The sequence below is a fragment of the Coffea eugenioides genome, chromosome 5 (assembly GCF_003713205.1).
Source record: "Coffea eugenioides isolate CCC68of chromosome 5, Ceug_1.0, whole genome shotgun sequence".
NCBI classification, from domain to species: domain Eukaryota; kingdom Viridiplantae; phylum Streptophyta; class Magnoliopsida; order Gentianales; family Rubiaceae; genus Coffea; species Coffea eugenioides.
The window spans coordinates 3016713-3088801 of record NC_040039.1 but is presented as its reverse complement, the minus strand read 5'-3'; the positions used below and the strand labels follow the sequence as shown (position 1 = coordinate 3088801).

Sequence of the window (72089 nt, the reverse complement as noted above, 5' to 3'; positions counted from 1 at the left end):
CGCCGGGATAAAGCTCATCTCCTCCTTCTCCTTCTTGCCCTTCGACAACCTTCTCGCCGACGTCACCCCCAGCTTCCTCTCCTCCGTCCTCCTCGAACACCTCGTCGAGCTCAGCTAGCCATTTGTTGAACTCGTCCTGGACTTCGGCCAAGTTCCTTCCAGCTTGGATCCCGTCGGCCATTCGATCGCACAATTCCTTGGAGTCTTCATTATAGTTGGCGTTGTTTCTTAAAGACTCCAAGGCTTCGGAGGAGAGGTGAACTGCGGCCTCGTCGATAGCCGACGTGAAGCCGAGCATGAAACTCGGCCTCGTCAGCTGGCTGAGATTCCCGATGAAGGTCTCGGACCTCCGGAAATGCTCAACTGTCGAGGTCCTTGCGCTTTCGAGGGCCTGTTCGTGGGTCTTCTTCACCTCCTCCGCCTGCTTCTGCTCTTCCTCCAAAGCCGACTTGAAGCTGTTAATGGTAGCCTCGGCCTCCAACTCTTTCATCTCGGCTTCTTGAAGGCGTCGCTGAAGCTCAGACTTCTCGGACTCGGACACCACCAGTTTTTTCTTCAACTTGGCAATCTGATCTTGTAGTTTGCCGGTGTCCTGCTCCTCGATTATAGTACAGTACCGATGCGTCATCTCGGCCACAAACGCCGTCTGGGAGGCCGTGGTCACCATTATACTTTGGATCACCTCGACCGGGGACGACTTCCTTGTAAAATCTACGTCCCTCGGCAAGATTGATTGCATCACCAAGTCTTGGGCAACCCGAGGATTGGCGCACCTGTCGTTGACCTTAAGTGTCCACTCCGGACACCAATGCTCGCCGGGGTGGGACTTCTCTTTTCCGGGAAACACCGGGGGGCTATGGAAACGGTTCCATAGTGAAGACCCCGTCACCGCGTTGACCGGGGCCTTCAATTGTTTACCTCGGCCCTGAGGAGGTGGAAGTGCCGTGGTCACCCCTAGTGGCACCCCTTCTGGCACAGTAGAGGTGGACCCTATAGCTGCGGCGGCCGAGCTGCTTTGGGCCGCCGTGGTGGGGGTGCTCTTCTCCACCGAAGTCTTGGAAGATTGCCCTTGCGACTTCTTTTTGGGCGGAGGCGCCGATGTCTCGCCCGAGTTATTCCTTTTTGACCTCTTGGCCACCTCGGCCGAGCCCGATGTGATGATGTCGGACAATTTGGTCACTGCACAAGGAACAAATATTATTATTTGCCATAGCCGAGGTAAAGGGAAAGCCATGAAAGAAAAATTACAAGGTCTCTCAAGTTTAGTGGAAAAGAAGGAAGGCTTGTCAGGAGGCAGTAAGGCTCGGCTAATTCCCCCGTCGACCAGCACGGCTTCGAGGTAGTCCCAACTGAATATCCGAAGTCCAGACCCCATCAACTTCTGGAAGGACTCCTCCTCGTGGTCCCCCGCGGAAGGGTCGGCCTTCGATTTAATGGGCTTCCACCAAAATCCCCGAGGGAAGTCCCCGGCTGAGACGAAGATGAAGTCCCGTTTCCAGTTCTTTATCGAGGTGGGAGCCCCAATCACCAGCTTCGGGATGGTGTTGTTCCGGTTACAGATGTAGAACCACCCCTTATCCGTCCCGTGCACCTTGAGGGTATAACATCGGCGGAAGAGGTCCATGGTGGGACTTACCTCTTGATGTCGGCATAGCATCTCAAAACCTACGAGGATGCGGACCGCGTTCGGGACGAGCTGAGTAATCCTTACACCGAAGTGACGGAGTGCGTCCCTGAAGAATCTCGACGTCGGCATCCTCAGCCTGGCCTCCAACTGTTGAAGATAGATGGCCACAGTGCCCATGGGGGGATTCTCGGTCGAATCGTTCGGCCCGGGCGATGTGATGAGATACCCCGACCTGAAGGGATATTTTCTTATCACCTTCCCGGCCCTGTCTCTTCCCACGCGGCTCCTAAACATCGGCATCTTGCCGAAGTCAAGGTTGGCAGCGTTCCTTGGGGCAACCGGCTCCAGCACTCCCTCGTCATGGGGCATTGCAGTTCCGAGGTCGGTATCGTATTCGACATCGGAACCGCCCTTGCTTATCTCTGATGACTCTGACCCCGATGCTGTCCCGACCACTTCCTCCTCGGCTGATTCCCCCACATCCGTAGGTGCCGACCCCGCAGAGCTGGACGTAGTCGCTTCTTCCAAGGGGTCCGACCCCTCCTCGGCCTGATAGCTCGGTTTCACGGTTTCCTTGTGGGTTTTAGCTGTTTTGGCCATGTGTGAATGATGAGATGAAAAAAAAGATACTTACTGTTGACTACAGAATCTGACAAAGTGGATGACTTCGGTTGATATCTCGGCTGGCAGGACTGACCTCGGCAACGCTCACGAATTTTACAAGTCTGAAGCTGAGAAAGAAAGTGATGGGCCATGCGGTGAAAAGGACCCCCTATTTATAGGGATTTGGGGGGAACCCGAAGAGGCGGCAAGAATGCAAAAAGGCAACCACGCTCTAATTCAAAAGGACGTGCCTCTCTCTCTCCTCATTAATGACTCGTCCTTTCAACTGACACTCCCCCTGCACGAAACGTCCCACTACCTCACGACGTGACGGTTACCCGTAACCACTCCGCTCACCACGTCTTGTCAACTGACCTGCCCACGTGTCGCACCCCCGAAATTTCCGGAGCAGTTTCGGGTCTCCGACCCTGAACGACCTCGGCACAAGGAAGCCTCGGTACCTCCCGGGCCCGGAGCTTCCGAGGCTTGGGGGGCTTATTGAGGATGCTCACCTCGGCCATGCCGTGGTGCCGAGGTGACCTCGGTTCGTCTCTCACACGAGCGCAGTCATGTCCCGAGCATGACCCCTGAGCTCGGCCAGATGCCTGACCTCCTGCTTAGATGACCTCTGCACCTCCGACTTCCATCTCGGCTACGCGCTGATGATGTCAAACTGCCTGACATCATCAGGGGCCAGTACTTTATCTGAAAAGCACCCGACGCTCTTAATGGCTACTATGCAGAGTTCCCCGTCACCCTGCCCAGACGGCTACAGTGTCAGAGTCAGGCCTCCTGACAGGGAACAGAGCCGTCATGGCAGGACATGGGTCTTGCTAACATGAGCCCTCCGTCCTGCCATCCACTCCTGCTCTATAAATACCCTTTATGTACTCCCAACAAGTAAGCATACTGTTTATTCACATATACAATTGCTTTTCTCTCGTTCTCATACTAACTTGATCGTCGAGTGATCCCAGGGGAGAAGCCCCGCCACCCACTTCGGACGAGTAAAGTCACCTCACCTCACTTGAGAGAGGACTGATTCAGGTCGATCTAGTTACCCACCAAAAATCACCTCTTCCATGCAAGCTAATTAGGGAATGAAAATTATGAATTCTACTTTTATGTAATCTTTGATTCTTATGAATTTTAGTACACAGTTATCCTTAATCTTTTTCATGGTTCTATTTTTCTTATTAAAAATTAATACTTAATACTACTACACATCAAATAATACCTATCAACTACCTTAAATCACAGGCACCAAACTCCCGCACATTGCGCGAGCTCCCCTCTCCTAGTAATGAACAGACAAAACAAAAAAATATTTGTTCATAAAAAACTAAAGAGTGATGCAGCTATTTAAGAACCGTGTAGTCTATAGACGAGCCGTGGTCCAAGTTCACCCAAGTTTTTGCTCAAAAGAAATGCTTTGCTAAAGTTTAATATATTTCTAAAAATAATTTTTAATCTTTTCAACTTATATGAAAATATCTCATCCCCTCTTACTTCCTCTCAAGATCTTCTCTCCAAAGCTTTAGTACCCTAGATCGGATTGTCTCTCTTTTCTTGAGTGCTATAGTGGCATGCCTCCCAAACTACACACCTCTCTTGTATATAATCTCATCAAATCATGCATAGGAAATAATACAAATAACCCACATACAAAAGAAAAAAGATACTGTTGATGAGAATTGCAAGTCACCATTGGCATGACCTCCTCAATCAGAGTTCACAAATCCATATCGCCAGTTTATACAAAATTCATGGATCTATTAAAAAGATACAAAATTTTGATAGTGACTCAAGTCTACTAAAAGTTGAACTACTTCACCATTCATCACCAAATGAATATGAATTTCTTTCACCATTTTCGTGTGTGCTTCAAATTCTTGTCAAATGCGTATAGAAAGAATAGGGCACTAACACCTTTTGTTTTGATTATTAAAAAATAAAAATTAATTAACAATTAAAAATATAATAAATACAAATAGAAGATGGACTAAACTAGATTCATGGCCTTTCTAAAATTAAGTGAAATAGAAAACGAGATTGTAAATATTTGAATAACTTAGTAAGAAATAATGTTACAAAGTTTCTTAGAGGTATTCTAAATTCTATTCATCAGTTGCCTACATTCTAATGTAAACTTACTGTTATTTTTTGATTGAAAATGATATTAAAGATATGAAATTATGAATGATGATCATGCAATTATTAATGATGATCATACTATTTTAAATTAGATGGACAAGATTTCTATTTTCTTCAACTTTAGTTGTGTGTATATTCTACTTTTAAATTAACTTTACTAAAATAAACTACTCGATCTATAATTAATAACTCAAATATATATTATCTACTATTTTATCTTAAATTTGTTTTATATGTTTGATGAAATTGAATACAATGCATGGAATTAGTCTTTATATTGGATCATATTTTTTAGGGTAAAAAATCTCATAAAAAATCTCAGCAGCCACTGAACTATTGGTTAGATCATATTTTGGCCATCAAACTATTTTCGTCAATAATTGGCCACTAAACAACTTAATCAGTAAACTCGTGACTATTTAGTCGATAATTGCTCTTAATTTGTAAAATTAGAAGTTAATCTATGAAATAGGGTCACATAGTTGTTGGACAAATTTATCCCGCACTTTGCCACATGTACTGCTAATTTCACAGATTAAGAGCAATTATCGACTAAATGGTCATGAATTTTCTGATTAAGTTGTTTAATGGCCAATTACTGACGAAAAATAGTTTGATGGCTAAAATATGAGATAGTTTAGTGGCCGCTGAGATTTTTGCCATATTTATTATTATTTAATTATCATATTTGGTTAGCTTATTAAAATTGAGTATTTATCCAATAAAATTATAAATATTAGTAAAATAACTAACGTTTTAGTCATTTCACTAATTCTTTGTAAGTAGAACTAAAATTTTAAATGTATAAATGTATGATGGCATTTGACTTCATATGGATTGGATTTTGAGACACTTATCTTTTCTAATATTATACGTTTAATTTAGTTTGTAGTTTAGTGTACGGTTGATCATGTTGCCTAGGAAAGAATAATCTTTATTAGCAATTCCTATATTATTCAATCTAATTTATAGCTTAGTATATGATCCATGTTATTTAGAAAAGAATAATTTTTATTAGAAATTTCTATAATTTTTCTTCACTATGTTTTGAGTTTCTAATCCTTTACTTGTGCCAACCTTTTGAAAAAGCACTATGTCACAAGTACAAAGACATGCATATTCACACTCATAAACACAAATATAGAGAAAGACATAAATCCAAGTATCATGTCAAGACTGAGGTTTGCTCATTCTCAGGCCAAAAAGTTGGCAGTTTTGATTGATTTTAAGTATTGATTAGTTATCTGTGGAGAAAGTCAAGGCTAAATAACAATAAATTAATCTGTATAGGGATGTATCTGTGTATGTCGATGATACCAAATTGAGATATCATTCTCTTGTGAAAGAGTATCAAGATAGGCAAAATCTAAAGGTTTTAAATCAAGTGGGGTGAGTGATGTTTGATATTAGTGAGGACTACTATTAAAAGGCTTCAAGGTCATTTTAGTGAAATCACTCGAAGAAATTTAAGGCATTTACATGGAAACGGTCTTGAGATCAAATTTATAGAGGATGTTTATTGAAAGAAACCAGATTTTAAGTATTTTAAGGTAAATGTTGATGTGGGAGAGCGAGACTTGTATACCTATTTGGGAATAGTAATAATAGACCACATTAAAAATTCGATGAATGTTGAAACACGAGATATTGAAATACAAATTGATATAGTTGAAGCTGAATCTATCTTAGTGATAAGTGACTAATTTACGTAATAATTGTATGATATTTTATATTATTTTTAGTCACTTTGGGTATATTATTGGAAGAAAATGATTTATTTTGGCTATAATTGGTATAAAATGCTTTTGTTCAATTAAATGAGGTTTTTATCACTTTTTACTTGGATTTTGTGTATTTTGACAGTTTTGACACATTTTCGTATTTCGGCTATAACTTGAGCTACAATGATCGGATTGAGATGATTCTTGAACCTATTTGAAGATAAGAGATATATCTACAACTTTGGTGAAGACATCTAAATCCAGTTTAAAGGTTTTCTAGGTCAAAATGCCGAATTACAATAGCAAATTTCTACTGGTCGAAACTGGAACAGGGCAATGAGCAGGTAAGGGTATTCCGGTCATTTCTCAGCCTACACAGATCCAAATGAGGTGATTCTTGATGCATAGGAAAGCTAACTCAAAGGGCTACAAGTTTCATGTTTTGGTAAAGAGCTAAATCAGCTTTTATCATCAAGAAAAGTTCAGTGGAAGTTGATGCAAAATCGGAGCAGAGCTGGAAATTGAACCAGAAGTGACCAAATGGTCACTGTAGCAATCCGGCCGGAATTTGGCCGGATTTGTGGCCGGATTCCTGGCCGGATTGTGGTCAGAAAAGGCTGCTTTGTACGCGTAAAACTCAATTTCACCTCCACCAACTCACATGCGTTGCTAGACATGTGAGAAACATCTCCAGCTGTAAAAGGAAGGTGGAGGCCTCATTTCTTGACCATCTTTCATCATAAAATAGCCAAGATTGCAAGATTGAAGAGAGATTGGAGTTCATAGCAGGAAAATAGAGAGTGAGCTACGGGAGAAAGCTTGAAGTTGCAGAAATGTAGCTCTTTCATCTCTCTAGCGTTAGTTTAGCTTAGTATAGTGTAGTATAGTCTGTCCATTCTTGTTTATTATCTAGATTAGGATGAAGATGGAGGATGAAGAAGGCAAGGAAGAAAGCTCATGTGACAAGGGTTGTATTCCTTCCAAACTCTTTATCTTTTGTACTTGATTCCAAGTTTAGTTAATATACAAGTTCTGGATTTTGTGTTTAATATGTGTATCTAAAGTTTAAGCCTTGGGTTTGGTTGAACTTTCTATAATTGTTAGTGTTTATTATTTGGTTATTTGACTGCTATGATTTGAGCAAGTTATTTAGCACTTTAGCTCTTGAAATCATGATTAATCTGGTACCATTAATTGTGATTATCTAAGGTGTTGTTTCTGCAATGAAAATTGAGATTTAACACTAGTTCAAGAAGTGCTAAACATAGGGAGTACACTCACGAAAGTAGAGGTGCATCTATGTGGTTTTTAGTGATTCATTTCATGTAATTTCATTGAGGAAATGAACTTGTAGCTAATTTCATAACCATGAGAATAGGTATGGATTAGTTATAAGTATAATTGATTCACTACGAAAGTAGGATTCAAATGCATAAGGAAATTACACCATAACTAGCCTAGATGTAGTAATTAATGATCCAAATATAGCACTTGCATGAGTAGTTAGGGATACCACAACCCAAGGAGCTTTCATTTGCTATTTTTTTGTATAATTTCATTAGGTTTTAATTTGTTATAATTCATTGATAGTCTAAATAATAGAGAAGCTTTAGTAGTACCGGTAATTGCAATCTTCCTTGTGGGATCGACCCTTAATACCCTATACTCGCTCACGATTCGTATACTTGCGATAAATCGCGTGTGGGGTATTTAGGAGTTTATAAATGTAAAACTTGATTAGGATGAGCTTAATTGTATATGTATACTCCGCGCACGTCAAGTTTTTGGCGCCGTTGCCGGGGAAGATTTGGCAATATCGGTGTGAAGAGCAACTTTATTAGTTTAGACATTTTATTAGTTATAGTGTGAATGTTATTTTCTGTTATTTTAGTGTTTTTATGTGTATGTGTTTTATAACTTATTCTTCTTACTAATCTTGCTCTTAAGTTGTTTAAAAGCAATTTTAGGTGATGAGAAGGGTAGGTCAATTTGGAGGACAATGCTTGAGAAGTGGAAGATTGGCAATGGATGGTTACCAAGTGCAAAGCTCCTTCAACAGAGGTAACCAAGAATTTACTGAATGTATGTCTTTTGAAGATGGTTTAAGGTGCTTAAAGGCAAAATTTGATGTAATTAAGTTACAAGTTCAAATGGACACCATGATGCATGAAATTGAGCAGAGGAGGAATGTTAATGTTTTTAATTCTTATCATGTGATTTGTGACTTGTGTGGAGGTTATCATGCTACTAATACATGTATGCAAGCACAAAATGTGGATTATTATGATGAATTAGAGCATTACAATCCTTGTTTTGATCAATATAGTGCTAATTGGAGCAATTCTCCTGCTTATGGTTGGAATAATCAATGTGCATATAGTGATTTTGAAAATTTTTATGATTACCAACTTGAAAGTGTCCAATATGAATCAAAACCATCTTGGGAGTTGGCAATAGAGAAGTTAGCTAATGCACCTCTGCCTTGGGAGTTAGAAAGTGAACCATTAGCTAATGATTCTAATGCATTTTGGGAGCTAGCTGCAAAAAATTATTCTAATCAATTTGATTCAGCAATAGAAAAGCTAGCAAATGCAACTTCTGACCGTTTTGATAGGATTGAAGAAAGGTTAGATGAATTAGCTTCTCACTTTGGTGATATACATGAGCAATTGAATGTATTGTGTGAAGTTATTTCTTCTAATAATTTGCAAAATGATCCTAGCATGAATGGTGGAAATGTTGTATGTGAAAATGGATTGCATTTGGATGAAAATGATGAATCTCAATTGTGTTTCAATGAGCAAATGTCCATTTCACATGATAATATCTTTGGAACTAACTTTGAGCCTCAAGAGGTGAGTTTTAAGGACTCATTTTTCACCCCTCTTGAGGAGTGCATTGAAAGTATAGGTTCTAAAGGTATTCCTGCCCAAGATACTCTCATAACATTTCCTTTGGTAAGTTCTCAAGTGGTGCATGTTCAAGGTAATATCTATGAAACACTTGGAATATGTAAATCACTTCCATTTCTCACATCATTAGATCATGTGGCTTTTGCTATAAAGTCACCTTTTAATGATCCACCACGACCTAAAATGGTGGATTATTCGTTAACTAAACCTCCTTGAAAAATGAGGTGATATAGTCAAGCTAATGACTATAAACAAGCGCTAGTTGGGAGGCAACCCAACGAATTTTTTTTAGTAAGTTTAAGTGTTTAATTAGTGTTTTTGTGTGTTTTAAAGGTGGCAATGGCAATGGTTTATGCAATGTGTTTCAAGTGCAGAAGAACTTATAAGGAAGCAAAAAGGGAGTTTTCTTGTTCATTTGATCCAATTCATGCATTTGAAGTGCTTAATTCTAAAGTTATATTGATGCATGATTTCATGTTTCAAGGAGCAATTGGTTGAGAAAGCACAAATTTTATGTTTAAGGTGAGTAATAAAAAAAAAACTTTTGAAAATGGAAAGTGGAAGGAAAAACTGCAGAAATAAAAAATTTCTGCAGCAAATCCGGCCTCAAATCCGGCCATAAACTGGCCGGATTCATGGCCGGATTATCAGGGGAAGAAAAAATCAAATTTTCGGAGCTACTGCCTCATATCCGGCCGTTAATCCGGCAGGAAATCCGGCATAATTTTTTCCCCCTGGGTCCCCCCCCCGGGATAGGCTTAGAATTTAAAAAAAAAAAAAAAAAAAAAAAAAAAAAAAAAAAAAAAAAAAAAAACATCGCGGACAAAAATCCGGCCGAATTTTAGGCCGGATTGAGAGGAAAAATCGAAAGAAAAAAAAAAAAAAAATTTGTGGCTACTGGCCAGTATCCGGCCGATAATCCGGCCGAATATCCGTCCGGAAACTGGCCGGATTGTGGCCGGTTTTGCGCACTAAAGGGAATCCGCGCGCGGATTCCCTCATTTCTTTTCTTCCTCCTTTCTTCAACCTCCACACACACTCACACCTTGAACACACACTACTCCTAAAAACCCTCTTTTCACCATCCAATCTCCAAACTAAATACACCAAAACATTTCTCTTTTCCTTGTGAGTTGATTCCATAGCTTAAATTCCTTCAAAAACAAGTTCTAATTCGGATTTGAGCTTGAGAAGAACAAGGGTTTCAAATTTTTGAACTCTTCATTTGGGTTCAAATTGGAGTGAAATTTTTGGGGGTTTCTTCACCATTTGCACCATTAATCATCTACCAACAAGTTTGAGGTAACAAATCTTCACCAAATGTTATCATTTGAATTTTGTCAATTTTCACTTTTTCCTATTTTTGGGCAATTTCGAATTTTTTTTCATTTTGTGAAGTTTGATGCTTTTTATGATGTTATTGAGCTTATTGATGATTATTGGTGATGTTTAACTCATGGGTTTGAGATTATTTGGTGAATTTAGCAATTTTAAGCTAATCTTGAGGATTACTTTGATTTGATCATTATTAGCTAATTTTTTTTTTTTTTTGGGGCAATTGGATTGAAGAAAATTGTATGAGAGTAATGGATTGGTCTAGGATATTTACATGCTAAATTTAGGCTTAATTAGCTTATCCTTTGATTTTTGGCATGTTTATTCTAGAAAATTTGATTAAAGTTGAATTAATGACCTTTTTAAGTCTAAACTCATGGTTAAGGTGCTCTTTAGCATTTCATTATGCTTATTTAGGTCATTAAGTTGGGAATAAGTGGTGTGATTGTTTAATTGCTTTCTCTACCTATTTGGACATTTTATGCTTAAGTGTTTTATTTGGAAAAAAATGAAAGAAGCATTTGTTGTTGATAATCAATTGTAAAGTCTTGCTTGTGAAGTTAATTGCTAATTATTATGTGAGTAAGTTGATAAGATTGGCTAATTAAAGATAAAGAGGTAAAAGTGAATGAGTTTTCATTATCTTTACTTAGCAATGTACCTATTAAATGAAGTTAACATTTAATAATTTTAATTAGGTACAATGGCTCGCACTAAGAAAGGTGCAGTGAAATCTCCTCCTCCTAACAAGAGAGGAGAAGCTTCGACGTCTAGACAACCGCGCTTGAAAAGAAAAGCAAGTAGACGTCTACAGCTTGAGGACGAGCCATCATCTGGAGAGGATACTCAACAACAAGAGGAACAAGATGCACAAGGGGACCAAGAGGAGGAAGTCCCTTATGATAAGTCGCGCTTCACCTCCGCCGAAAATGAAGCTTGGTACAATGCTAGGAGGGGAGCTAAGGTATTGGTGGAAAAGGATGTCACCTCGGATGCCGAGGAGGTCTACCATCTCAAGGCCTCCTTTGCCAAATTGGGATGGGAAAATTTCTTTAACATCCCAAACTTCTATTATGAGGAGCTTGTCCGAGAATTCTATGCAAATGTGGAGGACAAGAAGGTTTTTCACTACGACACGGAGGTGATTACTAGTACAGTGCGAGGGAGAAAAGTTCGAGTCCATAGAGCTGATTTGGAGCGCTATCTTCATGTTTCGGATGTGGGGCGCAAGGTAGATTTGAAGAAAGCCTTCAAACCCAATGATTTGGACTCTTGGAACATGCTAGAGGCACTTGTACGTTTGGGGGTTGAGTACAAGGCTACTCGAACGACGGGGCGATATTCGGTATTGACTTCATCATTTCCGGAGTCGCAACGTCTCCTTATTTACCTATTTGCCGCCAATATCATTCCGAGGGCAAGTGGAACCAATGAGGCGCGCACAAGTGACATCTATTTCTTGGATAAAATGAAGCATGGCTTAGGAAACATCCAAGGCATTCCATTGGGAAGCATTATCACCAACCACATGTGGGCTGTGGTTCGCAGTAACGACATCAAACATGCTTTCTCGTATCCTCGGTTCTTGACCTTCGAGTTTCAAAGGGTTGGAGTGGATTTTTCTAACGCTTTCCCTACAGGTCTCAAGAAGAAGGACGTCTTTACATTGGATTTTTGCAGGTTCATTTTGAAGAGTAAAGACGGCGGTGGTCCTTCAACTCAAGGAGGTGCTCAAGGGGACATTAGGCAAGAGGAGGAAGTTGAAATTGAACGAATTGAAGGGGCTCAAGGGGTTGAGACAACTACCCCGCCGGTCTCAAATGAACCGTCTTCCTCACGGCCTCCAACCTCACCTCAAGACACTCGGTCGTTTTTCAAGAAGATAATGGACAAGCTGCTTTGTGTCGAGGCTGAGGTAAAGAAAAGCCGCCAAGAGAATAAGCAGAATTCCGAGCGTCTTCGTCGCATCGAGACCAAGCTGGGTATTGAAGCTCCTCCGACTCCACCATCTTCACCTGACCAAGCGACTACTTGAGGGAGTGCTCGTCACCTAGTGACATTGCCACTAGTTTTTCTTTTCTATTCCGTAGTGCTTGTGATGTTTAATTTTTAGTGATTTTTCTTATTTCTTTTGTGTGAACTAATTCAAGTGATCTTCATCTCTGTTGTGGTTTTAAGGATTTCGGACTACTTAAGATTGGAAATTCATCACTTGGACATGGATTCGGATTGCGCAAGTTCAATTGAGCAGTATTTTCTTTTACTCTTTATTTATTTTCCTTTTCTCACATTGAGGACAATGTGAAGTTTAAGTGTGGGGGAGGAAATATTTGAACTTGCAAATACTTTCTATGTGATGATATTTTGTGGATTTAAATGCTTAGAAATGTTAGAATTGTGTTTGAATTATTTGCCATGTGGATAATTTGATTGAAATTGGGTTTGTTGGCAGGGAGTTTTCTTCCATTTATATGGGGAAACTCCGTCAAAATTTTTCTAACATCTTGTCCAATATTTCACTATGGCCCAAAAGTTCTTCAATTTTTTCATTTTTATTTCAAAAAGGGCCAAAGTATTCCAACCTTAAGTGTTTAATTCTTCCAATTGTTGAAACTTTATATGTATTTTGGAAAGTTTAGTCCTCATTTAACTTGAAAATGGTTATTATGCAATTAGGATTTTTGCATTTTAGAAAGTATATTTGGTAAAGTGAGGAAAATTATGCCTATAATTTTATATGTTTAATGAAATTTCTTCTCTTTACTTAATTTTATAAGTAAGTGATTGATATAGTTGATAAAAGGTTATACTCCTCCTTTGATTGTTCTTATATATTTTCTAAGAGGGAATATCTATTTATTGTCCTTTATTTTTGAAGAAAAAAAGTAGAAAAGAAAAAAAGAAAAGTAAAAAAAAAAAAGAGAAAAGAAAAGAAAGTAAATAAAAATTGTTCTACTCCAATGATTCTCGTACCAAGTAACCGGGGGTTGGTATCTACAAATGTCGACATTCGCGTAAAAAGGTACTTGAATTAAGAGTATGCATAGCAACTTGAATAAGTGAAATGTTGAGTAACCGGGGATCTTCACCTAAAAGTGTCGATTTTCGCGTAAAAAGACATTCTCACTATTTAAGTAAAACCAGTATGAATAAATCCCTCTTAGTTGTAAAATTTTGAGAAAAAGATGATTATAGGAGGAGGAAGGCTATAAATCGACTATGTGATTTGCTTATTTGTGAAATTAGGTTAGGGTAAGAGATTACGTTTAACTTGTTGAATTAAGGTATACTTATCTTTCCTTTACTTGATATTATGAGTATTTAATGTAATTTGAATAATTGTATAATGATTATTTTTTCAGGTCATGAGGAATTAAATTTGACAAAAGTGCATATATTGTTTCACCTCTTAAATCATTGTAGTTGATTATGTGTGGATTGCTTGAGGACAAGCAATGATTTAAGTGTGGGGGAGTTTGATAAGTGACTAATTTACGTAATAATTGTATGATATTTTATATTATTTTTAGTCACTTTGGGTATATTATTGGAAGAAAATGATTTATTTTGGCTATAATTGGTATAAAATGCTTTTGTTCAATTAAATGAGGTTTTTATCACTTTTTACTTGGATTTTGTGTATTTTGACAGTTTTGACACATTTTCGTATTTCGGCTATAACTTGAGCTACAATGATCGGATTGAGATGATTCTTGAACCTATTTGAAGATAAGAGATATATCTACAACTTTGGTGAAGACATCTAAATCCAGTTTAAAGGTTTTCTAGGTCAAAATGCCGAATTACAATAGCAAATTTCTACTGGTCGAAACTGGAACAGGGCAATGAGCAGGTAAGGGTATTCCGGTCATTTCTCAGCCTACACAGATCCAAATGAGGTGATTCTTGATGCATAGGAAAGCTAACTCAAAGGGCTACAAGTTTCATGTTTTGGTAAAGAGCTAAATCAGCTTTTATCATCAAGAAAAGTTCAGTGGAAGTTGATGCAAAATCGGAGCAGAGCTGGAAATTGAACCAGAAGTGACCAAATGGTCACTGTAGCAATCCGGCCGGAATTTGGCCGGATTTGTGGCCGGATTCCTGGCCGGATTGTGGTCAGAAAAGGCTGCTTTGTACGCGTAAAACTCAATTTCACCTCCACCAACTCACATGCGTTGCTAGACATGTGAGAAACATCTCCAGCTGTAAAAGGAAGGTGGAGGCCTCATTTCTTGACCATCTTTCATCATAAAATAGCCAAGATTGCAAGATTGAAGAGAGATTGGAGTTCATAGCAGGAAAATAGAGAGTGAGCTACGGGAGAAAGCTTGAAGCTGCAGAAATGTAGCTCTTTCATCTCCCTAGTGTTAGTTTAGCTTAGTATAGAGTAGTGTAGCTTTTCCATTCTTGTTTATTATCTAGATTAGGATGAAGATGGAGGATGAAGAAGGCAAGGAAGAAAGCTCATGTGACAAGGGTTGTATTCCTTCCAAACTCTTTATCTTTTGTATTTGATTCCAAGTTTAGTTAATATACAAGTTCTGGATTTTGTGTTCATTATGTGTTTCTAAAGTTTATACCTTGGGTTTGGTTGAACTTTCTATAATTGTTAGTGTTTATTATTTGGTTATTTGATTGCTATGATTTGAGCAAGTTATTTAGCACTTTGGCTCTTTAAATCATGATTAATCTGGTACCATTGATTGTGATTATTTAAGGTGTTGTTTCTGCAATGAAATTGAGATTTAACACTAGTTCAAGAAGTGCTAAACATAGGGAGTACACTCACGAAAGTAGAGGTGCACTTATGTGGTTTTTAGTGATTCATTTCATGTAATTTCACTTGAAGAAATGAACTTGTAGCTAATTTCATAACCATGAAAATAGGTATGGATTAGTTATGAGTATAATTGATTCACTACGAAAGTAGGATTCAAATGCATAAGGAAATTACACCATAACTAGCCTAGATGTAGTAAATTAATGATCCAAATATAGCACTTGCATGAGTAGTTGGGGATACCACAACCTAAGGAGCTTTTATTTGTCATTTTGTATAATTTCAGTAGGTTAAATTTGTTATAATTCATTGATAGTCTAAATAATAGAGAAGCTTTAGTAATACCGGTAATTGTTCACTCTTCCTTGTGGGATCGACCCGATATATACCCTAAACTACTAGTTGATCTGTATACTTGCAGTGAACGGGTGTAATTCGGTATTTTTTAGCTTGCACGTATGTAAAATACCCGTCAGTGAACATCCGACAAGTAGCTGCAATTTTTCTCTTCTATTTAATGTCCAATTGCTAGAAAATCTGGTGAATCTCACGAGCAAATCTAGCTCAAGAAATTAACAAGCATGATAAGTGCCTACAATTCCCACGTTCTGTTGAAGCTGCTTTACTTTGCCATCTTTATGGCCATAAAAACTGTGTTTTAAAACTCAGACCGGTCGAACCGGGAACCGACCAAGTGTCCGGTCCGAATTATGCTAAAAAACTGGGTAAGTAAAGACCCGGTCAAAAACCGGGTTTGACCGGGAAAAAACCGGATTTTCCGGTTCAATCAGCATTTTTAAAAAAAACTCAAACTTTTTCAATATTATGTTTTGACCCCTAGATTGTTAAAAATTATTAATATACCTCAAATATTTCATACTTTATCAATATTTTCTTAAAGTTTGGTGTTATTTTCAATTAAATCCATAGTTTTAATTCTAAACTTGTTAATGCTCATTAAACAATATAAATTGCTACTTGATTGTTCTAATTTCTTTGTATTTTCTTGTTAAATATATGAAACATCAAATATATATGAATATACCTTTATTAATATTAACATGTTATTAGGTTTTTACATATATTTTAATTTTTAAATAATTTTTATTTATGACGTCATCCGGTTCAACCCCTATCGAATCCGATTGAACCCATTGACCCCTGACCCCTGAGCTTGACCAAGTCGATACCCGGTCCGGTTCTGAAAACATGGCATAAAAACCTAAGACAAGCCTTTAGAGCAGTGGTCAAAAAGTATGGCCAACAACTTTACTGTGGCCTATAATATTTTACCAAAAAGCAATGTATGGCCAACAACTACAATATTTTACCAAAAAGCAACTATTCTAACAGATTGGTTACCATCCAAGACATACTAAGACACTTTAATCAACTATAGTAAACAAAGAAATATGTAAATGTTGAAGAAAGGATGCAGATCAAACTTTATCAAGAAACTGGAAGGATTTACCTCAGTGTCAAATTGTTCGTTAGGTGCAATCTGCCTCAATGGGAGTTTGATCATCGTCCCATCCGCTCTTCCGGATAGCTTATTCACCAAAGAGGCTTATTCTGGCAAATCCTGTGATCCTTTACAGAAGCCAAGAATTGCGGTGGCAACAGCCACCAGATTGATCAGGAGACTTCCGATCAGAAGTAGGTGCAACAAATTTCTTCTCGTCCAACACCTCCCTTTCTTGCTCCATTTGCTTCCTCAATTGTTTCAGATCATCCTCCTCCTTCAAAAGCAATTATTTTTGAACTGGAAGGTCTTTATTTTCATTATCAATCTGCAGTTGCTTTTGTCTAATTTCATCTATCATCCTTTCAAGTTCATCTTTAAGAGCTAACAAATTTTCCTGGTCAGAACTAATTTCTTGCTTTTCCAAATCCAACCTTTTTTCTTAGTTGTTGATATATTCTTCTTTCTCCTTGGCAAGTTCAAACTTCGCCTCCACAACCTGATCTTTCTCCTCAACTGTATCGAGCAGATCAACTAATATTTCGTTCGTTTTCCTCAACCTTTCCTCCAAGTCGGTGATTTCGAACAAATCATTAGCCTTTCTCCTATTCCCAAGCAATTCTAAATTCAACTGTTAGTTTTTTTTTTTATCTTGTTCATCAAGGAGATTCTGAATTTCCTCCTGTACACAGAAACAGAAACTTTAATTCATCACTGTATTTTTAAGAAAACTATGTCCGAATAGGGGCTAAATTATAAAATTAGGGTGTCATATCTTCGGTGCTTTTGCTCATATAAAAGAATTGGTGGCTAAATAATAAAATTAGGGTGCCATATTAGAATTAGTGAAATTTGATGAAAATACTATAGAATTGCTTATATACAGTATAGCACTTCTTACTCATGCTTATCTTACTCTTTGTCTATTACTTAGTTTTTATAATAAATTAAAAGAAACATGTAATCAAATATTCTGTTAAATGTGTTACAACTCTCAATCTTATTGCACGACAGATATTTTACTGAATAATTTTAATTTCGTATATACCCATTCCATATGAAAATAATTATTACTTATGATGTATTACACGTTATACTAATCTTTCACAGTGCTAACATTAGACTACAAATTATATTCAATTACACTTTTTCAAATTATTTCAGTTATTGATTTTTGGGGGTTGTTATAAGGAATAATAAACAATTCGTGAAAACATTTTTATGCTCAGACATGTCTATTATGTCAACTTAGCAAAAATTACAAATATCTAAAAATAGTTTGTTATTATATCATTTGCATTTTGCTAATACGTAATGAATAGGGGCTAAATTATAAAATTAGGGTGTCATATCTTCGGTGCTTTTGCTAATATAAAAGAATTGGGGGCTAAAAAATAAAATTAGGGTGTCATAGTAGAATTAGTGAAAGTTGATGAAAATACTGTAGTATACAGTGATGCAAAAAGTTGTCACAAAATTGGAATCGGGTAGACTTTCAATGACAACAAGTTATGTTGTCACTGTAGAGAGAGCGTTTGTGACGACTTTACTTGAGTTGTCATAAATTCATTTCCCACGGCATCAAATGAGATGCGCGCCAACTATTTCGTGACGAGTTGAGAATGACAACTTCCAATGTTGTCACTGATTATGCTTGTGCTGTACTCATCTGTGATGACACCTAATGTCGTCACTGAATTAGGTTATCTGTGACAAGATTTTTGTTGTCACATAAATTTTTGTCACTGAAAAATATATTTCTTGTAGTGTAGTTTTGTCACTTTCCCCCAAGGCCTATTTCAGGCCACATGTTCCCAGCATTACTCCACTTGCTTAGTTCTAGACTTCAAAGGATGCCCCTCGTGGCTAGCCAAGTACTTTTGAATTCAAATGAAATTGTTAAATTAACATTACTTCAAAGGATGCTTCTATGGTCTTAATAAGGCATGGTAATGCTAATTTATTACTTTCTCCGTCTCATTGAAAGCGTCATACTTTCCATTTTGGAATGTCTCAAAATATTTGTCATGTTAGAAAAGTCAAAGCATATTTTAGTTTTTCTTTTCAACATAGTCATTTTTTTAATCATATGTATGTTACCATTCAAATTTAAAATTTGAATTTGTGTGAGTAAAATTGAAAAAAAAACACAAACATCACAATCAACCACTATTCTTAAAAAATTGAATTCCTAAAACATGACTAAATAATTGGGGCAGAAGGAATATAACCATACGGTCGAAGGGCATGATGCCTAACAGAAATTACAGGGATGATCTCCCGATTCCTTGTACGTGGAAAGCTTTTCTTAGTCAAGTAAATCTTTTGAGTCCCCAGCTTTAATAGAGAAAAAGTTGGTATTCAAGCAGCATTTTGCGGCAACACCGGCAACGTGTAGCTGCGTTACAACCTCTGTTCCAGGGATTTACAGCTCCTGGCTCCACTCCTGGGCCGCAGTTCGTCTTGTGGAACTGATCGCATGGGGTAGTGTCCGGGGTCAACTTGCCGTAATCAATCGTCCTGCCTGGAGGAGGATTGCAAACTACTGCTGAGCATAGCAAGAATGCAACGACCAACACAAGAACCATTCTTGTCAATGTTGCCATTCTGTCGAGAAAATGCGAACTTGTAGATGATCGAGAGCTGAGAATTTGTGCCTTTTGAATGTGTAGTTGCTCGAAGCCAAGCAATTGTTGGAGAGGTTTTTGCATGTATTTATATACATGCAAAAGCTAGAAGCCGTTGAGAACAGCTGGGCCTCGGGAGAACCTCAGTTTAACGAATTTTTCTGCAGGTTGAGCTGTGTATAATATTTCAAGCCTTTAATATCCTTAATTTTGACAATTCATATGCTAAAAGAATGGGTTTGTTATGATGATTCTTGTCTTCGACAGACAATCATCATGACTACCAATCTTTTGCAAGGCATGACTTCCGGTCTGTAACAATGAACTGTTTGGTTTTTCTTTTCATTTTTTTTTTCCTTTTATGTGATTAATTGTTTATGAGAATAAAACTTATTGGAAAGTAAAATGATCATAATGGCAAATCTAAATATAGTAAAATGGCACATTGGTTGTGCAAAGCATTTGAACTGCGGAGGGATATGAAGAAGTTATGGGGCTTAACATTTGGATCATCTATACTACTTTCTTATCCTACTTATCCCTCAACTAAAATTAATTATACAATAAACCACGCCTGTTATCACTAAGTCAAATATATATATATATATATATATATATATATATATATACACTCTTTTTTTTTCGGTAAACAAAATCCGTTAGAGTTTCTAATGTTTGGTTGTTAAACAGAACCAAAGTTCAGCCAATTAGAGTTTCTAATGGAAATGAGCAAATAGAGTTTGTTATGGAAACGGAGTCATGTTCTAGAAGGACTTGGTCACTTGTCTCCTAATACAAACTTACCCCCCTAAAAAAAAATGAACCGAAATATATAGAAAAGTAGTCTCCTATAATAAACATATAAACAAAAACAAGGGGTAATTACATAAACCTCCATTATGAGGTCAAAATTAATCCTGCCCAATTTACTATTCAAATTTTCCATTTTTATAGCAAAATTCCATTCTCTTAAAATGTAATAATCCTACATACCTCTATTATGTTTGACAATTTTGACAGAAATATTTTACCCTTTCCTTAAAACACAAAAGTTTTTTACCCCTTCTTAAAACATCTTAGTACTTATTTTTTTACTACACATTTTTTATTTACCTTTATACCAAAAAATTATCGCTCTATCAGAACATTTTGTGAAATTTCATTTTGTGAAATTTAGCATTTAGTTTTGGTAGGCATCATCTTAAGTCCTTAAATTTATTTTATTTTAATTTAGACCCTTAATATTTGTAATAATAATAATTTGACCCCTCAAACTTCTTTAATTATTTCAATTGGGTCCTTGTTTGTTTTAATTTGTTGAATAGGGATTGCTTACTTTCATTTGAATGCTTTGATTGATTCAATTTCATGTTTATTTCCATTTCTTGTGATTATTTGTTAATTAAAGTGTTGCCTTGATCTTTTTCTTTGTTTTGGAGGGTAAATAAGAAAATTTTCATTTCATTAGGTCACAAATTCAAGGGAGATACACTCTACTGCTTTATTTTGATTTTATTTGATCCTATGTGTTCCAATGTGATTTTATCTGTGTAATTGTATGCTTTTTCTTGAATGTTTTTATTATTTCATTTATTTATTTATTTACTTTATTTTAATTTTTGTATATTTATTTTAATTAAATTTTGGTTATTTGAAAGGCGATTAAATGTCAAATTATAATAGTTAGGTTTTTATTTCATTTCATTTCATTCTTTCCCCTTTTAGATTGTAGTTAGGGTCCCTAAATGTAATAGTTAGGGCTCTATTTGCTTTGTGTATTTTGCATGCCTGTGTGTTTACGTGTTACTCGTTTTCTCAGGGTCTTGCATCTATATATCATGCTTATGTGTTATGTGTTATATGTGATTTATATGTTTATTTGCTTTATTATATTTTGTATGATTTATTTGATTATAATACATGCATGACCTCACCACACTAGTCCAACGCTAGTTGTGGCTCTTTTTGCCGATTTCACACTAGTCCAACGTTAGTTGTGGCCCTTTTCTCCGATTTCTCATTAGTCCAATGCTAGTGAGACCTTATAGATATAGGGTTAGTCCAACGTTAGACCCTTAGGGACTATCCATACGCTAGATCATGCTTGCGTGACAATCACGACATTTCATGCATATTTTTCTATTTTTTAGGATTTTTATCATTTTTTGTATGGCATTCCCCCTATATGTATATCCCTTATCCCATATTCCCCTATATGTATATCCTTTATCCCGTATTCCCCCTATATGTATATTCCTTACCCCTATGTGTGAGACATGACATTAGAATTGCATTTTCATTTAAGAAAACTAGAACTATGTTAGATCATTTGTTTGATTAGATAGGAAAATACCCCTTAAATATGGGATATGGACGAGTGTGATTTTTTAGCCTTAGCACACTCGTATTCCCTCTATCAAAGAAAAATTTGAAGTCACGAATCATAGTTCCGCGCACCCGTTATGATGCATTCCTTTAAATCATGTATATTTGTATATTATTATTTTCTTTTCTTCGAGTCTCATATTTTTGCATATTTGTGACCTCTTCAAAAAGTAACTTTTGGGTATCACAATTAATGTGATTAACACCAATTAAGTTTTGAAGAGATATTCCGACCCCCCGATATCCTCCTAGGTTTAGGTTTTGTATCCATATAGTGACATCCAAATGTGATAAATTTTTAGGTTAAAATAAGAAACTTTTTGACTAAATCACACAACTAGCCTTGGCTAGGTTGAAAAGGTGCTTTGGATTTTATCCTTGCCTTCCCTTTCTTCAAATGTGACTCCCGAACACTTTTACCTGATTTTCACAGACTTGGAGTCGTTTAAAAAGAGTTTTCTCTACTTTTAATTTAAAATTCATTTGAGATGACTTGATACACGTTAACTCAATACCAAGTGGTAACTCCTATTTTTTCTTAAAAAACCCTTTTTAAACTATTATTTTGGGGCCAAAACTGTCGCACTTTTAAGTCCCATTTAGGCCCATTTTCTTTATTTTCTAAAAATCGAAAACTCATTTTTCACTCAAAAATTAATCAAAAATTCATTTTCCTAAACACATAATTTTATATTCTTTCAAAAAATGGGGCGCGACAAATATCAATTTGACCCCATATTATTTTAATAAGTACACAATGAACCCATTATATTTTTTTAAACTACAATTTTACCTATAACTTTTAAAATTTTTAAGTGCAGTCCTTTTGGACTAAATCCAAACTCATTAGACATGTATATAAAGTTGTAAACCACTAATTTAAAGGGAATTTTTATATGTTATTTTAATTATTTATCATTAACATATATTTATGGACATCATCCGATTCGACTCCCGGATGAACCCGATCGAACCCATTGACCCCTTACCCCTGAATTTGGCCGAGTCGATACCCGGTCCGAGTCTGAAAACATAGCTTTCCATAGAACTGGAGACCATGATGTGGTCTACCCTCCCATAAATTTCATTTTGTTTAGTTTTTATAATAAAGTCTCTCATAATTTTTCTTAGTGAGAGTTTTTTGTTTTTCCTAGGGAAATCTATTGAGAATTTTACATTCTCCTAGGGATTCCTATGGAGATTTTGTATTTTTTTCCCTATTTTGTTGTTAGATCTAAATTTATTTCATATCTCATTTTTTTTAATTTTGAATCTATTTCGACGAATCTTGTCATGATTATTGAATTTTAAAACCGTTGATTGTCAGATCTAATGATTGCAACATGTATAGATGGGAGTTGCAGTAATTTATCTATTAGAAGATAATTATAAAATTTCTTCAATTTTTTAAATTTATTGATAATTTATCAGTGTACATATTTGCAATTTTTAGTACATGTTTAACTTGCTATTAGAGGCGTGATATAAATTGAATTGTGCTAGATGATTTTCAGCAATCTATTAATAAAATTTGCTTTTCTTAAAAAAGAAAAAACTATCTTCTCATCTAAAATATGCATATCTATGCGGGGTTTGATAGAATCGCAACATCCGAGTAGAAAACAAAGAACAGATGCCAATGGTTCAGTATCATTCGAGGCCGGAATTACCTTTTTCTTTTTTACCCTCCCCTACTCATGGGGCCAAAGATATGAGTCAGAAAAGTTCTATATTGGAGAACCAAGTTTTTGCGGAAAAAAAAAAAGAAACTGTAAGTCAATTTGTGCTTTCGAATTGTGTATAAATTAGTAATCGTGAATCACTAAGTAAAATAAAAAGAAAATATAACATCAATATCCATAGACGTATACAAAAAATTCAGAAATAAAAGAAAAACCTACCCAAAAAAAATCGGGGAAACATGAACAAAGAAATAAAGCAATGAAAATAGCAAGAAGCCTGACCAGCGTAAAAGCAAAATCAGAAAGGGAAAAAGTAACAAAAGATAGATATAGAAGCACATACTAATTGAAGGATTTTTTATTTTTTTTAACGAGTACCTGGTCGGCATTACTTATTCACATTTATTCCAATCTTGATTCACACTTTTTTTTTCTTGAGTTAATTCAACTCCTATGAGAGAGAGAGAGAGAGAGAGAACATTCTTAATGAATGACCAGTAGATACTCATTAAACAAACACATAATTGAACATCTCGTCACATCAACAAATAGAAGAATTTAGTTAGTTCTTCCGGAAACTAATTCACAAATGCCTATGACGACGAGGCCAGCTGCTACTACGTACACCAATATCCAGGCTGCGCGTTTCCACGGAAGCTTTATAGCATCTTCTTCTGGCGTTATGGCTGCTGGGCTTGAGTCAGCCAACCCTTTGATTTCTATCTATTAATTGTAATGATTAGAAACTGTACAATAGAAAAAGGAAAACAATAACAACAAAAACAATAATAATAATAATAATAATAGTGTTTTTGGTTTTTTTTTTTTGGTGGGTCAAAACCAACTTATTTGGAAGAATTTTGTAATGAAGTAAGAAGCTAAGAATTGCAAGAAGAGAGAAGGCGTGAAGTAAAACTAAAGGAAAGCGTGGCCAGGCAGGAAGTCGTGTAGAGAAGACGTGAGCTGAGGAGGACAATCATCAAACAGTGCACAAGAAAGACAAAGGCGTGAAAGCAGGAAAGGAGAAGGCGCGAGGAAAGCAGAAGGTGTGAGCAGAGAAGCACGCCTTTTCTGGGTTCATGCTATTCTTGCTTATGCTTGGGACCAGTCATTCCAGAAGATTCCCTCTCACGTGACATCCGTTTCATTAGCAAGTGGGAGGTGTTAGTTAGAGTAGCTTTCTATAAATAATGAGATCATGTAATGGCTGAGTATCCAACTAAACTTCTTGTTATTGAAATCAGAAAGGAGAATATCCCTTCTGTTAGTTTTCTTTTTCCCCAAGTACTTCCTGCATTCTTTTCCCCTCCTTCCTTTTCCCGCCATTTCCTTTTCTGTATCCAAATTGAAGTTTATTCAATAAAAGTGAAGGTGATTATTGAATTCAATTCAGCTTGAGTGCAGCTTTATTCTTTTCTGTTTACCCAATTATTTCCATTCCTGCAAAATTCTCCAGTTCTGTACCACAACAGTGGTATCAGAGCTCAATCTCGAGCCATAGGGATGACAAAGAACCAAGATGAAGCGTTGAGAAGAGACGTAGTGGAGCTAGGGAGTGTGGTCAGGACTTTTTCCAACAAAAATGAGGGAATGGAACAAGCCATCAGGACATTGGAGTTCAGGCAGGATGCTACTGAAAAGTTACTAAAAGGACTGAATCAAAAGTATGAAGGATTGATGAACATGATGGCTCAATTGATGGCCAAGGTCAGTGACCGTGGGAAGGAGCTAGAAGGAAGTAGCAGCTCAAAAGGAGAAGCAAGACCAAACGAATCCAGGATGGAATTACAGAAGGAAGCAAACAGTAAGAGAGAGGCCAGAATTAGTGGCAGGCTGCCTAAAATGGATCTGCCAACCTTTGATGGTGATAACCCAAGAGAATGGATCAGGAAGGCTAACAAATACTTCAAAATACATGAGATAGAAGAGAACATGAAGGCTGAGATGGCTGAACTCTATTTCAGGGACAGAGCTGATATCTGGTTCCATGGAGTCTTCCATGGGAGGGAGTCCATTCCCTGGGCAGAATTGTCTACTGCTCTGTGTATTAGATTTGGAGAAGGGAGTCCAGAAGAGGCCATTGAAGAATTCAACAAATTGGTGCAATCTGGATCCGTGGCTGAATACCTTGAAAATTTTGAGATGCTCAAAGCCCTGGTAATGCCATCCTTACCCCACTTGTCTGATTCATATTACAAAGCATGCTTTATGAGTGGACTGAAGGAGGAGATAGTTAATATGGTTAAAATGTCCAAGCCTGAAACCTTGGCTGTTGCTATTGAAATGCAAAACTCCAAGAAAAAAACCTCAAGGCTATTCAGAAAATGCAGAAACTTGTCAGTTCTAGTTTCAGTAACCAACGAGCTCCCAGTAAAATAACACCACCCATCAGATGGAACCAAAACAACCCCAAACACACCAACAAAACCTATGACCAGAATACAACCAACCAGAACCAATTCAAAAAAATATCCCCCACAGAATTTAATCTGAGGAGAGAAAAGGGACTATGTTATAAATGTACTGAACCTTATACCTTGGGCCACGTATGCAAACAATCACATGTGCATTTCCTGCTAGCTGAGGAGACTGAGATTATGAAAGAGGCTAAGGAGCCAGAGGAAGAAGTTTATTGTGATTGCATTAATGGGGAACTGGCAGATGAACACATAGAGGTATCTATCCATGCCTTGGCTGGGGAAACAGGGCACAGGACTATAAAATTGAAGGGTCTGGTTAAGGGGAGACAGGTCACTGCATTAATAGACAGTGGCAGTACCCACTGTTTCCTGGATGAGCAACTGGCAAGAGAGTTAAAACTAGGTACTCAGGGACCAAACTTAGTAGTCAATGTGGCCAATGGAGAAAAGGTGGATTCCAAGGGACTGGATAGGCCCCTGCAGTGGGAAATGCAGGGTCACCAATTCCAACATACCTTCAATACTCTAAGGTTGGGGAGCTGTGACATGATCCTTGGGGTGGATTGGTTGGCCAAACACAGTCCTATAGAGTTCAATTTCAGAGAACTCACTATGAAAATCCACCAGGGAAAACAAGAAGTAGTGCTAATGGGGGAGAGTATCAACACCAAGTTGAAGGGACTCAAGGAAGGTAGGTTGGCAAAGTGGCTGAAGAAGCATGCCTATGGGGTGGTAGCTCAGCTGGTGGCAGTAGAGGAAGTGGGAGGTGTTTTTGGTTTTTTTTTTTTTGGTGGGTCAAAACCAACTTATTTGGAAGAATTTGAAAGTAAATACTTGAAATCAGCTTATTAGGCCATATCTATTTTGCTTTGTTCAACTTTTTCTCAGGATGTATCATCTATTTCACTTCCTGTACCGTACCATTCCCTCCCCAACCATCCATTATATGTTATATGTCTTTCATAAACATCCTATTTTAATTATTTTCTTTTCTCCTTATAGTCTAACAGCTACTGATTGGGTAGAAAACACAATACACAGACTAAAATAACAATAAATAACAAAGAAAGTTGATTAATCACTTGCTCAACTTTCAGAAGCAGCGAACTTCCAGACTACCCTTCTGGACTTTTTTGTATAAGAATTTTAATGTGGAGATAGAATTTAGGAATGTTTTTACAGATGGTAAATAGAACCAACGTCTAGCCAATTAGAGCTTCTAATGGAACGAGCAATTAGAGTTTGGTATGAAAACGAAGTCATGCTCTAGAAGGACTTGGTCACATGTCTTTAAAAAAAAAAAAAAAAAAAACCGAAAAATTTAGGGGAAATTTGCCAAATTGGTCCCTAACATTTACCAAAAACACTTTTTTAGTCCTTTACATATAAAATCAGCCAAAATGGTCCTTCACATTTAAATTGTGAGCCAATGTGGTCCTATTGCTCGTTTTTGCTCATTTCTCCGGCTAAAAATAGCACGCCTCTCTCACGTGGTCATATTTTTAGGGGCAAAACCGGAAACACATTTCATTACCTGTTAAAAGTAAAAGGTGTGGACAACCACCAAAATACACATTTCACCTTTGGCGCTCAAAGTTTCAAGAAACCTGAATTGCATCCCCGAATGGTGGCGAAAATTATTTTGTAATTCTCCTGTATAAGTGATGTGCTTGATGAATCCATAGATCTGGTTCTTGTTTACTTATATCCGAAAGTCCTAACCTTTCCATTCTAAGTGAGAGTCTAACAAGTCCAGGACATTTGTGCAACATCGATCCCACGAATCCAATTTGGGCCTTAGCTGGAACCCTAAGCCTCAGCTCCTCCGCCGCCCGCCAAAGCCGCTTACTCGTGTCCCTCCATCCTTTGCAAACCCTGGCCGCCGACAACAGTGTTGGAGGCGGGAGCCTCCTCAACACCTCCCACAGACAACTCATCAGCAGCTTCCCGGACCCGGCAAGATCCGATTCGGGGCTCCAGCTCGAGAAGCTCCTCCTCGTCCTCCTGGTGCTCTTCCTCATCCTCTCCCTCGTCTTGCGAGTCCCTCGCATCAATATCATCGTCGAAGGAGAGAGCTTGCCGGAGGTTGGAGAAATGCTGGCGATGAGGAGGGGGAGGGGGAGGACGGACAGTGGAGAGAGGAGAAGGGATAGCGAGGGAGAAGGCGGCTGAGTCAGTTGAGGGCGTGGCGGTGGGATGCAATTTAGGGTTTCTTGAAACTTTGAGGGCCAAAGGTGAAATGTGTATTTTGGTGGTTGTCCACACCTTTTACTTTTAACAGGTAATGAAATGTGTTTCCGGTTTTGCCCCTAAAAATATGACCACGTGAGAGAGGCGTGCTATTTTTAGCCGGAGAAATGAGCAAAAACGAGCAATAGGACCACATTGGCTCGCAATTTAAATGTGAAGGACCATTTTGGCTGATTTTATATGTAAAGGACTAAAAAAGTGTTTTTGGTAAATGTTAGGGACCAATTTGGCAAATTTCCCAATATATAGAAAAATAGTATCGTATCAAAAACATATAAACCAAAAAAGGGCTTCTACTTTTGTAGATTTTACAACTTTTCTACAAATTCATCTAAGTCTATGATCGAAACTTTCCTCTTCACAGAACATCTTACTACATCTTAGACAATATTACGAGCCCTCTAATAAATCTTAAAAGTTCATCACTGAAACTTGTCGCTGGCTGGCACTTCTCCAGGCATAGGATGGTAAAGAGTCATAGTTATAAAATATAAAGCCATGTCTATGCTTGGTAGCTAATTTTAAGTTGTTTAGAATGTTGTTCGTGATGTGTTATAATATTTTGAGAGTTTAATTGTCAAATATTGATGGCATTATAATTTTATGAATTAAAGAATTTTATCAAAACAAGATGTCCACCCAAAGCCAAAACGAAGACGCCTATGTTTTGTAATTCTGTTTTAGACATTTAAACCTACACTTTATTCGTAACGTGACGAATTTGTCTAATTTCTCAACATTTTATTAGTCAGAGATCCAAAATTTTTCTGACTTGATTAGACAATCTAATGGCCCATAAATTTCATAGAAATTCACAAACATCTTCTAATCCAATCCAAGTTACAAAAAAAAATGAAAACCACTGTCGTGACAAAATGAGCGCTACCTAATCCTCTGAATATTCACACCTACATATGTCATGCTATCATACAAATTCTCAATCACGTGAAAGAATTTTATTTTACATATAGGGTCCGTTTGTTTCGGGTGAAAATGTTTTCCAGGAAAATATTTTCCTAATTTCCCGTGTTTGGTTGCACAAAAGTTAATGAAAACATTTTCCTATGTAAAATATTTTCACTCATCTTATGGAAAACAACTTCCCTTCCAAACTTACTGAAGTTGTTTTCTGAAATGCATGCATCCCGCCTGTAGTATGTTCCAAACTTACTGAAAACATCTTGTAGTATTTTTTTTTTTTTAGTGTAAACAGGAGGACTCGAACCCAAGACCTCTTCCTTACACTCCCTCCCCCGTACCACCAAACCCAACCCAACCCAACCTCCCCTAGTATATTCAAAAAAAAAAAAAACCTCATCCTGCTCATCCTATGTTAGTAATTAATTATGTATAATAGGGACATTCTTTTCTAGATAAACTTTCAGCAGTGAGAGTGCAAGATATATGTCACAATAAGCATTGCATGTGATTGATATTTGACACTAAATGGCCAGCAATTTGTTTATTACTTAAGGAGATATTTTTTATTCATATATACATTTCTCCAAGATTTTTTAAAGTTAAACAATGAGATAAATTTTCTTATTTTGCATGGGAAGAAGTATGTAGTTATAATGTGTAAAGATAGAGATAAAAGTGAAAATATTTCAAAAGTTAAACAAACACCAGAAAAATGAAGTAAGAAAATATTTTCAATAAGCTAACCAAACACCTGAAAATGATAAAAGTGAAATGATTTTCATGGAAAATTACTTCCACAGAAAATATTTTCCCAAGGAAAACATTTTACTTCCAACCAAACAGACCCATATTGTATTTTCTTCTAAAAATGAAACGGGTTCTTAGTTTTTAGGTTACTTGGATTTTAATTTAAAAATGTGGAAGAAAATTTTTCTTTTTGGTAAAGAATTGAGCCTTTAAACCAACTAATCAATATTGAGAGGAAAAAAAATTTCAAACATCTGTGTGTGTAACTGTTACCACAAAACTGATACGAAAAAATAAATTGGTGCACTAGCTTTATTCTATTCGTCGGTCAAAGGTCTGAAAATTAATTTGAGGTTCCCTCCCTAATGGAAAGAAGAAGGGAAATCGCTCCCGAGGAAATCGAAGCCTCGCTGCCAGTCATTGTTTTATTTTACCAAAGCAGGAACTATAGTCATCCTATAGCATGAACTATTTCTCGCTAATTGTAGTGGGCTTCTGAAATTGGGAGAGAAGTTTGAAAGCCCTTTGCTAGATTATACACTCTACCGATAAATTTTGTAGTCCTCGCTGAAAGTTTCGTAGCTATTGCTCAATTTTTGTTGTAGTGCATAATATGAAAAGTACTTTTGAATTCAAATGAAATTGTTAAATTAACATTACGTCAAAGGATGCTTCTATGGTCCTAATAAGGTATGGTAATGCTAATTTATTACTTCCTCCGTCTCATTGAAAGCGTCATACTTTCCATTTTGGAATGTCTCAAAATATTTGTCATGTTAGAAAAGTCAAAGCATATTTTAGTTTTTCTTTTCAATATAGTAATTTTTTCTTAATCATATGCATGTTACCATTCAAATTTAAAATTTGAATTTGTGAGAGTAAAATTGAAAAAAAAAATACAAACGTCACAATCAAACTGCTATTCTTCAAAAAATGGATTCCTGAAACATGATTAAATAATTGGGATGGAGGGAGTATAACCATACGGTCGAAGGGCATGATGCCTAACCGAAATTACCGGGATGATCTCCCTATTCCTTCTAAGTGGAAAGCTTTTCTTAATTAGTCAAGTAAATCTTTTGAGTCCCCAGCTTTAATAGAGAAAAAGTTGGTATTCAAGCAGCATTTTGCGGCAACACCGGCAACGTTTAGCTGCGTTACAACCTCTGTTCCAGGGATTTACAGCTCCTGGCTCCACTCCTGGGCCGCAGTTCGTCTTGTGGAACTGATCGCATGGGGTAGTGTCCGGGGTCAACTTGCCGTAATCAATCGTCCTGCCTGGAGGAGGATTGCAAACTACTGCTGAGCATAGCGAGAATGCAACGACCAATACAAGAACCATTCTTGTCGCTGTTGCCATTCTGTCGAGAAAAAGCGAACTTGTAGATGATCGAGAGCTGAGAATTTGTGCCTTTTGAATGTATTGTTGCTCGAAGCTAAGCAATTGTTGGAGAGGTTTTTGCATTTATTTATATACATGCAACAGCTAGAAGCCGTTGAGAACAGCTGGGCCTCGGGAGAACCTCAGTTTAACGAATTTTTCTACAGGTTGAGCTGTGTATAATATTTCAAGCCTTTAATATCCTTAATTTTGACAATTCATATGCTAAAAGAATGGGTTTGTTATGATGATTCTTGTCTTGGACAGACAATCATCATGACTACCAATCTTTTGCAAGGCATGACTTCCGGTCCGTTACAATGAACTGTTTGGTTTTTCTTTTTTTTTTTTTCCTTTTATGTGATTAATTGTTTATGAGAACAAAACTTATTGGAAAGTAAAATGATCATAATTACATAAATGGCAAATCTAAATATAGTAAAATGGCACATTGGTTGTGCAAAGCATTTGAACTGCGGAGGGATATGAAGAAGTTGTGGGGCTTAACATTTGGATCATCTATACTACTTTCTTATCCTACTTATCCCTCAACTAAAATTAATTCTACATTAAACCACGCCTGTTATCACTAAGTCAAAAAATTATCGCTCTATCAGAACATTTTGTGAAATTTAGCATTTAGTTTTGGTAGGCTTCATCTTAAGTCCTTAATTTTATTTTATTTTAATTTAGACCCTTAATATTTGTAATAATAATAATTTGATCCCTCAAACTTCTTTAATTATTTCAATTGGGTCCTTGTTTGTTTTAATTTGTTGAATAGGGATTGCTTACTTTCATTTGAATGCTTTGATTGATTCAATTTCGTGTTTATTTCCATTTCTTGTGATTATTTGTTAATTAAAGTGCTGCCTTGACCTTTTTCTTTGTTTTGGAGGGTAAATAAGAAAAATTTCATTTCATTAGGTCACCAATTCAAGGGAGATAAATTCTACTCCTTTATTTTGATTTTATTTGATCTTATGTGTTCCAATGTGATTTTATGTGTGTAATTGTATGTTTTTTCTTGAATGTTTTTATTATTTCATTTATTTATTTATTTACTTTATTTTAATTTTTGTATATTTATTTTAATTGAGTTTTGGTTATTTGAAAGGCGATTAAATGTCAAATTGTAATAGTTAGGTTATTATTTCATTTCATTTCATTCTTTCCTCTTTTAGATTGTAGTTAGGGCCCCCAAACGTAATAGTTAGGACTCTATTTGTTTTGTGCGTTTTGCATGCCTGTGTGTTTACGTGTTACTCGTTTTCTCGGGGTCTTGCATCTATATATCATGCTTATGTGCTATGTGCTATATGTAATTTATGTGTTTATTTGCTTTATTATATTTTGTATGATTTATTTGATTATAACACATGCATGACCTCACCACACTAGTCCAACGCTAGTTGTGGCTCTTTTTGCCGATTTCACACTAGTCCAACGCTAGTTGTGACTCTTTTCTCCGATTTCTCACTTGTCTAATGCTAGTGAGACCTTATAGATATAGGGTTAGTCCAACGTTAGACCCTTAGGGACTATCCACACGCTAGATCATGCTTGCGTGACAATCACGACATTTCATGCATATTTTTCTACTTTTTAGAATTTTTATCATTTTTTGTATGGCATTCCCCCTATATGTATATCCCTTATCCCATATTCCCCTATATGTATATCCTTTATCCCGTATTCCCCCTATATATATATTCCTTACCCCTATGTGTGAGACATGACATTAGAATTGCATTTTCATTTAAGAAAACTAGAACTATATTAGATCATTTGTTTGATTAGATAGGAAAATACCCCATAAATATGGGATATGGACGAGTGTGACTTTTTAGCCTTAGCACGCTCGTATTCCCTCTATCAAAGAGAAATTTGAATTCACGAATCATAGTTCCCCGCACCCGTTATGATGCATTTCTTTAGGTCATGTATATTTGTATATTATTATTTTCTTTTCTTCGACTCTCATATTTTTGCATATTCGTGACCTCTTCAAAAAGTAACTCTTGGGTATCACAATTAATGTGATTAACATCAATTAAGTTTTGAAGAGATATTCTGACCCCCCGATATCCTCCTAGGTTTAGGTTTTGCATCCATATAGTGACATCCAAATGTGATAAATTTTTAGGTTAAAATAAGAAACTTTTTGACTAAATTACACAACTAGCCTTGGCTAGGTTGAAAGGGTACCTTGGATTTTATCCTTGTCTTCCCTTTCTTCAAATGTGACTCCCAAATACTTTTATCTGATTTTCACAGACTTGGAGTCATTTAAAAAGGGTTTTCTCTACTTTTAATTTAAAATTTATTTTAGGTGACTTGGTACACCTTAACTCAATACCAAGTGGCGATTCCTATTTTTTCTTAAAAAACCCTTTTTCAAACTATTATTTTGGGGCCAAAACCGTCGCACTTTTAAGTCCCATTTAGGCCCATTTTCTTTATTTTCTAAAAATTGAAAACTCATTTTTCACTCAAAAATTAATCAAAAATTCATTTTCCTAAACACATAATTTTATTTTCTTTCAAAAAATGGGGCGCGACAAATATCAATTTGACCCCATATTATTTTAATAAGTACACAATGAACCCATTATATTTTTTTAAACTACAATTTTACCAATAACTTTTAAAATTTTTAAGTGCAGTCCTTTTGGACTAAATCCAAACTCATTAGATATGTATCTAAAGTTGTAAACCACTAATTTAAAGGGTATTTTTATATGTTATTTTAATTATTTATCATTAATATATATTTATGGACGTCATCCGATTCGACCCCCGGATGAACCCGATTGAACCTATTGACCCCTTACCCCTGAATTCAGCCGAGTCGATACCCGGTCCGAGTCTGAAAACATAGCTTTCCATAGAAGTGGAGACCATGATGTGGTCTACCCTCCCATAAATTTCATTTTGTTTAGTTTTTATAATAAAGTCTCTCATAATTTTTCTTAGTGAGAGTTTTTTGTTTTTCCTAGGGAAATCTATTGAGAATTTTACATTCTCCTAGGGATTCCTATGGAGATTTTGTATTTTTTTCCCTATTTTGTTGTTAGATCTAAATTTATTTCATATCTCATTTTTTTTAATTTTGAATCTATTTCGACGAATCTTGTCATGATTATTGAATTTTAAAACCGTTGATTGTCAGATCTAATGATTGCAACATGTATAGATGGGAGTTGCAGTAATTTATCTATTAGAAGATAATTATAAAATTTCTTCAATTTTTTAAATTTATTGATAATTTATCAGTGTACATATTTGCAATTTTTAGTACATGTTTAACTTGCTATTAGAGGCGTGATATAAATTGAATTGTGCTAGATGATTTTCAGCAATCTATTAATAAAATTTGCTTTTCTTAAAAAAGAAAAAACTATCTTCTCATCTAAAATATGCATATCTATGCGGGGTTTGATAGAATCGCAACATCCGAGTAGAAAACAAAGAACAGATGCCAATGGTTCAGTATCATTCGAGGCCGGAATTACCTTTTTCTTTTTTACCCTCCCCTACTCATGGGGCCAAAGATATGAGTCAGAAAAGTTCTATATTGGAGAACCAAGTTTTTGCGGAAAAAAAAAAAGAAACTGTAAGTCAATTTGTGCTTTCGAATTGTGTATAAATTAGTAATCGTGAATCACTAAGTAAAATAAAAAGAAAATATAACATCAATATCCATAGACGTATACAAAAAATTCAGAAATAAAAGAAAAACCTACCCAAAAAAAATCGGGGAAACATGAACAAAGAAATAAAGCAATGAAAATAGCAAGAAGCCTGACCAGCGTAAAAGCAAAATCAGAAAGGGAAAAAGTAACAAAAGATAGATATAGAAGCACATACTAATTGAAGGATTTTTTATTTTTTTTAACGAGTACCTGGTCGGCATTACTTATTCACATTTATTCCAATCTTGATTCACACTTTTTTTTTCTTGAGTTAATTCAACTCCTATGAGAGAGAGAGAGAGAGAGAGAACATTCTTAATGAATGACCAGTAGATACTCATTAAACAAACACATAATTGAACATCTCGTCACATCAACAAATAGAAGAATTTAGTTAGTTCTTCCGGAAACTAATTCACAAATGCCTATGACGACGAGGCCAGCTGCTACTACGTACACCAATATCCAGGCTGCGCGTTTCCACGGAAGCTTTATAGCATCTTCTTCTGGCGTTATGGCTGCTGGGCTTGAGTCAGCCAACCCTTTGATTTCTATCTATTAATTGTAATGATTAGAAACTGTACAATAGAAAAAGGAAAACAATAACAACAAAAACAATAATAATAATAATAATAATAGTGTTTTTGGTTTTTTTTTTTTGGTGGGTCAAAACCAACTTATTTGGAAGAATTTTGTAATGAAGTAAGAAGCTAAGAATTGCAAGAAGAGAGAAGGCGTGAAGTAAAACTAAAGGAAAGCGTGGCCAGGCAGGAAGTCGTGTAGAGAAGACGTGAGCTGAGGAGGACAATCATCAAACAGTGCACAAGAAAGACAAAGGCGTGAAAGCAGGAAAGGAGAAGGCGCGAGGAAAGCAGAAGGTGTGAGCAGAGAAGCACGCCTTTTCTGGGTTCATGCTATTCTTGCTTATGCTTGGGACCAGTCATTCCAGAAGATTCCCTCTCACGTGACATCCGTTTCATTAGCAAGTGGGAGGTGTTAGTTAGAGTAGCTTTCTATAAATAATGAGATCATGTAATGGCTGAGTATCCAACTAAACTTCTTGTTATTGAAATCAGAAAGGAGAATATCCCTTCTGTTAGTTTTCTTTTTCCCCAAGTACTTCCTGCATTCTTTTCCCCTCCTTCCTTTTCCCGCCATTTCCTTTTCTGTATCCAAATTGAAGTTTATTCAATAAAAGTGAAGGTGATTATTGAATTCAATTCAGCTTGAGTGCAGCTTTATTCTTTTCTGTTTACCCAATTATTTCCATTCCTGCAAAATTCTCCAGTTCTGTACCACAACAGTGGTATCAGAGCTCAATCTCGAGCCATAGGGATGACAAAGAACCAAGATGAAGCGTTGAGAAGAGACGTAGTGGAGCTAGGGAGTGTGGTCAGGACTTTTTCCAACAAAAATGAGGGAATGGAACAAGCCATCAGGACATTGGAGTTCAGGCAGGATGCTACTGAAAAGTTACTAAAAGGACTGAATCAAAAGTATGAAGGATTGATGAACATGATGGCTCAATTGATGGCCAAGGTCAGTGACCGTGGGAAGGAGCTAGAAGGAAGTAGCAGCTCAAAAGGAGAAGCAAGACCAAACGAATCCAGGATGGAATTACAGAAGGAAGCAAACAGTAAGAGAGAGGCCAGAATTAGTGGCAGGCTGCCTAAAATGGATCTGCCAACCTTTGATGGTGATAACCCAAGAGAATGGATCAGGAAGGCTAACAAATACTTCAAAATACATGAGATAGAAGAGAACATGAAGGCTGAGATGGCTGAACTCTATTTCAGGGACAGAGCTGATATCTGGTTCCATGGAGTCTTCCATGGGAGGGAGTCCATTCCCTGGGCAGAATTGTCTACTGCTCTGTGTATTAGATTTGGAGAAGGGAGTCCAGAAGAGGCCATTGAAGAATTCAACAAATTGGTGCAATCTGGATCCGTGGCTGAATACCTTGAAAATTTTGAGATGCTCAAAGCCCTGGTAATGCCATCCTTACCCCACTTGTCTGATTCATATTACAAAGCATGCTTTATGAGTGGACTGAAGGAGGAGATAGTTAATATGGTTAAAATGTCCAAGCCTGAAACCTTGGCTGTTGCTATTGAAATGCAAAACTCCAAGAAAAAAACCTCAAGGCTATTCAGAAAATGCAGAAACTTGTCAGTTCTAGTTTCAGTAACCAACGAGCTCCCAGTAAAATAACACCACCCATCAGATGGAACCAAAACAACCCCAAACACACCAACAAAACCTATGACCAGAATACAACCAACCAGAACCAATTCAAAAAAATATCCCCCACAGAATTTAATCTGAGGAGAGAAAAGGGACTATGTTATAAATGTACTGAACCTTATACCTTGGGCCACGTATGCAAACAATCACATGTGCATTTCCTGCTAGCTGAGGAGACTGAGATTATGAAAGAGGCTAAGGAGCCAGAGGAAGAAGTTTATTGTGATTGCATTAATGGGGAACTGGCAGATGAACACATAGAGGTATCTATCCATGCCTTGGCTGGGGAAACAGGGCACAGGACTATAAAATTGAAGGGTCTGGTTAAGGGGAGACAGGTCACTGCATTAATAGACAGTGGCAGTACCCACTGTTTCCTGGATGAGCAACTGGCAAGAGAGTTAAAACTAGGTACTCAGGGACCAAACTTAGTAGTCAATGTGGCCAATGGAGAAAAGGTGGATTCCAAGGGACTGGATAGGCCCCTGCAGTGGGAAATGCAGGGTCACCAAATCCAACATACCTTCAATACTCTAAGGTTGGGGAGCTGTGACATGATCCTTGGGGTGGATTGGTTGGCCAAACACAGTCCTATAGAGTTCAATTTCAGAGAACTCAATATGAAAATCCACCAGGGAAAACAAGAAGTAGTGCTAATGGGGGAGAGTATCAATACCAAGTTGAAGGGACTCAAGGAAGGTAGGTTGGCAAAGTGGCTGAAGAAGCATGCCTATGGGGTGGTAGCTCAGCTGGTGGCAGTAGAGGAAGAAGGAAATCCAGGACAGGTACCTGCTGAAATCAGACAAGTACTGGATCAATACAAGGATGTCTTTGAGGAGCCTAAGGGAATGCCCCCAACCAGGGGCCATGAACACCAGATTGTCCTCAAGGAAGGGGCCAAGCCTTTTCAAGTAAGGCTATACAGGTGCCCCTACGTCCAGAAGATAGAAATTGAAAGATTGGTGAAGGAAATGCTGGAACTAGGCATCATACAGCCTAGCAGTAGCCCTTTCGCCTCACCAGTACTACTAGTCAAGAAGAAAGATGGGACATGGAGATTCTGTGTGGACTACAGGCAACTAAATGAACTAACAATAAAGAACAAGTTCCCCATGCCTCTGATTGAAGAATTAATAGATGAACTGCATGGAGCCAAGTTATTCACTAAAATTGACTTGAGAGCAGGTTACTTTCAAATCAGAGTCAAGGAGGGGGACATTTCAAAAACAGCTTTCAGAACTCACCAAGGACTCTATGAGTTCAAGGTTATGCCATTTGGCCTAACCAATGCCCCAGCAACCTTTCAAAGCTTGATGAACCAGGTCTTCCAAGAACAGATGAGAAAGCATGTGCTAGTATTCTTTGATGACATCCTAGTCTACAGCCCAACACTAGAGGAGCATGTGAAGCATGTAAAGGGAGTGATGAGTGTCTTAAGGCAGCACCAACTGTATGCCAAAATGAGCAAATGCTCCTTTGCTCAGCTGCAGGTGGAGTACCTGGGTCATATAATATCAGCAGAAGGAGTTCAGGCTGACCCCAAGAAGACAGAATGCATGGAAAACTGGCCCAACCCAACTAACATCAAGCAGCTGAGGGGATTTCTGGGGTTGACAAGTTACTACAGAAGATTTGTCAAGGGGTATGGAGCCATAGCAAGACCTCTGACTGACTGCTGAAGAAGGACAACTTCCATTGGAGTGAGGACTTAGAACATGCTTTCCAAAAACTGAAGAGAGCAATGTGCAGCACTCCTGTTTTAGCAATGCCTGACTTCACCCAACCATTCATTATTGAGACAGATGCATGCTACACTGGCATAGGGGCTGTACTAATGCAGAACAAGAGACCTATTTCCTACCTCAGTCAAGCTCTGGGACAGAAGAACATGGGACTATCAATCTATGAGAAAGAATTGCTAGCATTAGTTACTGCTGTAACCAAATGGAGACACTACCTAGAAGGACATCATTTCATCATACATACTGACCATCAGAGTTTAAAGTACCTACTGAATCAGAGGATCACTACCCCTCTCCAACAGAAATGGCTCACCAAGTTGTTAGGATTGAGCTATGAGATCCACTACAAAAAGGGGAAGGATAATCTGGCTGCAGATGCACTTTCTAGACAGGGCAGAGAAGAAGTAGGAGAATGCACTGCCATCTCCTGCGCAGCGCCTGTTTGGATCAAAGAGGTAATGGAGAGCTATAAGGAGGATGAGTGGGCTCAGAAGACCATATCCCTGGTGCTTCTAACCCCTACACTAGCACCAGACTACTCCTACCAGGATGGCATTCTCAGATACAGGAAGAGGCTAGTCATAGGAGGGTAGGGTAACACCAAGAAGAAACTTATTACTGCACTACATGACTCCCAACTTGGAGGGCATTCAGGCATTCAAGCCAGCTATCTGAGGGCCAAGCAGCTGTTCTACTGGCCAGGGATGTACAAGGAGATCAAGAAAGCAGTTCTGGAATGTGATACTTGTAGGAAATGCAAGGATGAACATATGGCCTACCCTGGATTGCTGCAACCACTCCCTATCCCTCAACACTCCTGGAGCCATGTTACCATGGATTTCATTGAGGGATTACCACAATCGGAAGGGTAGGATACCATAATGGTCGTAGTGGATAGATTCACCAAGTACTCTCACTTCATTAGCTTGGCACATCCTTTTGATGCCCCAAAGGTGGCCAGACTTTTCATTGATTATGTCAGTAAATTACATGGAATTCCTCAAAGCATGCTTTCAGACAGGGACAAGATATTTGTCAGCCAATTCTGGGAGGAGTTATTCAGTATGTTGGGGGCCAAATTAAACTACAGCACAGCTTACCACCCTCAGACTGACGGCCAGACTGAGAGACTAAACCAAGTGCTTGAGATGTACGTCAGGTGTCTGACTCATATGGAACCTAAGAGATAGAACCAGTGGTTATCCTTGGCAGAGTGGTGGTACAACACCTCACACCACACAGCTATTCAAATGACTCCTTTTGAAGCATTTTATGGTTTTTCCCTTCCTCAACTGGCTCTAGGACCCTACCTGCAGTCCAGGGTAGATGCAGTAGGAGAATACATCAGGGAAAGGCAACAATTGGATAACATGCTGAAACAGAACCTAAAGCAGGCTCAGGAAAGGATGATGAAATATGTTGACGAAAAGAGGAGTGAAAGGGAGTTCAGTGAGGGTGACTGGGTATACCTACGGCTACAACCATATAGACAGAGTACAGTAGCCCTGAGGGGAAATACTAAACTATCAGCAAGGTACTTCGGCCCATACAAAATAGAAGGAATGATTGGGAGTGTAGCTTACAGACTGAGTTTGCCAAAATCTTCAAAGGTCCACCTTGTCTTTCATGTGTCTTTGCTCAAGAGAAAGGTGGGGAAAGAGGCCACTCCTATCCTCCAATTACCAGAAACAAATGAGAAGGGTCACTGGAGGGTGGAGCCAGTGGCAGTATTAGGCAGAAGGATGATAAAAAAGAAGAATGCTGCTGCAACTCAGTGGCTAATCCACTAGTGGGGAACAGACCCTGTAGAGGCCACCTGGGAGGATGCTGAGGAGATCAAAACACAATTCCCTACATTTCAATCTTGAGGACAAGATTTGCAGTTGAGGGGGAGGTATTGTAATGAAGTAAGAAGCTAAGAATTGCAAGAAGAGAGAAGGCGTGAAGTAAAACTAAAGGAAAGCGTGGCCAGGCAGGAAGTTGTGTAGAGAAGACGTGAGCTGAGGAGGACAATCATCAAACAATGCACAAGAAAGACAAAGGCGTGAAAGCAGGAAAGGAGAAGGTGCGAGGAAAGCAGAAGCTGTGAGCAGAGAAGCACGCCTTTTTTGGGTTCATGCTATTCTTGCTGATGCTTGGGACCAGTCATTCCAGAAGATTCCCTCTCACGTGACATCCGTTTCATTAGCAAGTGGGAGGAGTTAGTTAGAGTAGCTTTCTATAAATAATGAGATCATGTAATGGCTGAGTATCCAACTAAAATTCTTGTTATTGAAATCAGAAAGGAGAATATCCCTTCTGTTAGTTTTCTTTTTCCCCAAGTACTTCCTGCATTCTTTTCCCCTCCTTCCTTTTCCCGCCATTTCCTTTTCTGTATCCAAATTGAAGTTTATTCAATAAAAGTGAAGGTGATTATTGAATTCAATTCAGCTTGAGTGCAGCTTTATTCTTTTCTGTTTACCCAATTATTTCCATTCCTGCAAAATTCTCCAGTTCTGTACCACAACAAATTTGAAAGTAAATACTTGAAATCAGCTTATTAGGCCATATCTATTTTGCTTTGTTCAACTTTTTCTCAGGATGTATCATCTATTTCACTTCCTGTACCGTACCATTCCCTCCCCAACCATCCATTATATGTTATATGTCTTTCATAAACATCCTATTTTAATTATTTTCTTTTCTCCTTATAGTCTAACAGCTACTGATTGGGTAGAAAACACAATACACAGACTAAAATAACAATAAATAACAAAGAAAGTTGATTAATCACTTGCTCAACTTTCAGAAGCAGCGAAGTTTGTAAAAGCTTAATTGATTCTAGGACCCGTTTAAGTACTAGTAGGGTTTATCTAATGGGTATCAATCACCACTTTTTGAGGGAAATTTAGGTATTAATTTGTGGGGATTGAAATTACATAGAGAAAGTATCTAAATATAAAAAGATAGTATATGTGGATGTGCAATTTCATATGCTGATTTGAATATCGATTTGGCTAATAAGTGGTCAACTCGTTAAGGGATTCTCATTAGTTTCTTTAAAAAAGTAACTAAATGCAAGGGATGTAATAATTATGATTGCGTGTATTTGTATGGTAATTTAATTTTGTTAGAAACAAATCAACAATCCTGTTATATACTAACGAATGGGGAATAGGCTATAATCATAAAGTAAGCTACTAAAAAAAGTCTGTTGTCTGAAGTTGAAGACTTAACTTGGTTTGGAATTTATCCTTTTTTAAAGTAGTTTAACATTTTTAGCTTTTGGGAAACATGCCCAACTTTAGAAGTTTGCTGTGTTTTTTATGGCAGTGGATGTGGAGTTATTTCTACTCTATCAAGAAGGTTATAATTCAAACGCTAATTTTTTCTGTCTTTCGGACTTGAGTATCCCACATCTTCCTACTATAAAAACTTCAAAAAATATGTTAGCTCTTTAAAATTTAAGTAAAAAAAAAAAAAAAAACCAAAGCAGTCCATGCTCTAATTTTATTTTATTTTTTACTGTAACAGTTATCATCAATCAACGAACTGATCAATCTAAAACCAAATTGCTAACATATGCCGAGAGGAAAGTAATAGCCTGCCATTGTTGGAGCTTAACAGCTCCAATCGGGTACGATTTTTGTGCGTTCTTCTCGTCTTATGAGTTTATCTATTATGATCCATGAAGCATGATCTTAAGGATTCTGACCACCCTTTATGTAGATCAAACCAAGAGAGTCTATTGTTGTTTATTTTTTCTTAAAATTTAAATATACTTGAATCTCATACCTATTTTTTTATTGTATCTAAAAGTTCTGAACTTGAATTCTGATATTGTAATAAGAAATTATGAAAATTTATTAATTCTTTGAGTGCTCCCTTCCGTATAATAGTTACGCATGTATATTGAAGATATTAATAGAATTAAATTATACATGCAAATTAAGTAGATATGAGTTGATTCATATTTCTTAGACTTTCAGCCTCCTTTTATTAATAGAATAATTCATATTTTTATAAAAATAAAATAAAACTTTCGTTGATTAAATGAGTATTTCTTTGAATTGTAAGCGTACAAGATAAATTAATAAATTAATAATTTATTGATTAATTAATATCTCTTTAAATTAATAGAAATTGTATGTTCCAACGTTATTAATTTATAGAGATTTTAATGTACATTGTTACTTGAAGGGTTGAGTTGAGCCAAGTTGTGAGATGGACAAAAAGCCTCTATGTTGTGATTTATGAGTTGTCGTAAGCGAAAGGTTATGAGTTGATATTATTGTTGTTGAGATTTGATTAATAAAATTATTGAGTACTTATTCTCCTTCTCTTCCCACATATCTTTGTTTGTGTCAAAAATTGCTTCCGATATGAGCATATTTTTTGCGCTAATAGAAACTTATGCTGTTGATGGTCAATTATTGCTTTAAAGAAAAGTTCAAATTTTGACTTCATTGGTATTTAAACATTATGTGGTCAGTTGAGAATTGTATTGCTACAAATCTGATTCACGGGTAGATGGAGACGGAAGGTGAGGCATCCCACTTCAATAGTGGGAAGGGAATGGAATGGGTTTAAAGCTTGGGTCCAATGGTTATTTTATAATTTGGATTAACTATTTTGGACCAGTTAATTTCAGTCCAAAAATTACTTGGGCCAGCTGTTGGATACGAGTCGTGATAGTTCATGTGTTTTCTAATGCAAAGTCCTAAAAGATAGGGAGAATGTTCAATGGAGGTCATCTCTAGAACTTACAAGAGTATATACCACTTCAGACGGGGTCACTTTTAGGACCCCTATGAGCCACTTCTAGAATTTGAATACGACCAAGTGGACACAGTTCATACAAGTCACCTCTAGAGTCCGAACATGGATTCTGATCAGTTTTGCGTGGATGCAAAGTCCTAAAAAGTAGGAAGAATGAGGCATCCCACATTGGTAGTGTGAAGGGAATGGAATCGGTTTAAAGTTTGTATCCAATGGTTTCTTTGTAATTTGGATTAACCATTTTGGACTAATAGATTTAGGTCCAAAAATTATTTGGACCAACTCTTGGACTTGGATCGTGACATAGGGTCACTCTTTAGGGATAAACAGTAATTAGATATCGATTTTGTAACAAATGTTCAACCTCGTTACCTGTCAAATTTTTTTTTCTGGTGTGTCAACTAGGTATTTTGATAAACATTAGCTACCTGTTAAATTGGTGTATCCCAAATGTGCTACTGCTACCTTAATGTGATTGTTAGGTTTGATTCTGTTCAATTTTGCTTTTTCTGAAACAAAATCTGGATTGTCTCAAAACCAAATTAATTATGAGTAATTTTTTTTTACCAAGCAAGTTACAGACTCTTTGGTAATTATGAGTAATAAAGTGGAGTAAATGTTTGTCAAACTTGCTACATAATCAGAAAAAACGTAACAAGTCAGAACATAATTGATTGACTTGGCTGATGTTATGAAAGCTCTATGCAATAAAAGCTAGATATATTACAATGCAATAATTTAGGAAGCAAATATGTTCATACCATAAGCTATCTTCTGATTTTAAAGATTCTGTTCAGGAAAAATTAGTTCCAATGATTACGCTTTGGATTATAAATCTTACACTGAATAATCTTTGCAAGTGGCAAAATATTTAATGATTGTAATTACATATTTAGAGTACAAAAAAAAGTAGGATTTTATTCCAAAACAAGAATTGGAGAAATTTAAATCAAAATAGAGTTAAATGGTGAGTCGACCTAATTATTTCTCTACTTTTTTACAAGGATTTTCTTCTGAGTATATAAGTTGATCCATTGGTCAAGGAGGCCTTAATTGAGTGATATGATTGAGACCTCTCTTTTCCTCTCCGCATTTTCTAAATTCCACCTCTTCCTTACTAAAAATAATAAAAATAAAAAAGGTTGGCCAATTGGTCCTAGAAGTGGAGACATAGACGTGAGTCTCTGCGTAGCCATCAAACAAAATTAATTTACTTCATAGATTTTCTTGTGTTGTTTGAAATTATTTGAGGTAACTGAAACAATAATTTAATAATACAAGTCCAAAAAAATTTACGAGAACAAAATTGACGATTAAAATTCTAACAAAAGGAAGCAGACTTACATTAAGCAACCAAAACATAACATTGGATGATTGTAAAGGAACAAGACCAAACCTCACAAGATTACAACTGAAAAGAGAACGAAAAAAAAAAGAAAAAGAACCAGATCCTGCATCTTGATAAACAAGGTGCTAAAGACAACAAAGCAACTAAAACAACATTCATGCATTGACGACGAAAAAAAAAAAATGGATAACCCTTATTTAAACATTTGAAAAAAATCCGAGATAATCTAGATCTTGAACAATGTGAGACCACCATGGATGGTGTTGAATCCTTGAGAAGGGTAAGAAGGCATTGTTGCACCATCAAATTCAGATGCATTTGGAGCAAAAGAAAGTGAAGCAGTAGGACCATGTTCTGCTGTGAGAGCTCTAGTCCAAGCATTGCTTGAAATGCCAGTATTCACCCGAGAGGAAGCAGCAGTTGGGGCAAATGCCTTGGTTCTAGGTGGTTGAGACTGGATAAGATCAAAAGCACCACCTTCATTCTCCCTTGTATTAATTCCCAAAGGGCTTATCCCATACGGGTTGATCTCATTGAGATCTGGAACTTGGTTTGTATTCTCATATATTGGTTTTTCCAGTTCAATTCTAACGGTATTTTGGAGTTCAAGAAGAGCTGAATGCAAGCTCTCAAGTTGCTCCAAATTAAGGTCATTGATGGGAGCATCCCACCAATGACGAATTTGGCCAACTTTTCTTAGTTGATTAAGGGTTTCCCCTATTTTCTTCTTTGCCTCCAACTGATTTTCGAGGATGCTCAGTTGCTTATTTAGATGCTGGACATTAAACCTGTGATGAGCCTCCAAAAGCAGGGTTGAAGCATCAACTGATTTTGGAGTACTGAATTCAAACTTTTCTATTATAGCATCAATGTTAGGGCTACCAAATGAATAAACTTTTTCTCCGGGAGAAAAAACCACAAGGGCAACCTCAGAGCCAGTAAGAGTGCACAATTCGCTAGCCTTTTTGAAAAGGCCTGCACGACGCTTGGAAAATGTCACTTGTAGATGTTGCTCATTTTGTATTTTTGCGATGTCAATTTTTTGACGGCCTCTAGTTTTTTTGACTAGCACCATTCTCTAAGTATAGACTCTAAGATTGGGAAAAATCAAACTTGGTCTTTGTATGTTGAAACATAAGAGTTCTATATTTATTTATACAAAGCCTTTAGTGCTTTACATGTCTTTATACGCATCGTCACTTTAATTATCATCATTAATAAAGATTTGTTTCAATTAATGTGGCTTCCCAAATCCATACTTATTTGAGGACACAAATTTTGACATTGAAGTACTTACTTCATTTTGGCCATCATTAAGAAAGATTTCTTTCAATTAATGTGGCTTCCCAAATCCATACTTATTTTTTTTTTTCTCGAAACGATATATGGTTGTATTCCTTTTCAAAAGATGTACAAGTAAAGCAAAGGCTCGTGAAACTTTTACAAGGCGGTCATTTAACCACTAAGGAACAAATTTCCTTAGTGCTTCCCAAATCCATACTTATTTGGGGACATAAATTTTGACATTGAAGTGCTTCATTTTGGCCAATTGAATCGCTTCCCACCTGTATTGGTTAAACCGAATAATTCATTTTGGCCTTAGGATTTTGACAATTTGTAGAAACCTGCCTTCAAGTTCTAAAACTACACCTACTTCCTTGCTTTTAATGTGTGATGTGTACAAAACAATATGGATCCAACATGCCAGGATTTCACTTAAACATCCTGAACTACCCTTGTCCCATAAAGCCCAAGCCTGGCCCAATTAAAATCTCCATGGTTAAGCTAGCATAGCCCGTTTGCTATATGGGTCTTGGAAAAGGTCAAAATGGCTCAAACTCAAATATTTGTGTTAGAATGTATCAATCTTTAAAAATACTGGAATCAAGTATTTATTTTGGAGATAATCAATATTGATGTTTTTTTTTACATTTATATAAGAATAATTAATAGGTAGTAAGTACTAATAATTGATTATGTTTCAAATGGGCAGGACCATCCTTAATTGATGGGTGGAAAAGGGCTTTAACTTTAAAAGTCTAACATTTGGTCAAAAAAGAAAAGATTCATAATACATATACATAGCAAAGTTTAAGAAATACATATTTATTAACGTAGTTGAACTTAAGATGGATATATTTTGAAAGATCCAACGTCAATTATCTTCTTTTTTTTTTTTTTTTGCGCGAGAAGCCTAAATATTGATCTTCACAATTCAAGAAAACAAAACTATATGGAAAATCTAGGCTACATTCAATTGAGCTAGTGCACACCAACAGGTCGTACCAAATATGATGACAGCAAAGGAAGACGGAAATTCAGTAATATGAGGGCGTCAATTTGATGTTGTGAGTGAAGGTCAAAGATTACCTTGAAAAGAAATCCAAATTTTTCCGTGGTTTTTTAACCAGTATGCAGTTAAGTATTAGTTGTATCACTACAAATCTAACATTGGTTTCTCTAGCAAATGCCCATCCCTCCCTGTTCGAAAAAAAAAAAAAATTAGAACATGCCTGATGTGCTACCTTAATGTGATGGTTAGGTTTCATTTTGGTTTTAATTTTCCTTACTCTGAAACAATTTGTTTTGTCCAAAAAGTAAATAGATTAATCTTTCGTATACTATCAGATATTCTCTAGTGGTGTAATGGCTTGTAAAACTTACTATGTGCTTATTCGGAAAAAAATATTTTGAGTTGGGACATGATTGATTTACTTGACTGAAATTATAAAAGCCCAATGCAAAGAACCAGATAATCTATAGTACAATAATTGAGCAGGTAGATTTGTCCACAAATAAAGTTAATATTCTACAATAATGGTGCAGGTAGATATGTTTATACTACTGTTTTAAGAGGTGTTTAAATGGGCATTGTTAAGATATATTTCAGGTATTAATTTTTTAAAATTAATAAAGAAAATGTATAAATATAAAGAATATTACTTAATTATGTGTGTGATATAAATGATAGATTTGTGTGATTTAGTGTATTGACGGGCGACACCTGTTAAGAAAACCAAGAAGTTATTCTTCCGAATTTAGAGATCATTTTTGCGAAGTCATTTCGTTATTAATACTTTCGGAGTATAGGTGTCCCATAAACGTGGCAGCGGTCCAAAAATAGTTATGGACTGGTAATTGCTGATTTAGAGTACAAAATAAAGTGCAATTTGTTATTACCAAGACAACAAGTAAAAAGATATTAAATCCACGGAATTTTCCTTTTTTTTAATTGTTGTCGAGCAAATCAAATTGAGTTAGATTGATGACTCGACTAATAATTGCACATTTGTTTAAAAGGATTTTCTTGCAACTATAGAGTTGGCCAATGTTGTCATAGAAGTGGAAAATATGAAGTGAGTCGAATACATAGTCATAAGAAAAATTTATTTTGAATTTGTCATTGTTTGAAATTCTTCATGGTAACATAAATACATTTTGGTAGCACAAATTTAGAAGTGTGATGATGAGGATAATTGATCATTAATGTTAATCCAGTCTGAATAAGGATAAATCTGATCAGCAATGTCCCAGAAGGATAATCTGATCTTTAATATGTATAATCCAAGTCTGATAAGGATAAATCTGATTAGCAATGTCGAGACAGAAGAATCTGACAGAAACAAAAGCAAACAAAAATGTTTAAATTGTGATAACATCTAAGAAAATTCCAAAGTCACAAATAAATGAAAAAAAATGAGAAACAACATAAAAGAACAGATTCTACACTTTGATATACAAGGCGCAAAAAGACGTTAAAGAAAAAATGTATATAACATTACAGGAAAATCATTCCAAACGTCCTGCAAATTTTGGCAAAAACTTTTTCCATCTTTATTTTTAAAAAGTATAATTTTAAACGTCCTTAAATTCACATTAAGCAAAGATTGGTCGTTTAACTATATTTTGAGACCAAACTCCAACAGTGTCTTAGCACGTGATTATATTTGAGTACAAGATTTGTCAAATCACGATTTACATAATTGATACATAATCTCTGCATATTTCCAAATGAATTTTTTTTGTCCTCATGATTTCACGGAAAAGATGTTTGTCATCGTCCATTTCACAAAATGAAATTTCCCATCGCTCATGATCATGTGTCGAATAGTTTTCTTACTTTAAAACTCATGTTCATGTCTTATTGATTTTCTAAACCAGTAGAATACCATGAACATATTTAATTTTGATTTGCCTGAACAAGGGCAATTATAGTTGTAGGTGAAATCAATATAAGAATATAATTACATGTTATTAACGTTGCAGGGTGAAATCAAATAGATATTTTTGATTAAAAAAAAGACTTATTCTACAAGATTATGAAGGAATAAAAAATTCATTTTTTTCCAATGTGAGGATATGGATCAGATATGTTGAATTTTTGATTTGGACACTATTTTTGGCCCCTCAAGATTGATAGGCAAGGTAGTGGTATATTCCAACCAAAAAGCTAGTCGAAAACGCTAGGGTGGAACTAATTTTGACCAATGAAGATTTAATAGGCGCGTAAAATTATATTTTAAATGATGGATGAAAAAGTATTTGCAAATGTAAAGATGTTTTGACGATTTTTCAAAAACAAAAAAAAGCAACATTCTTGGCTTGAATAAAAAAAAAAATTGGGCAGACTTAATTCAAGACAATCAAAAATATTCTAGTTGACTTCGAATTTTGAACATTGGAATTCACCTAAGAAGGGTGGAGTCAATAATTGAACCACGAAGAATTTGATTTACTTGACTGAAATTATAAAAGCCCAATGCGAAGAACCAGATAATCTATAGTACAATAATTGAGTAGGTAGATACGTCCACACCAAAAGTTAATATTCTATAATAATGGTGCAGGTAGATATGCTTATAACATACTGTTTAAGAGGTGTTTAATGGGCATTAGTTAAGATATATTTCAGGTATTAATTTTTTAAAATTAATAAAGAAAAGTGTATAAATATAAAGAATAATACTAATTATTAGTGTGTGCATATAAATGATAGATTTGTTGTGATTTAGGTGTATTGACGGACACCTGTTAAGAAAACCCAAGAAGTTATTCTTCCGATTTTAGAGATCATTTTATGGCGAAGTCACTTTCGATTATTAGACTTCGGAGTATAGGTCGTTCCCATACTGTTGGCAAGCGGTCAAAAATAGTTAAGGACTGTAATTGCTGATTTAGAGTACAAAATAAAGTGCAATTTTATTACCAAACAACAAGTACAAAAGATATTCAAATCCACACGGAATTTTCATTTTTTTTATTTGTTGTCGGAGCAAATCAACATTGAGTTAGATGATGACTCGACCTAATTAATTGCACATTTGTTTAAAAGGATTTTCTTGCAACTATAAGTTGGCCAATTTGTCATAGAAGTGGAAAATGGAAGTGAGTCGATACATAGTCATAAGAAAAATTTACTTTTGAAATTTCTGTCATTGTTTGAAATTCTTCATGGTAACTAAATACAATTTGGTAGCACAAATCTAGAAGTGTGATGATGAGGATAAATCTGATCATTAATGTCTAAATCCAAGTCTGATAAGGATAAATCTGATCAGCAATGTCCAGACAGAAGGATAAATCTGATCTTTAATATCTAAATCCAAGTCTGATAAGGATAAATCTGATCAGCAATGTCGAGACAGAAGGAAGCTGACAGAAAACAAAAGCAAACAAAAATGTTAAATTGTGATAACTCTAAAGGAAAAATTCCAAAGTCACAACAATACAACTAAAAAAAATGAGAAACAAAAACATAAAAAGAACCAGATTCTACACCTTGATATACAAGGCGCAAAAGACATTAAAGCAAAAATGTATATAACATAAGGAAAATCATTCAAAACGTCCATCACATTTTGCAAATAACTTTTTCCATCCTTTATTTTTAAAAGTATAATTTTACGTCCCTTACAAATTCACATTAAGCAAATTGGTCCGTTTCAAACTAATATTTGACCAAACTCCACCACGTGTCTTGCACGTGATTATTTTTGAGTAACAAGATTGTCAAATCACATTTTCACATAATCTGATCCATAATCTCTCATATTTCACAAAATGAATTTTTTTGTCCCTCATATTTCACGAAATGAATTTTGTCATTCGTCACATTTCACAAAATGAAATTTCCATCGCTCAATGATCATGTGTACGAATAGTTTTTTCTTACTTTTAAAAACTCATGTGTATGTCTATTTGATTTTACCTAAACAGTACGAATACCATGCAACATATTTAATTTTGATTTCGCCTGAACAAGCCAATTATAGTTGTAGGTGAAATCAAATATAGATATATTACATGTTATTCATACTGTTCAGGTGAAATCAAATAGATATATTTATGGATTAAAAAAAAAACTTATTCATACACATGATTAATGAGGAATAAAAAAAATTCATTTTTTTTCAAATGTGAGGGACTATGGATCAGATTATGTGAAATTTGATTTGACACTTTTGCCCCTCAAAATTGATCACGTGCAAGGTACGTGGTATATTCCAACCAAAAGCTAGTCGAAAACCTAGGTCGGAACTAAATTTGACCAATGTAAATTTATAAGGCGCGTAAAATTATACTTTTAAAAATGATGGATGAAAAAAGTCATTTTGCAAAATGTAAAAGATGTTTTGAACGATTTTTCCAAAAAAAAAAAAAAGCAACATTCTTGCTTGAATAAAAAAAAAAATTTGGCAGCCCTTAATTCAAACAATCAAAAAATTCTAGTTGATCTAGATTTTGAACATTGGGAATCCCTAAGAAGGGTGAGGAGTCAAAATTGAACCACCAAAATTTGATACATTTGGATTAAAAGTAAGTGAAGTAGTAAGGCGATTTTCAGCTGTAGAAGCTATAGACGAATCACTGATTGAAATGCTAGTATTTGCCCTTGGGGTAACAACAACTGGGCTAAATGCCATGGTTCTAAAGGGTTTGCACTGCAGAAGACCCAAAACTATTTTGAGCATTTAAGTATGTTTTATTATTTAGTTTTGGTATGTTTTATTCATTTTTATAGTTAATTAACTAAGTTTCTAGTGAAGTTTGCATTTTGTGGTTCAAAGTGTGAAACATTGCATTTCTATGGATTAAAATGGCGAAAACTTCATGTTTTTGTACGTTTAATGATTCAATCATCATATAGAGTGAATTGGGAATATATTTAGATGATTTTTGATGAATTGAAGTGATTTAAAGAGAATATGAAATGCAGAATGTTCAAAAGATGAAATACAATCAAGTATAAAAGAAGAGAGGTATGATAGTTTCGACATCTTTTGATATTTTGGCTATATTTTCAGATACAAGTATTGGATTGAGGTGATTCTTAAGCAATTTTGAAGTTAAGACATAGATCTACATTTTTTATGCAGACATCAAAATCCAGTTCATGAGGTTTCCTAGTCAAAAAGTCGAAATACTATCAGTCATTTTTGTTGTCAAAAGCTAAAACAGGGCACAAATCAAGGTAATTTTGGTCATTTCTCAGTCTACAGAGCTCCAAATTATATGATTCTTGATACATTGGAAATCTAACTCAAAAGAATACAACTTTTGTGTTTTATATAATAGCTATTTCAGCCTCCATCATCAAGAAAATGTCTATTGAAGATGGTGCAAAGATAGAGCAAAGTTGAAGATTGATCAAAAAAGTGCAAACCTGCAAAGCAAAGTTGAAGATTGATCAAGGTTCTTACTTTTATTTCATGTTTGTAGTGTAGATTTAATTTTTTACACTTGTGATAATCTAAATAATAAAAGAGTTTGAAAACTATCGGTAATTGACAATCTTTCCTGTGGGATCGACACCTAATATCCCTGTACTCGATAAACGATCTGTATACTTGCAGAAAATGGAGTATTTAGCTTTTATTAAAATTTGGTGCATGATAAAACCACGTCAAACACCATGCACATTTTCCTTGGCATCAATGCCAAACAAGCCTATTCCATGAGGATTTATGCCGTCAAGGTTTGGATTTTGGTATGCGTTCTCATACATTGGTTATTTTAGTTCACTTTTAACGATCTTTTGGAGCTCAACCAGGGCAGCATGCAGGTTCTTAAGTTGCTCCAAGTTAAGGTCATCGATGGGAGCTTCCCACCAATGATGAATTTGGCCAAATTTGCTAAGTTGGTCAAGGTTTTCCCCTATTTTCTTCTTAGCCTCCAGCTCATTTTCAAGAATGGTGAGTTCATTATTTAAATGTGGAACATTAAGCTTGTGGTGGGCCTCCGAGAGTAGGGATGAAATATCAACTGGTTGAGGACTCTTGGATTCAACGTTTCTATGATAAAATCTATGTTAGGGCTGCAAATGAGTAAGCTTTCTCTCCGGGGGAAAAAACCACTAAGGCAACCTGCAGGCCAGTCAAAGTACAAAGTCGCAAACCTTTTTGAAAAGGCCAGCACGATGCTTAGAAAACATTACTCGTAGACTTTGTTCATCTTGTATTTTGACAAGATTAATCTTTTGGCTGCCTCTAGTTTTTTTTTTAATCTTTTGGCTGCCTCTAGTTTTTTTGACTAGCGCGATTATTAGGTCTAGACTCTAAGAATTGGGGTGGATCAAATTGTGATTTGTTTCAATAAAATGTAAGTGATATTTATATTTATATGAAGCCATCTGTGCTTTGAGGCCTTCTATTATACACGTCATCAGTTTAATTGTCATCACTAACAAAGATTTAACTCAATTAATGCAGCTTCTCTAGTCCATAATGATTTGTGGACATAGATTTTGACATTCAATAACTTACTTCATTTTGGTGAACTTAATATCTTCTCACATGTATTACTTAGTCCAGTATTTCAAACAAATGTGAAAATAATCAATTGGTTTAAATGCAACAGCGTAATCTTGGAAATTATGTAGAAGTACAAGAAAATTGGAAAACACTCAGCCTCTCATAATTAATTAATTGTCTCCACTAATTCAGATTACAACTTAAAAATTATTTAAGATGACAACTTAGTATTATCTTGATCTAAACGAAAAATTAAAATTATTTTGGGTGGCCATACTATTCTATCAAAAGAAACATTTTCTCCATTTTTCACCATTATTGGCTAAAAAAAGCTTTACGAAAAATGTAAAAAATTGAAAGATTGTTTTAGCTTATTAAAGGATGTTAGATGTTATAATTAAAAGAGACTAAATGTAGTTATTTTATTCGGATATTTTTTGGTGGGATCTATACATACAAAGTACTGCATCAATTAGATTACTACGAATCAAGTGTGTTAATACGTTAGTGGCTTGATGATGAGATGGAAAAAATGCCAATTGTTGGTTGGCAATGAATGTATCCTGTGATGTTGGAGGACGCCTTTATAGGAGATACGAAACCTTGTTCTAGACTTTGGAGAGGCGAAGATCTATAGGCCTAATGGTGCAATATGTTTAATTTGAAACAAATGAATGGGATCTATTGTAGCACACAAGATTTAATGGGGTTCAAAACTATCATTGTCACTAAAGATTTAATTCAATCAATGCGGCTACTCAAGTCCATAGTTATTTGATAACTGTGCATTTTGCGTGTTTTAAGTGTGTTTTATTATTTAATTTTGGTGTGTTTTATTCATTTTTATAGCTAATTAATTAGGTTTCTAGTGAATTTTGTATTTTGTGGTTTAAAGTGAAAAACATTGCATTTCTATGTGTTTAGTTCAAAATGTTCAAAAGATGAAATATAAATATGTATAAAAGAAGAAATATTTGACAGTTTTGACACCTCTTGGTATTTTGGCTATATATTGAGCTAAAAGTATCCGATTAAGGGGATTCTTGAGCTATTTTGAAACTAAGACACAGCTCTACATTTTATATATACATTGAAATCCAGTTCATGAGTTTTCCTGATCAAAATATCAAAATATAGTCGGTCATTTTTGTTGTCAAAAGTTGAAATAGGTGATTGACCAGTCAAGGGTAATTTGGTCATTTATCAATCTATAGAGTTCCAAATTAGATGATTTTTGATGCATTGGAAAGCCTACTCAAATAGATACAACTTTTATGTTTTGTATAAGAGTTAGTTCATCCTACATCATCAAGAAAATATTAGTTGGAATTTGTGCAAAAATAGAGCAAAGTTGAAGAATGATCAGAAAAGTGCTAACCTACAGAGGAGCCAGTATGTGGGTACAATACATGCCCTTAACCCACATTTTGTGGGGGTGTATTCATATTTTGACTCTTTTACAACTGAAACCAGTTGTATTTCAATTTGCAGCTCTTTCCTACTACTTTTGGACCAATTTTTTGAATGAATTTTAGTTGGAAAGTGCAAGAAGCATCTTGGAAATTTGGAGAAATAACTTTTGGGAATCTCAAGGCACAATTTGCACAACTTGAAACATGATTGCTTGAACTTTAATTTTCTAAGGGCCTTTGTTAAGCATGTTTGATAACATTGGAAGGGTAGAGACACTACCAAAATGTAGTCTTCACTAATTTTTCTTAGTTCATTAGTATAGTATAGTTAGTATAGTTTATCCATCTTGTACTTGTAGTTAGATTTGGATGAAGAATTAAGGATCAAGATGGAGAGCTTGGAATTCATGTGACAAGGGTGACTTCTCTCCTTTCACTTTCTCTTTTGTATTTGAGTTCATGTTTAGCTTATAATAAAAGTATGATCTTTTTTTTTATTCTCTTCATGTTTTGCTAAAGTTTATACATAGAGTTATGGATGAATTTTCTATATATTGTTAGTAATGTTTAATTGGTTATTTGATAATATTATTGTGAGCAAGTTATTTATCACTTTTACTTTTTTAATCATAATTAACTAGTCATTAAATGTGATAATCTTAAGATGCTAAGTTTACAATGAAAATTGGGATTTGACACTAGTTCAAGAAAGTGCTAAACCTAGAGAATTCACTCATGAGAGTAGAGGTACACCTTTGTGGCTTTAGTAGTTTGTTCCATGTAATTCCATAGAAGAAATGAGTTTATAGTTAAAAGAATTTACTATGTACTTATTCGGAAAAGAATATTTGGAATTAGGACATGATTGATTTACTTGACTTATATTGTAAAAGCCCAATGTAAAGAACCAAATATTCTATAGTACAATCATTGTGCCGACAGATATGTTCACAACAAAAGTTAATATTCTACAATAATTGGGTAGGTAGATATGTTTATAACATAACTGTTTAATCCAATGGGCACTATCAAAAGATGTATTTCTGGATTTAATTTTTTTAAAAAAATTAATGAGGATATGTGTATAAATATAAGGAAGAGTACTAATTGATAGCGTGTACATATAATTGATAGATTAAGTGTGACTTAGGTGTATTGACGGACCTTGTTAAGAAAAGCCAACAAATTATTCTCCTATTTTTAGAGATCTTTTAAGGCGAAATTACTTCTGGTATCTGATTTTTGAGTATAAATCATTCCCATGCTACTGGTGAGTGGTCAAAATAGTTAAGGATTGTAATTACAGATTTAGAGTACAAAATAAAGCATGATTTTATTACCAAACTACAAGTACAAAAGATATTCAAATCCACACGAAGTTTTTATCTTTTTATTTGTTTTCGGATCGAGCAAATCAACATAGACTTATATGATGACTCAACCTAATTAGTTGCACATTTGTTTACATGGATTTTCTTGTAACTATAAGTTGACGAATTTATGATAGAAATGGAAAATGGGAGTGAGTCATTCATAGTCATAAGCAAATTTTACTTTTGAAATTTCTATTATTGTTTGAAATTCTTTATGGTAACTGAAACTACAATTTAGTAGCACAAATCCAGAAGCCTGACGAGCATAAATCTGATCATTAATGTCCAAACAGAAAGAAGCTGACAAAGAAAAAAAGCAAACAAAAATATTAAAGGATAAATTTGATCATCAATTTCTCGACAGAAGGAAGCTAACCAAAAAGAAAAAGCAAAAAGAAAATATTATAGGATAAATCTGATCATTAATGTCCAGACAGATGAAAGCTGACAAAAAAAAGCAAATAAAAATTTACATTGCTGATAACTTCAAACAATCCGAAAATTATAGATAATCTAGATTTTGAACATTGGGAAACCACCATAGCTATTCTTAAATCCCTGAGAAGGGTGAGGAGTCACAATTGAACCACCAAATTCTGATGCATTTGGATTAAAAGTAGGCGAAGTAGTAGGGCGATTCTCTGCTGTGGAAGCTACAGGCCAATCACGGATAGAAATGCCAGTATTTGGCTTTGAGGTAGCAACAATTGGGGGAAATGTCATCGTTCTAGGGGGTTTAGACTGAAGAAGATCCAAAACACCATGCACATTTTCCTTGGCATCAATGCCTAACAGGCCTATTCCATAAGGATTTATGCCTTTGAGGTTTGGATTTTGGTTTGCATTCTCATACATTGGTTTTTTCAGTTCACTTTTAACGGACTTTTGGAGCTCAACCAAGGCAGCATGCAAGTTCTCAAGTTGCTCCAAGTTAAGGTCATTGATGGGAGCTTCCCACCAATGACAAATTTGGCCAACTTTCCTAAGTTGGTCAAGGTTTTCCCCTATTTTCTTCTTAGCCTCCAGCTCATTTTCAAGAATGGTGAGTTCGTTATTTAGATGTCGGACACCAAGCTTGTGATGAGCCTCCAAAAGTAGGGTTGAAGTATCGACTGGTTTAGGACTCTTGGATTCAAACATTTCTATGACAAAATCTATGCTAGGGCTGCCAAATGTGTAAGCTTTCTCTCCAGGGGAAAAAACCACTAAGCCAACCTGCGAGCCAGTCAGGGTACAAAGTTCACAAGCCTTTTTGAAAAGGCCAGCACGACGCTTTGAAAACGTTACCTGCAGACTTTGTTCATCTTGTATTTTGACGAGATCGATCTTTTGGCGGCCTTTAGTTTTTTTTACGAGCGCCATTTTTGAGTCTAGACTCTATGAATCGGGATGGATCAAATTTTGATTTGTTTCATTGAAATGTAAGGGATATTTATAATTATACAAAGCCATCTATGCTTTGTGAGGCCTTCTATTACACACGTTATCAGTTTGATTACCATAATTAACAAAGATTTAACTCAATTAATGCAGCTTCTGAAGCCCATAGTTATTTGTGGACACAGATTCTGGCATTCAATTACTTACTTCATTTTGGTGAACTTAATGTCTTCCCACCTGTATTACTTAGTCCAATATTTCAAACAAATGTGAAAATAATCAATTAGTCTAAATGCCGCAGCACAATCTTGGAAATTACATAGAAGTACAAGAAAATTGGAAAAATACTTACTCTCTCATAATTAATTAATTGTCTCCACTAATTCAGATAACAACTTAAAATTATTTAAGATAATAACTAAGTATTATCTTTATCTAAAAGAAAAAGTAAAATTATTTTGGGTGACTATACTATTCTATCAAAAGAAGCATTTTCTCCATTTCTTTATCTTTGTTGGCTGCAAAAAAAAAAAAACTGTATGAAAAATGTAAAAAATTGATAGAGTGTTTTAGCTTATTAATGGAGGTTAGATGTAATAATTAAAAGAGACTAAACGTAGTTATATTATTCTGATATTTTTTGGTGGGATTTATACATACAAAATACTACATCAATTAGATTATTACGAATCAAGTGTGTTAAAACGTTAGTGGCTTGATCATGAGATGAACAAAAAGGCCAATTGTTGGTTGGCAACGGATGTATCCTGTGATACTGGAGGACAGCTTTATAGGAGACACGAAACCTTGAACTAGAATTTGGAGAGGCGAAGATCTATTGGCTTAATGGTGCAATATGTTTGATTTGAAACAAATGAATGGGATTTATTGTGGCACACAATATTTAATGAGGGTCAAAAGTATCATTATTACTAAAGATCTAATTCAATCAATGCAGCTCCTCATGTCCATAGTTATGTGTGGACCTAAACTTTCATGAGGACCTTACATTAATTACTTACCTCATTTTGGTGAATTTAATCTCTTCAAACCTGGTTAAACCCAAAATTTTAGAATAATGTGAAAAACATCAATTGGATTAAATACAACAGCAAATGTTGGAAATTGCATAAGAGTGCCAGAAAATTGGAAAATTATTTAGCCTTTGATAACTTAACAATTGTGTCTTTTTCTTTTTTTTTTTTTAAAAAAATTAATAACTTAAAAGTAATTTAAAATTACTTTATTGCTAAAATAATCATTGGTTCCATACTGTACTATCAAAAGAAATACTTTTCATCTTTTTTTTTGTCTTTATTGGTTAAAGAAAAATAATTGAAACCAAAGATGCGAACAATTGATAGATTGCTTAAACTTATCGAGGGAGGTCGCATTTTGGAAATAAAAGGAACCTAATTCAGTCACAATTGTGGCATAATTAGATGTCTGAAGTCTAACCCTTTTTTTTAATGGGATTCTCATACAAATTATCATGTGGCTTCTAAATTTTTGGAACAATGAGAGAAGGAATCGTATATGTCAACATGTTAGAGGCTTGACCTTGAGATGGAAACTAAAATTACATTTAAGTTATTCAATGTTGTTAGTCAACGAAGCAACCAGAATACAAAGTTTTAGTAGCATTTGTATTAAAGCAAAAGCTAGGTACCATCCATTTTACTGACTCTATATATTGTAATTCCCTTGTTGGGATGAACAAAAATCGTAAAGAATTTTTATGTTGTGTATCATGGGTTCTTTTTGTTTTTGGATTGGGTTTGGAGTTTGGGGTAACAATAATTGGCTAAAACTCATTATTAAGTAAATTTATCATCGTGCATAATATAGGATAGACATTTATTCTTTAGCTATCAATTTTGTTTTATTTGGTCTTATGTGAAAGTTTTATTTTATTGTTTCTAACAAAGAATATAGGCACATCTATAAATGAGAAAAGGACTTCTAATTATAGTTATTAAACCTAGCAACGCTTGGCAGTTCAATTGTTCAAATTGATGAACGGGTCACCTATTTGGGTCGTGTTAGTGTTGGACCAGATAAGGAAGGAATTTGTTAAGTGACCAACGATCTGCTAGTTTAAGTTGTTTAACTGGTAAAATTCACAAAACCAACCAGTTTAACAACCCGTTAAAACTTGCAATTCAACAATCATATTGTTTTTATTAATTAAATATATTTTTTTATTATATAAGATGATTGACGAGCGCGGGGTATATATATATTAATTAGGTCATCAACAATCAAATTTTACATTTATAAAATTCTAAATACCCCACACGCGATTTGTCGTAAGTATACGAGTCGAGAGCGAGTATAGGGTATTAAGAATCAATCTCACAGAGAAGATTCTCAATTATCGATGGTTTTCGAACTTCTTCATTATTTAGACTATCACTAGTGCAAGAAATTAAATCTACACTATAAAAGTAACAAAAAATACAATAGAAAGCTTCTAAAGGTATGGAATTCTTTACTACTCTTGCAAATGATATTACCGGTTAAGTGAATGCTATTATCTTGGTTAGTTATAGCGTAATTTCCTAATGTACGTGAAACTTACTCTCGTAGTGAATTAACTATACTTGCAACTAACCATACCTACTCTCGTGGTTATGAATTAACTACAAATTCATTTCTTCTATGAAATTACATGAAACAAGTCACTAAAACTACAAAGATGCTCCTCTACTCTCGTGAGTATACTCCCTAGGTTTATCACTTCCTTGAACTAGTATTAAATTCCAATTCTCATTGCAAACTCAACACCTTAAGATTATCACAATTAATGGCCGGTTAATCATAATTAGAAAAGCAAAAGTGATAAATAATTTGTTCAAAATAACATCATCAAATAACCAAGTAAATATCACTAACAAAATATAGAAAGTTCATCCATACTGTAGGCATAAAATTTAACTAAACCTAAAGAACAAGATCCAAACTTGTATTATAGTTACACATGAACTTAAATACAAAAGAGAAAGTGATAGGAGAGAAGCCACCCTTGTCACATGAGCTCTAACTCTCCATCTTTGCTCTTCAAATTTTCATTCAAATCTAACTACAAATACAAGAAAGATAAATTATTCTAACTATACTATGCTACTCTAACTAATGAACTAAGGAAATTCTAGTGAATGCTACATTTTTGGTGAGTTTCTCTAGCCTTCCAAAGTTGTGAAAATGGTCTCCAAAGGCTGCTATTTATAGAGAATTCAAGCTTAAGGTGAGTTGTTTCTTGGTTGGCAAAGTTGGCTTTTGAACTCACCAAGAGTTGTTCTCCAAATTTTCACACTCTTCTTGGTTAGATACAGCCGAAATTCTGAGTTGTAGATGAGTTGGAAAGGTTGTGTGAATGCAAAACAAGATGCAGTAGAAAAACTCGAATACGCGACCTTTAGGTCACGTATTGTATCCTACGTTTTCTCCTTTGGAAGTTTGCACTTTCTGGGCAGAATTCATCCTTACTCTGTTTTTAGTCCAACTTCAACTAATATTTTCTCAATGATGGAGGCTGAATCTAGCACAAAAATTGAAATTATAGCTCTTTGAGTTAGCTTTCCACTGCATAAAAAATCATCCAATTTGGAGCTTTGTGGACCGAGAAATGACCAAAATACCCTCGATTGGTCAGAACTCTGTTTCAGCTTTTGCCCATGAAATTGTACTTCTGTATTTTGACTTTTTGACTAGGAAAACAACTAAACTGGACTTTGATATCTTCATAACAAATGTAGAACTATGTCTTAGCTTCAAAATGGTTCAAGAATCACCTCAATCCAATGCTTGTATCTCAAGATATAGCCGAAATATCACAAGATGTCAAAGCTGAAAAACTCCCTTAATTGCATTTCCTCTTTTGCACTTCATATTCTCTTTTTATCACTTCAAACCATCATAAATTATCCAATTATATTTTCAACTCACTCCATTTGATGATTGAATCCTTAAACCTACAAAAACATGAAGTTTTCACCATTAAAATCCAGAGAAATGCAATTTTTACACTTTAAACGACAAAATGTATATTTTCACTAAAAACTTAGTTAATTAGCTATAAAAGTAGTTAAAACCAAATTTAAATAATAAAACATACTAAAAATATGTAAAATATGCACTTATCAATGATGGTTGGGTTTAACTAATGAACCAATTGGCGATTCAGTCGCCTGCTAAGAAGAAAGAGTTTGGGGGAAATATCTCATATATTTTACACAAGTGGTACAATAATATGAGATTTATATATATAGACTTACAACAAGTTAAGGTACAATGAATCTAGACAAATATTCAAAATGGTAACTAACCTATTCTATCCTTATCTAATCCCTAATTGATATATGATTTAAATTTAAAAGAAAAGATAATTATAATCAACTTACTCCAACACTCCCCCTCAAGGTGGTTAATAGTTATCGTATATGCCCAACTTATCAAGTGAGTTATAGAAGTTCTTAATTGACATAGCCCTTCTGCAAGTGTCAACTAGTTGATCTTCTGACTTCACTAATGGAAATCGAATCACCTTATCTTCAAAATTTTGTTTCATAAAGTGCCAATCAAACTCTACGTGTTTAGTCTGATTATGCTACACTAGATTTTGAGAAATATCGATAGCTGCTTTGTTATCATAAAACAAATCCAGTTCAAAAGCTGGGGCAGAATGATATCGGTAACTTCTTAAGCCAAAAATGTTCACACATCCATTTGGCCATTTCTTTGAATTCAGTTTCTACACTAGAAAAGCTACCACTTTCTATCTCTTACTCTTCCATATAACTAAGTTGTAGCCTACAAATGCAAAATAGCTTAAAGTCAATTTTTTATCAATGGGGTCTCCTGCCTAATTGGCATCCATATATCATTCAATGTTGAAGTAATTATTCTTGAAAAACAAAAGTCCTTTTTTAGGTACACCCTTCAAGTATCGAAAGATCTGCATTACAACTTCCATATGCATGTTACTACGAGAGTGCATGGATCGACTGACCAAACTAACGGCATATGTTATATCAGGGCGAGTATGATACAAGTAAATCAACTTACCGACTAAACTCTGATATCTTTCTTATCAGCCAGCTTTTGATCTAGATATTTCTCAAGTCTATGGTTCTGGATAATCAGCATGTTGACAAGTTTACAATCCAATGATCCAACTTCTGCTAAGAAGTCAAAGACATACTTCCGTTGAAATAGGAAGATGCCTTGTGTCGATTATGCCACTTTGATTCCCAATGACCCATGCAAGAAAGCATTCTTCACATCAAGCTGATGCAATGGTTGATCTAAATTGGCTGCAAGAGACAGTAAAACTCTGACTGTATCAGTTTTGTGACTGGTGAGAAGGTCTCTTGATAATCGATACCATAGGTCTATGTGTACCCTTTAACTACAAATCGAGTTTTACATCGGTTGATGAATCTGTCAATCTTGTACTTAATTGAGAAAACCCTTTTGCACCCCATAGTCTTCTTTCCCTCCAGTAGTGAGACTAAGGTCCATATGTTTTTTTTTCTACAATGTCAATATTTCATATTTTATAGCTTTGGTCCAATTTGAATCCATAAAAATAGCTTGCACTCCGATTGAAATATTAAATATCACCTGATAAGACATTATATACAATGGCCTCAAGATATTCAAATAACCTATGAGTTGACATATAATTGGCCATGGAATATTTTGACCATTTTATGTTGGCTTTTGGAGAAAACCAATTTGGTGGATTGTCAAGATCAGATCTGTCAGACAATACATAACAAGCAATTGTATCCAAATCAATAGAAGGCAAAAGTGTAGCGGAAATACTAACCTCAGAAATATTCTAAGGAGAAGAATGATAAGGTATTAAGGATAGAGAGGTTATATCATCTGGATCGGCTTCTATATCACCTTTTTAGAAGACAAATAAGCAACAGCTTCTTGAGTTATCAACAATATCATTAGCCTTAAGAGTATTTTCAAACATAATCATCAGTAAATCAGCTTTTTAACCATCAGTCATTGGCAAATTGGCAGTTGGCCCATTGGCATCGACATGTAAAATGGCATTAGGTATTGGCATATTAGCATCGATATTTATAAATTCATATTAGGCTGATCGGTACTTGGCTATGATAGCCACACTAATCCCGACCAATTCTACCGTTCCTTATGATAAGTGACTAATTTACATAATAATTGTATAACATTTTATATTATTTTTAGTCACTTTGGTTATATTATTGGAAGAAAATGAATCATTTTGGCTATAATTGATGAAAAATGCTTTTAAGTGGTTAAATGAGGTTTTTATCACTTTTTACTTGGATTTTGTATATTTTGACAGTTTTGACACATTTTCGTATTTTGACTATAACTTGAGCTACAGTGATCGAATTGAAATGATTCTTGAACCAATTTGAAGATAAGAGATAGATCTACAACTTTGGTGAAGACATTGAAATCCAGTTCTAAGGTTTTCCAGGTCAAAAAGCCGAATTACAGTAGCCAATTTCTATTGGTCGAAGCTGAAATAGGGCATTGAGCAGTCAAGGGTATTTCAGTCATTTCTCAGCCTACACAAATCCAAATGAGGCGATTCTTGATGTATTAGAAAGATAACTCAAAGTGATACAAGTTTCATGCTTTGGTCAAGAGCTAAATCAGCTTTTATTATCAAGAAAGGTTCAGTTGAAGTTGACATAAAATCGGAGTAGAGCTGGAAATTGAACAAAAGTGCACCAAAATGTCACTGTAGCAATCCGGCCGGATTTATGGCTGGATTTCTGGCCAGATTGTGGTCAGAGAAGGCTGCTCTTTACGTGAAAAACTCAATTTCACCTCCACTAAATCACATGTAATGCTAGACATGTGAGAAACATTACTAACTGTAAAAGGGAGGTGTAGGCCTGATTTTCTTGACTTCCTTTGTCTTGAAATAGCTAAAACTTGCAAGATTGAAGGGAGGATAGAGGAGAGAGACATACGGGAGAGAATTTGGACTGCAAAAATGTAGCTCTTCCATTTTTCTTTGTGAGGACCCGTACTTTTCTTAATTTCTAGGTTTTAATTTCTTTTAATTGCACGTTTTTCCACATTTTCTTTATTCAAAAATTTTAAAAAAATAAATTTTATGAGTAAATATAAGTTTTAAATGATTTTCTAGTATCGGTTAGTTTTTGAGAAATAAGAATGTATATCGGACATGGGACCCACTAGTGCGGAAAGTTCGGTAAAATTCGGCCAACTAGGTTAAGTTTTGGATACTGGAATTAATTTACCGGGTGTTAAGAGATAAGTAGAGGTTGCAATTTGGATTGGTGTGAGAGGAAACAAAGTGATAGACTTGCATTAAATAGGGTGACAAGTGTCACCATTTGGTTGGATTGACTTGTATGACCACTATTCATTTTCTTACCAATTGACCAAATAAATCACAAAAATACCAAAAATTCACCATTTTCTCCTTCATCTTGGCCGACCTCTTCAAGCAACAAAAGAAAGAAAACTCTTCAAGTTTTTGGCTTCAATCTTGCTCCAATCTACCAAATCAACCATTGAATCTTGGTTTTGCTCCAAAGAAACACTTAAGGGAGTGATAGTGAGTTGTTTGGTGGAGTTGTTTGGAAGGCTCAAGTGATTAGTTGCTCTCCCTCTTGTGTTGCTAAGGTAAGTTGAGAAGGACCCCTCTCCTCCCTCTAATGATGCTTAAATCATGATTGGTGGTAGTATAAGATGCACTTTTATGGGTTATATCTTGATTTTTGGTTGAATTGATGAAATTTTATAATTTTTGGGGATTTTTCTGTTTTCATATGAATATGATTATGTGGTTATGTATGATGATTGGAAATGGTATTTAAGGAAGCTAGAAGGTGGAAAAAGTGGTAAATTGCAAGCAATTTCTGTTTTAGAAAGAAAATTGGAAAGTAGGGTTTCTTTGAATTACATTCTGCCCGGTTTTGTAGCTCATAGTTAGAGGCCGAATTGGCCTTGGGTTAAAACATGAAAGTTGTAGGTAATGATATTTTAGAGGTGCCTACAAAATTTCAGGTCATTCGGAGTAGTGTAGCTTGAGAAAAGATGGAATTACCCTTGCTGCCCTGGTTTTACCCGAATTTGGGAATTGTTTCTGTAATTGGTTATTTTGGTTAGGAATGCTTCCGAATTGGTTGTTGAGGTATTCTGTTGAAATGTATCCCTGTTTCTTAGCTTTCATATGGATTTGGAATTTCTGGATTTGGACTTAGGTAGGCTGATTTATGATGTTTGAACTAGAATGTGTTCTGTGAATCTGTTTTTGCGGTTCTGGTGTAGTAGATTGCATTTTTGACCTGGTTACACTCAAAACTGGGCTGAGTGACCTTCTGTAATATTGTAAACCTATCTCTTAGCTTCGAAATGGTGGGTCTTTCACCTTCATCTGATAATCGTAGTGCCATTGGTACCAAAACCGCAAAATGATGTCAAAAACTGTTTTTTTCTGGGTTAACACTTACTCCATTTCCGGATTTTTCTGGTTTCCTCTAATGCCTATGTATGCTTATGGAACCCTATTTCGGTAGTATTTGACATTGGTTTATGACTCGTAATCGAGTCTTATTGTGCTTATTGAAATATTTTAGGGCTTGACTTTCATTTCCGGACTTTTCCCTAGCTTGCATTGTACTTGTACTATTTGGAGCTTACTGAACGGCTATTGAATGAACTTATTTTGTGTGTGACTTTGGGACTGGCTGAGGAAAATAATGAAGCCATGACGACTGGAAAAGTAAGCAAATTTAGGGGAAGTGCTGTCCAATTTTCTAGGCCGTTTGGTTCCTTTAAGTTTGAATTGCCTTTTGGTAGAAATGAAGGGCTTTTGGGTTGTTTGAGCCTAGGTCTTCATGTTACCTTTCCGTTTCCAAAAATCATGTTTTGCACCCTTGCATTAGTAATTATTTGGCGAGGCATACGACTGGTAGTCGAGCCTCACATGTGCATTCTGTATACTCGATTTTTGAAAGTGGAACCTTCAATTGTTTTACTTTGATTATTTTAGGGTTTCTTGGTGATTAAAGCTCTCTTTTGGGCAAAAACTTTTGAGGTATCTGTACTGACACCGGTGAGTGTACCACTCCCCTTATTTGTTACTTAACTTGGTTTCTGTACTTGCAATCTGTGATCTGAATGACTGTACTATCTGTTTATTCTGTTTGAGATGAGGGTGTACTTTATCACACTCGTTCTCTTGTCTGTTCATATGCCAAATTTTGGTGCGAATCTGAATCTGTTATCTGTCATCTGTATCTGTATCTGTATCTGTTCTGACGTCGTTTGGAAGCTTGTATCCAATGACCTTTCTGGGACCTCTGAGCTCAACACCTGTGGCCAGTTACTCGAGTTGGGCCGGCAAGGGCCTGATCGATTAGATAACGAACCACGGTAGTCTGTTTTGGGATCTTTGGGTATTGAGACCCTTGATTCCGGTATACTCGAGTATTACCATTTCTGATCTGATTGGATTTCGGGCCCGGTGGGGGTATGTGAGGTGGAAGGAATCGAAGAAAGTGGAGTCTACGGTATTGGTTACTCCTTTAGCGTTGACGGAGTGTCAACTGTTATTTCGATCAAGCTTCGGTGACGCAAATGGGAATTTGGCTCCTGAGAGCCACCTGTATCCTTCCTATTTGAATCATTGGTTCCTTTACTTTACATCTGGCATGTGTACCTGAATTGTTACATGTGAAATGCCATGATTTTATTGCTATATGTCTGGTACCTCATTGAGCGCAAGCTCACCCCTTTCTGTCCCTTTTGTTTTCCTTACAGGAAAATAAATCCTTTTGGACTGGATTTGATAGTTGGTTGCCGACTTGAGCTAAATGGACATATCTTTTGTATAGCTCATTGATTGAAACCCTAAATGTATTTCTAGGTCCGTTTCTCTTTTGATTTGGCAAACCGTACATGTATCAACTTTTGAATACTTTTGTGTGCCACTTTGGGTTGTATATGCTTAATTTCAACATGTAAATATTTGCTTGATGTTTGGTTGGGTTTTGACGTGTCGGTTACTATTCATGGCCGACTCCGGTTTCATTTTTTTTATTTTGATATTTTGACTTGTTTACGCGCGTTTGTATGTTCCAGAACGTATTAGATCGCTCCAAACTGAACCGTTAGTCCTGGCGAGAGTTGGGCAGGCAGTCCGCTAACCCCTTTGGTTCGCCTTAGGGGAAGGTGGGGCTGTCACATTCTTAGTGTAGGATAGTAGTTTAGACAGTTCATCCAGTCTTGTTTATTAGCTAGGCAAAGATGAAGATGGAGGATGAAGAAGGCAAGGAGATAAACTCATGTGACAAGGGTTACATTCCTTCCAAACTCTTTATCTTTTGTACTTGATTCCAAGTTTAGTTAATATACAAGTTCTGGATTTTGTGTTTAATATGTATCTTTAAAGTTTATGCCTTGGGTTTGGTTGAACTTTCTATGATTGTTAGTGTTTATTATTTGGTTATTTGATTGCTATGATTTGAGCAAGTTATTTAGCACTTTGGCTCTTTAAATCATGATTAATCTGGTACCATTAATTGTGATAATCTAAGGTATTGTTTCTGCAATGAAAATTGAGATTTAACACTGGTTCAAGAAGTGCTAAACATAGGGAGTACACTCACGAGAGTAGAGGTGCACCTATGTGGTTTTAGTGATTAATTTCATGTAATTTCATTGAAGAAACGAACTTGTAGCTAATTTCATGACCATGAGAATAGGTATGGATTAGTTATAAGTATAGTTGATTCACTACGAAAGTAGGTTTCATATGCATTAGGAAATTACACCATAACTAGCCTATATAGTAGTACTCAATGATCCAAATATAGCACTTGCATGAGTAGTTAGGGATACCATAACCTAAGGAGCTTTCATTTGTTATTTTCTTGCATAAGTTCAGTAGGTTTTACTTGTTATAATTCATTGATAGTCTAAATAATAGAGAAGCTTTAGTAGTGCCGGTAATTGCAATCTTCCTTGTGGGATCGGCCCTTAATACCCTATACTCGCTCACGATTCGTATACTTGCGATAAATCGCGTGTGGGGTATTTAGGTGTTTATAAATGTAAAACTTGATTAGGATGAGTTTAATGTTATATGTATACCTTACGCTCGTCACCTTATCATTTATCTCCCTCCTGAATTAAAGAATTGGATATTGATGATAAAAAAAAAATGTCTGACTCCAGGAAGGTATCATCCATTGTTTTATACATCTTCTTGGTAGTTGGATCATAGTACCGATAACCCTCCTTGTGCAAAACATATTTTAAGATAACACATCGGATAGCACAAGGATTCAATTTGCTATACTAATTCTTGGGCAAATGAATTAATACCACATAGCCAAATACTCGTGCTGGAACTGACGAGCATGGAGTATGCATACAAAATTAAATTTAATCCATAGTCAAATTTTACATTTATAAATTGTTAAATACCATATAGGGAAGAATGGATAACTGCCAGCACTACTAAAACTTCTCTATTATTGAGACGATCAACAAATTGAACGAAAAAAAACTAAGATAAAATGTGCAAGAGAATAGCAACTGAAAGATTCTTAGGTCATGGTATTTCTAACTACTAATGCAAGTGCAATTTTTTGGATAATTGACCACTACTATCTTGCCTAGTTATGGTGTAATTTTCTTATACATATGAAACCTACCCTCGTAATGAATCAACTATACTTATAAGTAATCCATACCTACTCTCGTGGTTATGAAATTAGTTTCAAATTCATTATCTCTAAGAAATTACACGAAACAAGTCACAAAGATACACTTCTACTTTCCTGAGTGTACTCCCTATGTTTAGCACTCCCTTGAGCTAATGTTAAATTCCAATTCTCATCGCCAATCTAACACCTTTAGATAATCACAATTAATGGCCAGTTAATCATGATTAGAAAAGCAAAAGAGCTAAATAACTTGGTCAAAATAATAGCATCAAATAACCAAAAAATCAACACAATACAATCATACAAAGTTCAACAAAAATCCAAGGAATAAATTTTAGAAACACATTGAAAATTAAATCTAAACTTGTATATTAACTAGATTTGGAATCAATTACAAAAGATAAAGAGTTGGCAAGGTCAAGTAATTCTTGTCACATGAGTTCCCTCCGTCCTTCTTTATCCTTCAACTTCATCTTCATCTAGTTAATACACAAGAAAGAATAAACTAACTAAAACTAAACTATCCTACACTACCCTAAATTAAAGAGCTAAGAACTACAATTTTGTGGTGTTTTTCCGGTACCTCTCCAAGCTCTTCCTTGATTCTTTAAGCAAATGTATTTATATAGAGAATAAATGGCCCAAAAAATGGTTCTAGATCTACTCTTTATAACTAAAAATTCTCCCAAATTCGTTCCTCAAAAAAAGTGAAATAATGGAGGTGAAACAAGTTGCGCAAGTGGAAGCCATAAAGTTTGACTGGAATCCTTCCAGCAATCCGGCCAAATTCTGGGCCGGATTCTTGGAGGGTTTCCTTCCCTGTTTCATTTCTTCATTTTTTTTGCTTCACTCAAACTTTTTGCCTCGAACCCTTCCGACAATCCAGCTTGGAGGATTGGTGGGATTCGACCAACTTTCTTCTTCTTCTTCATTTCTTTACTCTTGTGCCTCGATCTACCCTTGAAACTTGCCATCCTTGCGACTTTATGATTTCAATCAACATAATATAAAATTATTTCTTGTTCCAAGTGAAATCCATTTCCAACTCCTACGAAAACAATAAAAAACAAGCAAGTAAAAGGGACAAAAATCTCATTTAAATATTAAGTTGCATTTAGAACCAATTCTAACAAAAAATGGACCATTTTCTTCTTATAATATTAAAAAAATGAGAAAATGTAATACAAAATGTCATCCAAATATGGCATAAAATAGTCACTTATCATTTCTCATGCTTAAATCATTGCATTTTTTCAAATTCAATTCCTTATAATTCGGCAAACAATCATTATACAATTATTCAATTTACACTAAGTACTCATAATATCAATCAAATGAGAGATTATTATACCCTAATTTAAACAAGTTAAATTTAATCTCTCATCCTAATCTAATTTCATAAATGAGCAATTCACATAGTCAATTTATGCTTTCTTCCTCCTAAAATCATCTTTTCTCAAATACAAGCTCTAAAGAGGGATATATTTACTTTACTAATACTATTTTATTCAAATCGTTAAAATGTCTTTTGACGTGAAAATCGATAATTTTAGATCAAGATTTTCTGTTACTCAACATTTCACTTAATCAAGTTGTATTGCATACTCATAATCCAAGTACCTTCTACATGAAAGTTGACTTTTTTAAATGAGCACTCCTAGTTATTCAGTCCAAGAATCATTGGAATAGAATAAAAATTTTTATGTTCTTATTTTCTATTTTTTCTTTTTTCTTTTTTTCAAAAGTAAAGACAATAAATAGACATTCATTCTTAGCAAATACATAAGAATAATCAAAGGAATAGTATAGCATTTATTGACTATATCAATAACTCATAAAATTAAGTAAAAAGAAGAAATCACATTAAACAAGTAAAATATAGGCATAATTCTCCCCACTTTACAAGATATACTTTCTAAAATGCAAAACACTTAGTTGCATAATATGAGAGAAGAAGGAGAGAAAGATATTTGGGAATAACATTTCTCTTGATTGAATGAGTGATACAATAGACACATATGTATACAAGATTGAAATTAATCAAGATCCTAAAATCCAACTATCAAGATACTAAAATCAAGTTAGAATAATTAGCCTATCTAATCCCTATAATTAAGATAGAATATTTAGACTATCTAATCCCTATGATTAAAATAATGCATAATGTACTTAGATGAATCTAGACTTTTTTTACACTCCCTCTCAAGCTGGAGCATACAAACCATATGCACCAAGCTTGCCACATATATATTTTATTCGAGAACTTTTGAGTGACTTAGTGAGGGAATCTGCAAGTTGATCATTTGAATTAACAAACTATGTCTCAATAACTTTGGAAATCAATTTTTCTCTCACAAAATGACAATCAATTTCAATGTGCTTTCCTCTCATGAAAAATTGGATTGGAGGCAATGTCCAATGCAAATTGATTATCGTAAACTAACTTCATTAGACCATGAGTCACTAAATTCAATTTATTCAACAATTGTTTAAGCCATATTAGTTCATATGTAGCCATAGCCATAGCTCGATATTCAGTCTCAGCACTAAATCTAGTAGTCACAGCTAGCTTTTTACTTTTAAAAGATATTAAGTTGCCACCAACCAGAATACAATACCTTATGGTAGAATGACGATCAATAGGTGATCTTGCCCAA

The 72089-nt window shown here is 35.4% G+C and overlaps 4 protein-coding genes across 4 annotated transcripts; 2 read left to right on the top strand and 2 right to left on the bottom strand.

Moving 5' to 3' along the window:
- Nucleotides 1-10254: 10254 nt before the first annotated feature.
- LOC113770983 lies at nucleotides 10255-12387 on the top strand. Its single transcript, XM_027315616.1, has 2 exons — nucleotides 10255-10319; nucleotides 11051-12387. Exon 2 carries the CDS (start codon nucleotides 11056-11058, stop codon nucleotides 12385-12387), a length of 1332 nt encoding a protein of 443 aa, XP_027171417.1. The 5' UTR covers nucleotides 10255-10319; nucleotides 11051-11055.
- Nucleotides 12388-39938: 27551 nt separating this feature from the next.
- On the top strand, nucleotides 39939-40478 carry LOC113770982. The gene has a single exon (XM_027315615.1). The coding sequence runs from the start codon at nucleotides 39939-39941 to the stop codon at nucleotides 40476-40478; it is 540 nt and encodes a 179-aa protein (XP_027171416.1).
- Nucleotides 40479-45020: 4542 nt separating this feature from the next.
- LOC113770980 (agamous-like MADS-box protein AGL62) lies at nucleotides 45021-45869 on the bottom strand. Its single transcript, XM_027315614.1, has one exon. It carries the CDS (start codon nucleotides 45867-45869, stop codon nucleotides 45021-45023), a length of 849 nt encoding a protein of 282 aa, XP_027171415.1.
- Nucleotides 45870-56842: 10973 nt separating this feature from the next.
- Nucleotides 56843-57691, bottom strand: LOC113770979 (agamous-like MADS-box protein AGL62). The gene has a single exon (XM_027315613.1). The coding sequence runs from the start codon at nucleotides 57689-57691 to the stop codon at nucleotides 56843-56845; it is 849 nt and encodes a 282-aa protein (XP_027171414.1).
- Between the last annotated feature and the right edge of the window lie 14398 nt (nucleotides 57692-72089).

Excerpts from the sequence above, each read along its gene's own strand:
- LOC113770982 (XM_027315615.1), top strand. The coding sequence starts at position 39,939 with ATGACTCCTTTTGAAGCATTTTATGGTTTTTCCCTTCCTCAACTGGCT.
- LOC113770983 (XM_027315616.1), top strand. The coding sequence starts at position 11,056 with ATGGCTCGCACTAAGAAAGGTGCAGTGAAATCTCCTCCTCCTAACAAG.
- LOC113770979 (XM_027315613.1), bottom strand. The coding sequence starts at position 57,691 with ATGGCGCTCGTAAAAAAAACTAAAGGCCGCCAAAAGATCGATCTCGTC.
- LOC113770980 (XM_027315614.1), bottom strand. The coding sequence starts at position 45,869 with ATGGTGCTAGTCAAAAAAACTAGAGGCCGTCAAAAAATTGACATCGCA.